Raw genomic sequence first — 68974 nt, 5'->3', positions numbered from 1 at the left:
ACCTAGAGTCCTAGACTACTCACTGCCGTACCAGTTGCTTACTATTGAGGTATTCATGTGTTCAATTCAAGTTTTTCTTTGTTAAAGTTAATCTATTGGCCTATTATACTATTCACTTAGGACAAGTTGTTAAAGTCAATCTATTGTTAAAGTTTTTCTTTGTTAATTATATTATTTTTTTTATTGATTGTTGTGTTGGTATACTGCACTTGGAACTTTCTACGTTAGATATTTAAGTTAGATATATATATATATATATATTTATGTTAGATATTATTTACGTTAGATTGTTATGTTAGATATTTAAGTTAGATATATATATATATATATATATATATTTTATGTTAGATATTATTTACGTTAGATTGTTAGAAGCTATAGGTTGTGATCAATTTCCATCTTCAAGGAATTTGTTATTTTATTATTTATATATTCTATGGCAAGTGGCAACGAAGTGAGAACCTAAGCTATACGTTCTAATCAATTTCTAATGTAACTTTTTTTTTATTTCCTCATGACCTTTCAAATCTTCCAACTTGCAAGCTTGATCTGCACAGCTCTATTTCATCTTAGTTGGCTATGTTCTTCAAGAATAATTCTACTGCACTAGCATGTTCAGAAAAACCACTTCTTATTTATCCTCTCCAGTAATCAATGAACATGATGTCATTGGATTGAAACAATTCCGATAATCTGCAACTTAATTCATGAATATTCCATCTTATGACAATAAAAAATTTTGTTTCGTAAAGTAACAAATATCATATGTGTCCCTGCTATATATATATATATATATATATTTTGCCTTGACCTCCTGCAAAACTCCTTTTCTAACCTATATATATATATGTGTGTGTGTGTGTGTGTGTGTGTGTGTGTGTGTTTGTTTTTTCAATGGCCCTAGATGGATGCTCCCTCAAATCCAAATCCACCGGCACCAAATGGCCCTAATGACCCTTTGATTGTGGATGATGAACCCCTACCGAAAAAAACTAGAGTTAATGAGAATTGGTCCACTAGAGAGCCATCTGATGTTTGGGAGCATTTTGTTAAGTTACAAAATCGTGAAAAGTCAGAATGCAAATATTGTAAGAAGCAATACAATGCTAGAAGGAGGAATGGGACCTCATCCATGCGGGCTCATATACTAAAATGTAAGAAGATTTCGGGTGTCATTGACGTGAGCCAAACCACTTTGAGTTTCCAAGCGAAAAAAAAAAAAAAACTAGTGGTGTTGAGGGAGAGTTTAGTAATGAGCTTGTTGTTGCTAAATTTTCTATTGAGAGAATTCGGATGGCACTTGCGAGGATGATTATAGTGGATGAGCTACCTTTTAGATTTGTTGAGCATGATGGTTTTATATACTTTATGGGGGGTGGTTGAGCTTAGGTTTCGTGTGCCTTCTCGCCTCACGGTGGCAAGGGATTGTATTAAACTTTGGTTGGGGGAAAGGGAGAAGTTGATAAGTTATTTGAAATTGGGCCAAAGGGTGTCTTTGACTACTGACACATGGACTTCCATTCAAAACCTCAACTACATGTGTCTCATTTGCCACTATATTGATGGTGATTGGACCTATCAAAAAGGATTTTGAATTTTTGTATAGTTCCAAATCATAAAGGGGAGACAATTGGGAAAACTATTGAAAGTGTTTGAATGATTGGGGTATCAAAATGGTGATAACTGTCACAGTTGATAATGCTAAACCTAATGATGTGGCTCTTGATTATTTGAAGACAAAGTTGGAGATGAAGGATGGTTGTATGTTGGGAGGCCGGTTCTTGCACATGAGATGTGTTGCTCATATATTGAATCTCATTGTACAAGAGGGATTGAAAGGCATTCATAACTCAATTGTTAAGGTGAGGAATGCAGTGCGGTATGTTAAATTATCTCCAAAAAGGATGGATAGGTTCAAGGAAACTGTAGAGGATGAAAAAAAATCCAATCTAAGAGTTTATTATCTCTTGATGTCCCTACTAGATGGAATTCCACATATCTTATGTTAGAGGCAGCCAAGAAGTTTGAAACAGCCTTTGATAGGATGCATGAAGAGGATGTGGAATTTATTTCTTACTTTATGGAGGTAGATGGAAATGGGAATCAGAAGCACATAGGTCCTCTCAAAGGTGAGGATTGGGTGAATGTCAGAATGTTTTGTAATTTTCTCCGGCTTTTTTATAAGGTAACTCTACATTTTTCTGGTTCTTTATTTGTCACTTCAAATACTTATTTTTGTGAGCTAGTGGGTATTCAAAATGAATTGCATAGATTGTGTGGCATTGATGGTGACCCTCTCTTAAAAGAAATGGAACAATCTATGAAGGAAAAGTATTGGGGAGACATTAAAAATATGAATTTGATAATGTTTATTGCCGTGGTTCTTGACCCAAGATATAAGATGTGTAAGGTTGAATTTAATCAACCATGTGTTGGCTTTATTCCATGACAAATTTGCTTGTAATATAGCACTTAGAAACCTTGTATTTAGGTGGGAATCATGTAAGGGTAGTGTGTGAGAGAGTGTGAAGAAATGCTCAAGACAGTGCAGTGAAGCAGAGACTCGCGGCTAGGACTCGCGAGTGGCTCGCGGCTTGCAAGCCGCCAAAAGTTGCTCACGTGCAGAGCATGCAGGGGAGCTGAACAGTCACGCCACCTGGAGCACTACACGACAAAAATCCAGACTGGCCATTAAGTTAGCTCGCGACTTGAACTCGCGACTCAGTCAAGTCGCGAGGTCAAGTCGCCAGCCAGCCCTGTTTTTGGAAAAACTGACTCTTCGTATTCCATTCTCACACCAGTATAAATACCCCTCATTCCCACAAGATATGCGTGGCTATTCAGAAAGAAAAACCCTAAGAGAGGTTTCTTCAAAACACCCACCCAATTAGAGAGAGCTACTCATTCTTAGAGAGAAATCTTTGTAGTCTCTTCTCATTCCCTCTCTCATTGTCATACCTATTGAGAGGAGATTTCTATCCAAACACTACCCACACCCATTTAGAGCGTTGAGTGTTTTTGGAGTTTTGGGAAGCATTGGAAGATGCCAAGGATGGCGGATGCTATGGTCTAGTAGCGGAATCCGGTAAGCTAGAAAAGAAAAAGATTCGGCGCAACCTCGTTGGAGCAAGAAGCTTGGAGGGCTTAGGTACATCGGGTAGATTAGGCTTGGAGGGTCTATTGCTGTTCATGTATCCCAACTACATTTTCTAGTGGATTATTGACCGCTTGGAGGGCGGCGGAGAGGTTTTACGCCGAGGGCTTCGGTTTCCTCTTCGATAACACATCGTGTGTTGTCCTTGTGTTTGCATCTCTCTTCCCTTTATCTTTGCCTTTTATTTTCTGCTATGGATGTGATTTATAATTGGCTTAGATTGATTTCCAATTCTGTTTATAGCTTATGTTAAGTTTCCGCACACTAGTTGTTTGACATAAAGCTTGAATTGGTTAAGTTGTAATTTGGGGGTCTAAACGTTCAAAGGTGTTTATACACGTTTTTGAACTTTCAAGATGAAATATTTGCAATATTGGTTTAATAAGTGGTATTCAAAAGAAAAGGCAGAGTTTGCTTTTAAATTGGTAAGGGATGCTTTAGATGACTTGTATGCCCACACTACAAAGGGTACTGAATTATCAAGTGCTAGTGGCAATGGGCAGGCCACTAATGTTGGTTCTTCAATAGAATCAAGTGCTAGTTTTCCATATGATCCATGGAAGATTGCTTCATATGAGTTTGATGAACACATAGCTAAAGAAGATGATAATGAATGCATTACTGATGTGGACAAATATCTTAATGAGGCTAGTTAAAAAAATAGGGAGGGTTTTGATATTTTGGCGTGGTGGAAGGTGAATTCTACTAAATATGTAATCCTTTCTGAGGTAGCACGAGATGTCATGGCTATTCCTGTGTCTACTGTTGCTTTTGAGTTAGCCTTTTGCACGGGGGGTCGTGTTTTGGATCCTTTTAGGAGTTCATTAGCTCCTAAAACTGTGGAGGCCCTTATCTATGCTCAAAATTGGTTAAAAAAACCCATCTAAACCAATCAATCTTCGGGAAGCAATGAATGAAGTGGAAAGTCTTGAGCAAGATGTTGAAGCAGGTAATTTTCTAAAACTATATATTTAAATTGTATATTAGTTTATTGTTCTTTGTTTATTAGTTTACTAACATTTTCTGTATTTATTTTCATAGAATTGATGAAATTGGCAACAGAGAAAGAAGATTAAGTGAAGACTTGGAGTGTGAGCTACAAAATAGAAGTGGGAAGGGGGGAACTAGAGAAGTATGGACAGACCTATTTTTATTTTATTTTATTTTTGTTGTGTTCATGTTCATTTAAACAATTTCTTGTTGGGTTTACAATTAATACTTTTTTTGGATTTGTAATTCATTTCAGGCTTTTCTTTAGACTTGTTTTACATTATGGTTTTGATAATTGAAACTTGAAATTAGTAGGAATGACTAGAATTGCTTTGAGTATGGGTAAATCCTTTTTGCTTTGTACCTGATGTTTCACATAAACTCTTTACTTCATATTCTTGATCTAAAGTGAGGACTAAAGAGCATTAGATTTTGATAGTTAAAACATTTAAGTTGCTTTCCACTCTACCTTATTCAAAGTACTTGACTTCATTACATGTTTGATGTATACTTGAGAATTTGATATAGTGATATTATTGATACATTTTGAATTGTACGGTGATATATATGTTGAATTTTCATATAGCAGGTGAATTTTTATACACCACACCGCACCGCACTGCACATGTGACCGCAAAAATGAGGTGCGGTGTGGTTATGGTTTTGGCTAAACTATACACCGCACCGCACCATACATGTGACCACAAAAATGAGGTGCGGTGTAGTTATGATTTTGGCTAAACCGCACCGCAAAGTGCAGTGCTAAAAATAACCTAAAACCGCACCGCACTGCACTGCGAACACCCCTAATGACAATCATGGCAATGTATTGTGTTTTGAGCTCAAAGACCTATAACCTTTTCTTTCTCATTGTTTCCTTTTGATTATGGAAAAGTTCATCAGGACAAATTCAACCTTAAGAATTTGTGAATGTCTTTGTGGTAAGAATAATTGAGTGGTTTATTCTGAATGTGATATAAATTTTAGTTTGTGTTTGTGGGAATTCACATCTAACTTGACAACTTTTTAAAAAAAAAAAAAATTTCTATCCAATATTCTTCTTAAGACATTTTTTTTTTTCTAACCTAAAACATTCATGTCAATCCCACCAAGGAGATATTTAGCATGCACAATTCATTTTGATGTGATTAGTCACCTATTTCCAGTTGATCTAGTATTCAAACCTACTTCAAATGGAAGTTAGAATCACCAAGCCTATGCTAGAGTAAATTTGGTTTCGAACAAAAATAAAAATAAAATTAGTCATGAATTGGGATGGTGTTTCACACCTCACGTCAAGTGATCGATGATCACCTCATTAGGACTATTTCTCCTAAATTTTATTCCACAGCTGTAAAGTTGTGATTTACAACTATGTTTTATGTTGGCTTTATTCCACGACAAAAATTGTTGTAATTGTTTTAATTTTGTTCCTTGTATTTTGTGAAATTTTATTGTATTGAGTTTAGTATTAAGTTGGTGAAGAATTAAGTATGAAATGAAGAATTAGTGCAATTTTGTGACTAACTTGCGAGAAGAGTATCTCGCGAAAATGGCATGTGAAAAGCACATGTTGAAAGCCGAAGAGTCATGCCAAGCTGTCGATTTCGCGAGTGTGTTGCGGGTAAGGCCTTCCCACGAAATACTCGCGAAACATTTTGCCTAGAGGATTTTAAGTGTGACTTTCTTACCCTTCACCCATACTATATATACTCTCATTACCCACAAAAGTATGAGAGGCCATTCAGAGAGAAAAACCCTAGATAGGTTTTCTACAATACACACACACCCATCTTTTAGAGAGAAAGAGAGAGCTACTCATCCTTAATGAGAAATCATTGTAGCCTCTTCTCCTTCCTTCTCCCATTGTCATACCTTGAGAGGAGATTTGTACCTAAACACAACCCACACATTTTCAGAGTGTAGAGGGTATTTTGGAGCTTGGAAAACTTTGGAGATTTGCCAAAAGAAGCCGGTGAGGCTTGGCGGATGCAATCAAGCGTATTGCGGGATCTGGAAAGTTAGAGAAGACATGATTTCGAGAAGTCTGTTGGTAGCAAGAGCTTGGAGGGCTCAATTACATTGGGTAGACTAGGCTTGGAAAGTCTTTTGTTATTCGTGTACTCCAACTTTATTCTCTAGTGGATCGATTTCAACTTGGAGGGTCACGAAGAGGTTTTTCATCGAGTTCTTCGGTTTCCTCTTCGATAACATGTCTTGGTGTTATCTTATGTTTACATCTCTCTTACGTTACTCTTGTGTTTTACTTTTATTGTTTGTTGTTCATGTTTATGCATTAGAGTTGTATTGGTTCATTGCACACATTTACTCTTATTCTGCACTTTGATTAAGTAAGAGTAAAAGCAATCTAGTTGTAATTTTTAATTGGGGGTCTGAGCAAACTTTTGTGTTTTAGCACAAATTCAAGCTTTCAGTTGGTATCAGAGCGAGTATACTTGTTTTGGTTTCATTACCTAAGTGTGATCCTTGACCCCTTGTGTGTTTTGTCATGGATAGTATTTTGTATGCTTTTATGGATGTTTTGGATTTTGTTGAGTGTAATATGCCATGTGTTTATGAAGATGCCTCTATGAGTGTTAATCCTCATAATTGTGATGATATGTTACATGAATCTATGGGTGTTGTTGATATTCCATTTGTGAAAAGGATGATTTGATTGCTAAGCTTAATGAATCCAATAAATTGGTTGAAAAGTATAAGAAACTTGCTGAACATTCTCTTGAAAAACCAAAAGAATTTGAATGTTTGAATATGGACTTGGATGCTAAACTTGTTTTGTCTAACAAACTTATTGATGATCTTAAATGTGAAAATGAATCTCTTAAGATGCATGCCAAGTGTTTGATTGTTGAACCCATTGCTAAAAACGAAGAAAATCTTTGTTGCAATCATGCTGTGTTGCTCGATTTTGTGCTTATTATGAGTTCTACCTCTAAAGGCAAATCAGTGTACATTCCTCCACACAAAAGAAACCAAAAAGTGGAGAGAAATGCTCTTAAGCCTAAGCCTTTGTTTAGGTCTCATCCTAGGGATTTGAATGGATCTAAGTTTGTTCCCACTTGCTACCATTGTGGTGTGATCGGTCACATAAGACTTCAATGTTCTTTGTTGAAGAGAGAACAAAACCATGTTGCTAGATCCCTCCCTAAAAAGCTTAGTGGACCTAAACACATTGTTTGTCACCATTGTGGTGCCTTTGGTCATTTAAGACCTCATTGCTCTAAGTTTCAAACTTTTAAAGGAATCAAAAGAACAGAGAAACTTGAGCTTATTGAAAGTTGTGCTTTGCAAGCTAAACCAGATTTGATTGAAAGTGGTTAGTTGTTGAAGTATGTGGTTAATGATCTTACCTCCTTGTTTATGTGCATCTCCGATTCTCATTCTTCCAACCCTTGTTTCACTTCTCATGAGACACTCATTTCCAACTATCGTTTCGTTTGAATGAGGAAAGGTTCATTTGGTTGAGCTTTTACTCTTTTGGTCCTTAATCTAATTCTTTTGATCTTTGTAGGACCCTTTATGCATTAAATGCTTCATTGTCATGCATTTGTACATCATGCATCTCTTTATATGCATTGTTTTTGTTGTTTTTATTGATCTTACTTTACTTGTTCTGTTTTTGAGTGTGTTGAAAAATTCAAAAATCCATAAAAAGTGAAAAATCTCAAAAAGTTTGATCGCTTATATTGTGTATATCATATGTGAGTTTGGCCTAGTACCCCTGTACTAATGGCGTAGTGCATTTTCAAGCTTAGCTTGTGATGTATGCACATTTTCTAGGTGTGAGCGACATCTAGAAATCTATATTTGATTGTTGTAAATAGATCTTCGAGCTTGTCATGAATGATTGGTCAATAGTCTTACTTGATCTTGATACATGAGTAGACTTGTACCTATATATCTCCTCACACTTTTTTTTTTTTTTCAAAAGAGCTCTTCAAATGTCTATCTCCAAAAGAAGAAAGAGCTAAAAAAGCCTAACTTCGAAAACTAGTTTTACTAGGAAAATGTGGAACAAAAATGTATTAAAATATATGGTGCCAAAGCCAAAGGCCTATTTGTCAAAAATAAATCAAACGTCTATGGCATCGCTTCTAAAAAATTTGAGTTGTATTTGATCAAAAGTATGAAAAATGGAAGCCAAATGAAAAGTTTTCAATCAAATGTAATCACATTGGTGAGGGGTCATATATGTTCATTTTTACAAGTGAGATAAGTCACTTAACTTCATACTAGTTGTGTATGACTTGGTTGAATTGACCATTGAAGCTTTATACTAAACTATGGACTAGTTCATACTTGATTCACACACACAATACATAAGTCTAATGTTCAATGAATGCCTATTTCATTTGTGTGTTTGTACATATTCAAATGTGATGTGTGTGTGCTCAACCATATGTGGATCAAATAAAAAATAATAAAAAATTTGTTCTTTTTATTTGCTTTTGGAAGTGATTTGTATCACCATGTTTTTCAAAGTTTTTCAAATTGTTTTTGTGTGAAAAAAATGTTTTTTGGGTGTTTTCATGACTTATTTCATGAGTAAGCTCAGTCGCGAGTTTAAGGGGGTGTTTGGTTCATTAATTTCCATAACTCATAACTCTGTTTCCATAACTTATAACTCAAAAATGGTGGGACCTATAGCAAAAAGGTTGTTTTAGAAGTCCATAACTCTGTTTCCATCACTCAATTATCTGATTTTTGAGTTATGGAAACTGAAAACACATTTCGGTTGTTTTCAGTTTCCATAACTCATAACTCAATGGCAATATTGTAATTAAACACATATAGAGGACCCACAAACAGTACTTAGCCGCACCTTTTGACCATCTTTTGACTTTTTTTTTTCCTTTCTTCTCCTGGGTTGGCTGTTCGATTCTTTTTTTTTCTTCTTCTTCTTTCACTGGTTCGGTTTTTATTTTTTATTTTTTATTTTACTGGTTCGGTCTATTATGGGTTTCTTTTTTTCTTTTTCTTTGTTTCTTCTTTCACTGGTACGGTCTTCATGTTCTGGGTTTTTTTTTTTTTTTTTTTTAATTTGGTTCGGTGAATTTCTGCACTAGGTGACAGATTTCAGGCACCAGTACGGTGCAAAACTGACTACCTTGGTTGTGATATCAATCAAGCACTTTCATTCACTATTATATCATCAGTTAGCATATTTTTGGAAATAAAATTGGTAATAGCACTTGATGTAACATAGGCTAAGCTTACAAAATCAAATCAACCACGTTAGTTACTAACTAACCAACAACAAAAGTATGAACAATAATTAAAAGCAAAAGGATATATTACTAAAAACCTATATATGATTAATAGGTAATAGCACTTGATGTAACATAGGCTAAGCTTACAAAATCAAGTCAACCACGTTAGTTACTAACTAACCAACAACAAAAGTATGAACAATAATTAAAAACAAAAGGGTATATTACTAATAACCTATATATGATTATAGATTGGATGGGTTTGATTTTGACTCAGTCAGATATCAGTTATATCAATAACCCTGCCCTGATTTTTGAACGATAATAAGTGAAGGTAAATAAAGAAATCATTATTGAAAAGTATAATTCGATTTTTCCGTGTGTGTGGGGGGCGCTAAAAGAGTTTTTCATTTTATGCTTTTTGAGTAGTGTATTTTGAATTTTTATTACACCATTTCTTTTTTTTTTTCTTTTTTTTTTTTTGAGAATCATTATTACACAATTTCTTGTAAAGTTGTAATTTACAACTATGAGGGCGTTTGGATAGCAATTAATCCGGCGTCTGCGTTTTCAAAGCGCGTTTTCTCCCTTTTTATTTTTTATTTTTTTTGCCCGCATTTGTTGACTTTGGGAGACAACATTTACTGTTATGAACAGTGTATGCACTGTTCACGCACTGTGCATACACTGTTCACGTATTAAAAAAGATTAAAAATGGGTCCCACAACACTATTTACACATTTAAAAATTATTTTGCTATAGTGTTTTCAGTTTCAGCAACAATAAGTTCAATCCAAACGGACCCTATGTTTTGTGTCAGCTTTATTCCATAATAAAAAGTGTTGTAATTGCTTTAATTTTGTTCCTTGTATTTTGTGGGCTTTTATTGTATTGGGTTTAGTATTAAGTTGATGAAGAATCAAGTTTCGTGACTAACTTGCAAGAAGAGTATCCCGCGAAAAGGGCACGTGAGAAGCACATGCTGGAAGTTGAAGAGTCATGCCAGGCTGTCAACTTTGTGAGTGTCTCGTGAGTAAGGCCTTCTCGCGAAATGTTTTGTCTGGAGGATTTTAAGTATGACTTTTTTACCCTTCACCCATACTATATATACCCTCATTACCCACAAAAGTATGAGAGACCATTTTAGAGTGAAAACCCCTAGATAGGTTTTCTATAACACAACATACCCATCTTTTAGAGAGCGAGCTACTCATCCTCAGTGAGAAATCATTGTAGCCTCTTCTCCTTCCCTCTCCCATTGCCATACTTTGAGAGGAGATTTGTACCCAAACACAACCCACACCTATTGAGAAGATTTAGGGATTTGCCAAAAGAAGCCGGTGAGACTTGGTGGATGCAATCGGGCATATTGCGGGATCCGGAAAGCTAGAGAAGACATGACTCCAAGAAGTCCGTTGGTAGTAGGAGCTTAGAGGGCTCAAGTACATTGAGTAGACTAAGCTTGGAGGGTCATTTGTTATTTGTGTACTTCAACTTTATTCTCTAGTAGATCAATTTCGACTTAGAGGGTCGCAGAGAGTTTTTTCGCTGAGTTCTTCAGTTTCCACTTCGATAACACATCTTGGTGTTATCTTGTGTTTATATCTCTCTTCCCTTACTCTTGTGCTTTACTTTTATTGTTTGTTGTTCATGTTTATGCACTAGAGTATTATCAGTTCATTGCGCACATTTACTTTTGTTTCGCACTTCAATTAAGTAAGAGTTACTCTTGTTCCGCACTTCGATTAAGTAAGAGTAAAAGCAATCTAGCCGTAATTTTTAATTGGGGGTCTAAACAAGCTCTTGTGTTTTAACACAAATTCGAGCTTTCACATGAAATAATTGAAAATAAGTAGTTTCATTGTGCACAGAGTTTAAAAGCAAAAGGTTGGTATAATACATGGAAGAATTTGTAATTTACTCTATTATCTAGTGATACAACATCATGCAAGCCTTGCTTCTAAACATGGAAGGAAGAACTTTTCATTTTTTTATCCAGTGTATTTAAATTTCTATACAAACATAAATAGCCCTTAGGGAAGAGAGAAAAAAAAGGTTACACAATGGTAAGAGAATTCACTACTGGATTTTATATCCTTGTCATTTGAACTACAAAATTCGCTGCTTCACTTAAGCATTTCTAGATGGCAATGGGACCCGCTTGTGGTATTCTGCAAGAGCCCACAATGGATATATATTTCTGTATGCTGCATAGTGTAACATGCAATTCTTCATGAACACTCCAGTGATTTCCTGCCATAAAATTGAGATAAATTGTTATAAACACTAGCACTATTCAAGCATATATGCTTCCATATTGTTTTGTTACTTTGTCTTTCTCTTCCAACCTCTTTGAGACAAAATTATTGTTTCAATTACCTAGCACCCATTTAGATTATTTTTCGGGGCTAAATCTGTTAATAGTGTAACATGTCAATCTCCTTTCTTCTTCTTTTTTATTATGATTAATTATTATCTTTTTCATTGTTTGATTGTTTGGAGCTATATATGTAAATTAAAGATATGTACCTGTTGAGGAAAATCACCATCTTCCATTTGAGAATTTATTATCAACTTTGCGGCACGGTGAAGAGGTGTTGGGTCTCTTTCAGCCTATCACGAATAAGGTTTTAATATCAGAGTTATGAAATAAAAGAATATGAAAAGATAGTATGAGAGGTATAATGCTACATTTTCAGACTACTAACTGACCTGTCCAGAATGAATAAGACCCATCATTGCCCACGCAGTATGCACCAAATTTGATCGGTTGCCTTCTAGAGGTACATATTCCTATATAATAAAGGACAGAGAACTTTTTATCAAAATTATCTAGTGTCTACAAATTCTCATCAGTACAAAACAACAACACATTTCTTTAACTTCTTGATCCACAATAACTTAGCTGACCAAAATTTTACCCTTCATAACAATTTGGGAAACAATGTGGTGTGTCTTGTTAAATATGGTTCAACTTTTAAAAACAGTGATGGAATTAAAGATGCTATGAAAATTTATCAAGAAGCACATTCCATGTCGAAGCATTTACCTTTTTTGGGCAAGAAAGATAACTTTCTCCCCAACCACCATTATCTCTTTGTGCTCTAAGTAGGAAGTCAACACCTTTGCGCATAGCTGGACAATTGTTGTAACTCTTGCCAGCAGCAGCCAGACCTCCAAGTGCAAACCATGAACCATAAGTGAAGCAAACTCCCCAATTTCCATACCTGTCAAAATGCTTTATCATGTAGGTGACCTTCTGTAATACTTCTTTTTTATAAACACCAATCATTTCAAACATATCTAATAAACCAGTGGAGGAACAAACCATGAACCATCTGGCATTTGTATGTCTTCAAGGAAGCATGCCGCAATTTTAATGAAGTTTTCAATCTCTTTTCTCCTATGCCTGGGGTATAATTTTTTAAACAAAACTAAAGCTTGGATTGCTGATGCAGTGCATTCAACATACTCATGCTCAATAACAATATCCGCGAAGAATTCAGTTGGATTAAGCAGCTGAGGGGGGGAAAGAAAAATAATATACCATTAATATATGTCAATGAGTGAATTTAACGGCAATTAGATAGTTTCAAAGTATTTCCAAAAATAATATTTCAAGGTCAATTCAATTTGCTGAGTTAATTACGTACTTCCAACCAATCTGATGCTCCTGCTGGCTCCCATGCGGCTAAACCACCATTTTTACTCTACATTAAGCCATAGAATAAAGCTTATTGATCTGAACAAAGTGAAATACTTAAGAAATAAACAATGTACTAGAGGGAAATAAAGCTTCCACGGTTTGTGCAAAGTGAGTTTCAAAAGCCTTCAGAATTTTATCATATTGTTCAAATGTAATGGTAGCTTTAGAAAACAAAACCTATTGCATTTGGAAAAATAATTTTCTTGTAGTTGAACAATTTTAGTTCCGTAGTAAAACCAAGGGCTATCTGGATTTCCTATTCTTGCTCACAAGTGCACAATAAATATTCTTGAAGATACAACATTAGCTAAGTTAATCCTTACCTGTAGAGAAAGTAGGACATTGACAGAATCATAGAACCGCTCAGGTTCCATTTGCTCACCAACAATCTCTGGTGGCATCATTGAGAAAAGCAAGCAACACTGTGAAATAGATTATATTTGGTGAGGAATACAATGATTATGGATGAGGTGAAATACTTGACTTTATTGAATCATGTAAACAAAGTAAATTACCTTCAAACCTTCTGCAGTGCAATCAGAAACTTGCCATCCATGATCTTGATCAGAGAAGGTCCACGATCCTTTGGAAATGTGACGGTACATGCTTTTGAAGTCCCCAGAAGGATTGTCTTTGACCTTTTTAATTTTTCATGGAAATTGCAATAATTAGATTGAGTGAATACAGGATATATACATATATTTTTTAAAAAAAATAAAAGAAAAAAGGTCAAAAGGTACGCATGATTATTAAGGTTAAGAGATGGTAAAAGAATTGAAAAGCAAGCCTGAGATTTCTTTATGAAGTCATGTCCTCTTGCGAGTGTAGGTCCAATTTCATCAACAAGATTACTAGCAAGTAATGCTTGAATGGCAAAACCAGTATCCCATTCTTGACTACCAAAACTCTGCATACAAAATATCAAAATTAGCAAGCACTTATTTTCTTGCGAGGTACCTCAGCACTATAAACTTAAAACCTGAAAACCATAGGTTACGCTCATGCTAAAGTTTAAATGTATATATTGGTGTACATAGCCAACCCTAAAATAGAACAATTTAGGGAATGTCTTCTTACACAGTTCAATATAAAGTGAAATGTAAATCTTAAACAGAGGGAACAAAAATCTACAATTGTTTTGCTAAATATAACTACTAACCTGCATCTTTATTCCATCTTCAGCAACCCATATGTAATCTGGGATCCTAGCAAGATGCTTCTTGAAATAATCTCCATTTGGATCTTCAGCCCAACAAGCAAGCATACATAGAACCTGTTCAAAGCATATGACATTAGGAAAACTGTTTCATAGCCTAAATAGATGCTCACCATTGCTTTTCTTGATTGTAAAGTTACATTACCTTTTCCACACATCCAATAGTAATGTATCGACTATTCTCATCTTCATAATGAATGTGCTTCATTGTTACTTGAAGAGCCTTCTCTCTGACCAACTTGTTAAATGGCCAACGAGTGAGAAGAGGCTCAGTGAATATGTATAGACTATCCCAAAGCAAATCTTGTATCAAAGGGTGGGGATAGTAGATATCCTCCTGTAATAATAGTTTTACATAATCAATGCATTGGAAGAAATATTTAAAAACATATCTACCAAAAAACAAAAAAGTATCAACCACGAGGAGAAAATTAAGGTAAACTCACCTGCGCGCAAAGATGACGCACACTCTTCCAGTTAATTTCATTATAAGGTTCATTGTAGAGTTCCTCCCTCAATTGAAGAATGAGAGGTGTGATTGGGCCAACAAACCTTTTCCCATAAAGGTATGACATGGGCATGTACACCATCCGACAGTAGCACCACATTTTGGCTACATTTTAGGGGCAAAGCAATTGGTAAGCTATAAGTAAAATAAGCATTTTGAATGTTGCAAGTTTTATTATGAAATTTCAAAAAACAAAAACCAGTAAAACTTTGTAGTAGCAACTTTAAGTAGAGATGACTAATTCAAATAGAAGCAGTAAGAGATATTGTACAAACCTGGATGCATGGGAAGGAATGAAGGAAGGATCCAAAATTCTGGGGGCATTGGATTGCTTCCAGTCCATTCAAACAGACCAAGTATCTAGAAAAAAGGAACATTGCATGGTTGAGTTATTTAACATATATGGTTATCATCCAGAGTTATTTAACCTATTCATTTCCAAATTGGTAATACGAGTATGATTAGATTTTAGTTTACAGTACAAATTATTTTTAGTATGTAAGTCTATTGAGATGTGAATTTTACTGAACATGGTCATACCGAAAGCCATGTCTTTCCCCAAGAAGGTATGTGTGTTACTCCATGATGATCAAGGATCCATTTTCTTGCTCTTGCACAAGCATTATCCTTGCCTCCCTCAGGTCCTTCCCCAAGCATACGCATACAAATGTAACTAAGAGTTGTGCAAAACATCGTGCTGTGGCCCTCTATGTGGAATCCCCAACCACCATCTTCATTCTAATAATTAACAAAATTTACAACATAGTTGTTATATAAAGGAAAGTTTGAACAACAAGAAAAAAGGGAAGTAACAAATCTAGCAGAAACTTTGATTCTATCTTTACTATTAACTTTTAAAACTTCCAAGAATATGTACCTGATGGCAATACAGGTATCGAAGGATTTCTTTTTGATGCTCAGCAGGAAATACAGTATTAAGATGTCCTGTAATGTACATACAAAATACCTGCATTTTTTTGGATTAGATGCAAGACAATTAGCAATTGAATCAATCTGAAAACTATAATAAGTCACAAGCATGCATCTTAGAATCTAATTGCAGTTTATTGGAAACAATATATAATTCATTGTCGAATCAATCTAAGATGCTCTAGGAGTATACATTGCATGAACTAGAAGATATTGTATCAATAAGTATGATTTGCTATTATTTGTTTATTTTTCAATGATTTAGTTCGGTTTAAAAAAAAAAAAAAAAAGTTTCTATTGATGTATTTTTTTGTAAACAAGTAAGCCAAAATGTGTTTTTCACAATGATAGTAATAGATGATAATGATAAAACTAACCAAGGGAGGAAGGAAAAACAATGGGCCAGCATTTTCAGCAGGCCAATGGCCATCACTAGCCTGCAAGGCTGAATAGAAATGGACAGCTCTCCTCAATGTAGCTGTCGCTTTGTCATATGTGATTTCCTCTCCGTCCTCAATCTTTACTGGGGGAATTGTTTGTTTAAAGTTTTTCTCTCTCAAAAACTGCAATAATTTTAACAAAGAAAGATGACCTTAGTGTCAACAAATTTATTAAGCATTATAATAAAATATCATCAAATTTTGAAACTTAATAGATTATCATGTATCCACAAGTAGAATTTCATTTCCTATAACAAACAGCAAAAATAGCTTCATCGCACTAATAATTTAATTTAGTAGACAAAAATCTCACCTACTATATTTCACCATTAAATTTGATCCAGCATACACATAATAACTAAGGCATTTGGAAATGATGTGTGTTTGTTCCAACATCAAATTGACCAAAGAGAAAGGAGTATGCTTCTTGAATGCTAGAATTTAGGTCCCCCAATTTGACTACTTTACAAGAGCACTAAAATTTACTGAGGCCATACTATTTTTTTTTTCCAAGGAAACTAAAGCAGAAGAATAACAAGTACTATTGTCCACCGGTTAAAAGAGTAAGCAATGACATCTTTTTGACCAATTCACATGAGCACTAAAAACAAAATTGAGACCATACTTGTTTTTAAAGGAAATGAAGTCAAAAGAATAAGTACTTTTTTAAAAATAATGAAATAAAATACAAAGTCCAATTGACTAGTCAGAGACTTTATCAATTGAGCTAACTGAAATCCATAAAGAGAAGAATGCTTGTTTGATCCAAAGACTTTCAATATTATTATGGTCCTTGATAATAAGTATTTTAAAGATAGACAATAAAAATTAATAAACATTTAATTTTATGATAGAATGCATATTTTTCAATAAAGAAAATAATTAAATACAATTTTTAATAATTTATTAACTTATACGTATAAATTTATTGTGATTATGTATGCTTTTTTTAGATATATTAGCTTTATGTTTTACAAAATGTATAAAAATATAATTTAATAAAGGATTTAATGTACCTTAAATACTTCCTTGATTAGAACATTCATTAACAAAAGCCTATTATTATTATTATTATTATTATTATTATTATTATTATTATTATTATTATTATTATAAAAAAAAAAAGACTTTGTTAATAAATGCTAAAAAAATCATTTTTTTTTCTTTCGAAATTTTAGTATGCAGTAATCAGCCAAACATTTTGAATTCCTTCTCTTTTTTTTTCTTTTTCTTTTTTTTGTTATTGTATTTCTATTATTTAAGGTTTTTTATTTAAAAAATTGATCTCTTAAAAGTAACTCCATATACATATAATATATCATACCAAACTATAGTACCTTCAAACCACCATTAATAAATAGTCTAATCTCTAATTTGGCTCCAAGTCTAAGAAGCCTGCTTCAGGGTTTTTAGTACAATCAACGCATGATTGATAAGGAAACTTTGAAGTATTTGGTTCGTTTAACTTTTAGGTGCCAATTTATCAAAAATTAATGAGAAATCAAACGTTGACTAATCATAAAGTAAGGTCATGCTATGTGTGTATTGTAATCTATAAAGTTAAGTGAAACTTGTGTCCAATGCCTTTTTGGCACTGGACATTAATCATTCCGACACATATCTAATTTTGGATATGTGTTCACATCATAGCATACTCCATGCAAAAAGGCACTGAACACAAGTCATATTCTAAGGCTAATACATGTAACTCAATAGCACAGATATCAAAACTTGTAGGGCTTCCAAATCTTCCACCCCATGATAAGTTAACCCAAAAACTACTTTGATTATTTGATGAAATAGTAAGAAATATTTTTGGAACTGATAGGATGGGTAGAGAGAGATGTAGATGTATGGACCTGCATTCGCCAAAGTACATCTCCACTGGGTTTGACTTGGTAGCGATTCCTGTAGAAATTTTGACGAGCCTCTTCAATCTCAGCTCTCTCTTCTGGAGTACCAGCTTCAGGATCAAACTCCCATATCTGCCTTCCAACAAAGTCATTGGTGCTGTAGATGTAAGGGTCATTGCCACCCTCTGCTACCTTGAGCTTCCACATTCTTTCTAATAGCTTCTTTCAATCAAGATTTGATGAAATTGATACCACTTAGATCTCTCCTCTTCTCTGTTGCATGCAACTATTGTAGTAAAGTACTAATAAATAACTATTTAATTTACATGACTTGTAAACTTTTATCAAAAAAAAGAAAAATGAAACATGTGTTTGTTTTGTCTCCCCACAGGATACATGCTATAAAATGTGAGAGTTAGAGATCTTGAATGTTTTCTTAAATGGAAAAAGAAAAAATTGATGTCAAAAGTTAGATTTATTTTTCTAAATTAATATTTAAATATAACAAAAGACCTTACCTAAAGTTGTCCACTTAGGCTCCTCAATCCTTTGATACGAGGCTAACTATGAGATTTTGTGGTCATGCACTTCTTATTGATGAAATCGAAGAACCCTTGGTGACATATATGTAGCACTCAAAACAGGTGTTCTGTGTCTAGCTAGAACTTCAGGACAATGTAGAACTGGCCTGTGTAGTATTGTGGTCTTGGACATGTTGAAACTCCTCCTTATATAGAAAAGAGGTTGCACCGGGTTCTCTCTCTCTCCCTCTCTTTCACTCTCTGAGCAAGTAACATTAAAATATTAATTCGGTAGTGTGAACCAAAGAGTCCGAAATCTGGATTTGTATTTAATGCAAAGACAAATGTTTGAAAATATAAATTTATAGCCTATTGGACTTTGATAAATAATAGAACTTCACTAAACAACTCTTAGCTTTGTTACAGCCAGTAGATAGTGAGCTGAGAAAAGGGATAATCGAATCCTCACCGTCTAAGTCTAAGTCTTACTTTTTTTTATACTTTCACGTTTCGTATGAACTACTTTTTTTCATACTTTCAGGTTTCGTATGAACTATTGAATTATAGACATGAGTGTGAGTCCATTATTGTGCAATTGTGGTTGGGTATGGCTTTGAAATTGTCAAAGTCATGATGTATTAGACAATACTCAATCCTATTAAATCAAATGTAATTCTTAGGTACTCTTCGTGTTCATAGAAAAAAGGTTGCACCGGGTTGTCTCTCTCTCTCTCTCTTTCACTCTCTGAACAAGTAAAATTAAAATATTAATTAGGTAGTGTGAACCAAAGAGTCCGGATTTGTATTTAAAGTGTTGGGTTCTAAGACTTTAGCTTTAAATGTATTAGAACTTCAGTTTGTAATATTGGCAAACCATGATCAAAACGTTTTAGTCCTGATTAGACTTGCTCCAAGTATTTGCTTTTTATGTAAAGTTGGAATCGAGTTATTGCAGAATTTATTGTGCAATTCTATCTGGCTCGATCGATTGAAAGTCGTGCAGATTATTTTTCTACAAAAATTTCCAACTCAGCCCAAGCCCGTTTGACGTGTAGGGTTTTATGTTTTTTCTTAAATATGAAAGTGAAAACCCTAGCCACGTTTTGGAGATGCTCCTTATGCTGTATGTGTGAATCTTTTGTGAGATCAAGAGGTATTTGCCTTCACACATGCTTAGGGTTTCCAAGATTCTAGATTATGTCAAGAACTTGGTGATCGATTCAATTGTTGCATTAAGAGCTTAAAGATACACAAGCGGGGGTGCTTGTACTTGTTGGGAATCCAAGAAAGAAGTAGTCTGTGGACTCGGAGTTGTCACGTGGTCGTGGTATTAAGTTTTCTACTCAAGGTAGAAATAGGATGTTAGTGGTCTAAGTCGCTATTATGTAAACTTTAATTCTTTCATAGTGAATTTAGTTTTACCTTAAGGATAGTTAGGTTAAATTCTCCCCAGGTTTTTACTGGTTTGGTTTCCTGGGTTATCATATTGTTGTGTTTTTTATTTTCCGCACTTTACAATGATATGATATATTTGAGTTAACCTAGATCTGATTAATTTGACTAAATAATCACTTGGCTAATTAACTAGGTTAATCTGATTATGTTTTAAGGGGTCTAAAAACGTACATAAAGCAAAGTCAAATGTGTGAAAATATAAATTTATAGCCTATTGGACTTTGATAAATAATAGAACTTCACTAAACAACTCTTAGCTTTGTTACAGCCAGTAGATAGTGAGCTGAGAAAAGAGTTAATCAAATCCTCACCGTCTAAGTCTAAGTCTTACTTTTTAAAAAACTTTCAAGTTTTGTATGAACTACTTTTTTTCTTACTTTCAGGTTTCATATAAACTCTTGAATTATAGATGATGAGTCAGAAATTTACGATCGTCATTAAGACAATACTGTCATTAACCAAGAGACTATGTCAGGTGTAAAGTTGTGATTTACTACTATTTTGTGTTGGCTTTAATTCCGTGCCAAATTTGATTGTAATTCTGTTCAATCTTATGTACCCTACACTATATGAGAAAAGAGTTAATCAAATCCTCACCATCTAAGTCTAAGTCTTACTTTTTTAAAAACTTTCAAGTTTTGTATGAACTATTTTTTTTCTTACTTTCAGGTTTCGTATAAACTCTTGAATTATAGATGATGAGTTAGAAATTTACGATCGTCATTAAGACAATACTGTCATTAACCAAGAGACTATGTCAGGTGTAAAGTTGTGATTTACTACTATTTTGTGTTGGCTTTAATTCCGTGCCAAATTTGATTGTAATTTTGTTCAATCTTATGTACCCTACACTATATGTGGGATTTCTTTGTATGGGTTGTGTGTGAGAGAGAATGTGAAGACTCAAGACAAATTGAAGACTAAAGGAGTTTTCATGGGTAGCTCGCGAGAAGACTTCCCGCAAAGTGAAGCCATGTGCTTAGCACATGATTGGAATGCGAAAAGTCATGACAGATGGTGACAGCTAATTTTCGTGAGTATTTCGCGGGTAAGGCCTTCCCGCAAGATACCCACGAAACATTTTGTTTTGCCATTTTGTCATATCTGATACACTAAGTCTCTACCCGCACTATATATACCCACATTACCTATATATTGAGCGAAGTGCTTTTCAGAGAGAAAACCCTAGCCATTACCCTTGAGAGTGAGAGATTGTCATATCCACAATCCTCTACACAATCCATTGTGGTTTTCCCCAACTCCTACCTCTCCATATCCAAATCCTTGAGAGATTGATAGCCCAAACACTTGCCACACCTATCTTGAGTGTAAAGTGAGATTTTGGTGCTACTAGGAAGTATTGGAAAAGTCATTTGTTTGGTAGATGCAATCAAGCTAAACTGCGTGATCAGGAGAGCTAGAGAAAACAAGGTTTCGTCAAGTCAGTTGGTAGCAGGAGCTTGGAGGGCTCAAGTACATGGGGTAGACTAGGCTTGGAGGGTCTTTTGTTATTTATGTACTCCAACTCATTCTCTAGTGGATCGATTTACCGCTTGGAGGGCAGCGGAGAGGTTTTTCACCGAGTTTTTTGATTTCCTCTTCAATAACTCATCAGCGTGTTATCTTGTGTTTACATTCTTCTTTCCTACTCTTTTAGCTTTCATTTTACTACTATGATTTGATGGATATGGTTTAAAGTAGTTATATTGTTTGTTCACTCGCATTTACTATATTCTGCACTTAGTTTAAGTTAGAGTAAAATCAACCGAGTGGTAATTTTAATTTGGAGGTCTAAACAGCTCTTGTATTTTCACACAAATTCAAGCTTTCAATTGGTATTAGAGCAGAATCGATCTAAGTGTGATCCTAGACCCTTTTTGAGATGGATCGATCTCAATCGCTTAATGCTCCTCCATACTTTGATGGGAGCAATTATGCTTTTTGGAAAGTCCATATAAGGGCATTTCTATGTTCTATTGATTATAGTGTTTGGGATGCTGTTGAGATAGGATGGACTAGGCTAGAGGCTGCCAAATCCACATGGGATAAGGCAGCTCTTGCGGTAGCGAATGCTAATAGCAAGGCTTTAAATGCTATTTTCTATGGTGTTTCTCCTGACGAATTTCACAGGATCTCTCATGTTACAATTGCTAAGGAGGTGTGGCTAATCTTGGAGATGACCTATGATGGCACCAAAAAGGTGAAGGACACCAAGTTGCAAATGCTTACCACACGTTTCAAGGAACTGAAGATGAGTGAAGATGAGTCATTCGACTCATTTTATGTGAAGCTAAATGAAGTGGTGATTGGGAAATTCAACTTGGGAGAAAAGACAAAGGACTCCAAGATTGTGAGGAAGATTCTACAATCATTGCCGGAGAGTTTCCGTGCAAAGGTCACTACCATCGAAGAGAGCAAAGACCTTGATGATATTAAAATTCAAGAACTCATCAGTTCACTTCAAACCTATAAGCTATCTCTACCACCTCAAAGGAAGAGCAAATCTCTTGCTCTCAAGATAGTCAATGAGAGATTGGAAGCTCAAGACTCCTCAGATGAGGATGAGGTTGAAAAGGATGTGGTGTACCTTGCTAAGAACTTCCGTAACTTCCTAAAGTTCAAAAGAAATGGAAAGTCCTTTGAGAAGGGAAAATTCTCAAATTTCATGAAGGACAAGAAAGACTTCAAGAAGAAAGATTCAAGAGATTCCTCACCATCCCAAATGGTCACATGATTTGAGTGCAAAGGACATGGGCATGTGAAGAAAGAATGCCCCACGTATTTGAAAGCAAAGGGTAAAGTTGTGATTTATAACTATTTTGTGTTGGCTTTAATTCCGTGCCAAATTTGATTGTAATTCTGTTCAATCTTATGTACCCTGTATTATATGTGGGATTTCTTTATATGGGTAGTGTGTGAGAGAAAGTATGAAGACTCAAGACAAATTAAAGATCAAAGGAGTTTTCTCAAGTAGCTTGCGAGAAGACTTCTCGCAAAGTGAAGCCATGTGCTTAGTACATGACTGGAATGTGAAGAGTCATGACAGATGGTGACAGTTGGTTTTCTCGAGTATTTCACAGGTAAGGCCTTTCCGCAAGATACCCGCGAAACATTCTGTTTTACCATTTTGTCATATCTGATACACCAGGTCTCTACCCACACTATATATACCCATATTACCCACATATTGAGGGGAGTGTTTTTCAGAGAGAAAACCCTAGCCATTACTCTTAAGAGTGAGAGATTGTCATACCTACAACCCTCTACACAATCCATTGTGGTTTTCCTCAACTCCCACCTCTCCATATCCAAATCCTTGAGAGGTTGATAGCCCAAACACTTGCCACACCCATCCTGAGTATAAAGTGAGGTTTTGGTGCTGCTGGAATGCATTGGAAGAAACCATTTGTTTGGTGGATGCAATCGAGCTGAATTACATGATTTGGAGAGCTGGAGAAGACAAGGCTTCATCAAGTCAGTTGGTAGTAGGAGCTTGAAAGGCTCAAGTATATGGGGTAGACTAAGCTTGGAGGGTCTTTTGTTATTCATGTACTCCACCTCATTCTCTAGTGGATTTATTGCTTGGAGGGCGACAGAGAGGTTTTTTGACGAGTTCTTTGGTTTCCTCTTTGATAACACATTGGCATGTTATCTTGTGTTTGTATTCTTCTTCCCTACTTTTTTAGCTTTCATTTTATTGCTATGATTTGATGGATATGGCTTAGAGTGGTTATATTGTTTATACGCTTGCATTTACTCTATTTCGCAGTTAGTTTAAGTTAGAGTAAAATCAACCGAGTGGTAATTTTAATTTAGGGTTCAAAACAGCTCTTGTGTTTTCACACAAATTCGAGCTTTCATCAGACATTTATTACGCTCATTGATGACAACACGTAACGGACCGAGCAACGGTCACAGAATGAGCTATGAACTTCAAACAAAGATTTTGTAACGCACTAGCCGTTGAACATAAATACAGCAACTCATTGCCCATTAATTAGGCACTCAACTATAAAAGAGAAAGCACCAGAAACTCAAGGTACGACCAATTACACTCAAATACTCTACGAAAGCACTCTCTACTCTTTTTCTCTCAAGAATCTTTCTCCTTTACTAACTTAAGCATCGGATGCGGTTTGGCTGATGCCACATCGACGTGTTACTCTTCCACCGAGTTCATTTTGCAGGTTTTCCACCTACAGAGATGATAGCATTCACAGTATCATCCATCCGCTACAATGAGGAGCTCAACTGTTGATTTTTTGCATCATCAATTTGGCTTCGTCTGTGGGAACGCTAATCATTCAAGCTATCTTTCCCAGTGACAAAAGAGTTCCTCGAAGTACGAGATGGAAGTAGAAACCGCACAACAGCAAGAAGCTATGCAACAACAACAAATCCAAGCCCTCTTAGCTAATGTTGAAGAGCCACTACAACAAAATGTATTTTCAGTGACGAAAATATTCGTCACTAAAAGTCCAGTTTTTCGTCGCAAAAGACCTTTAACAATGAAATCTAGTAATTAGCGACGAAACTCATTTCGTCGCTGAAACCCTATCACTAAAACTCCTGGCAATGAAAATTTTCATCACTAAAAGTCCAATTTGTTTAAAAAGAAAAGAAAAACTTTTAGCGACGAAAACGTTTCATCGCTAAATGTTTTCCTCACTAAAAACACTATTCAACGACGAAAATATTTTGTCGCCAAAAACACTTTAGTTTATTACATATAGTTTATTACTAGTTTCCCTTGGAAGGGTATTTGAAAAGTTAAGATTCCCAAAAGGGTGGCTTTCTTCATGTGGACAACAGCCCATGGTCGGATACTTACCTTGGATACTTTGATGCTCCGAGGTCTCCCTTTGGCAAATTGGTGCTATATGTGCTGCTGTAATGAGGAATCTGTGGATCGTCTTCTTCTACAATGTCCTATAGCTCACTCTTTGTGGGTGCAAATTTTACAAGTTTTCAAGATCCAATAGGGTCATGCTAGGTTTTATGGAGAGTTTGGTGTTTTGTTGGAGTAATTGGCTAGAGAAATTTTTTTCGGACATATGGAATATGGTTTCTGGCTGTTTGATGTAAATTGTTTGGATGGAAAGAAATCTGCACTCTTTTGAGGCTAAAGAGAAATCGCTTGTTCAATTACAAGCTCTATGTCAGAGTACTCTTTATGATTGGTCTACATGCTAGGGTTCTTCAAATTGTTCTTCTATTTTGGAGTTTCTTACTTCCCTTAGAATTGTCCCTTAAGTTGTTTTTTATATCTTTGTTATTTTTTTGTTACTGTTTCTTGTGTTCATCTTCATAAACACTTTTTATTTACTGTATTCACATTTTCTTCATGATTAATACGATCCTTATTACTTATATAAAAAAGTACACTTTTACTTCAAGATTTTGAGGCATTAAAAAATTGTTTATAAACAAATAAGTTAAAATTTTTAAAAAAAAATAGAAAAAGCAAATCGAAACCCACACTTAAATATATAGAGCTTTAATAATAAAATATCACATATCATGTGAAGAAAAAATATATATAATACACTTACTATAATATCACATATGATGCTGAAAATATTTATATTTGTGAATTGCACATTAAGTTGATGGGTGATGTTATCAATATTTTCCTTTACAATATAGAAAATTTAATAATAACTTTAGTATACACACATAGATTGAAAATAAATCAATAAAAAATATAAGCTTTAAATTTATAATAACACTTGATTAATAGGCCAATAGGTTTGTCTTGATCAAAATTGGGTACTGATCAGATTAACCACATTATTCTTCTCATTGTCCCTTTTTTCGCACAAGTTCGGTCAAATAGGTAAAGGTAAATTAAGTAAAGCGGTGTTTGTTACACACATCCTCACACACACAAGAAATAAAAACTGAAATTATAACTTCAAGTCACGATTTTCAACTTGAAAATCATAGAAGAAAATATTTCAATTATTTTTTTGCTTATGTGTAAAGTTGTGTAACAGTTTTTTTCAATAAAGAAATTGTTATTGACAAGTATAATAAATTTTTTTCTTGATTGTGTGTGAGGGGTTAAAATAGTCTTTTCATTTTATGTTTTCCATATCGTGTATTTTGAAGTTTTTTTATTACACCAATTTGGATACTATAATCCTATAAAAGTTCAAGTGTTAAACTATTGGATTCTATTCTATATATCAAAAAAAAAAAAAAAAAAAAAAAGAATCCTTGAAAAGTAGAGTCAACTGCCAAAACCAAAAAAAGATTAAAGGTTAGGTAAAACTTTCTCCAATTGTTTTGGGGTTAATCTTGTTGCATAGAAACTATTTTACATAGTTTTACATACACATCCAAAAGTAACTAAAATCATGATTCAATACTTTAGTTTAAATTTTTCTAAAAAACTGAAAATTAGGATACGCAACCAATTTCACAATTTTTAAAAATTGTTGAGATGACAGGTGTTGTGGGCGTTTTTGTTCGTTGCCCACATGATGTTAGGGGGGTCAAAACTGAGACTCGACTTTAGGCTTGAAACATGGCCCAAAGGCTATTGGTGAAGTGTGAAAGGCCCATTTTGCTCAAAGTCTAGGTTGCATCAACAAAAATTATAATAAGGCCCCAAAACAGCTCCTGCAAAGATAAGCTAGCACAAAGGATGGCCCAGCACAACAAGTGCTTAAATAATAGTCTAGCGGTAAGCAAGAGAAACATCCAACTGTAGATGTTTAGGAAATCAATAAATGTATTTGCATAGTAAAAATTATGTATTTCCCCCTTAGTTGGTTAATATAAAACTGGGCTCATTATAACAAGCACACAAGAGGAAAAATGGTCCAACAATGAATATGATAGACCTCCAACTATAGTTGTCTAACAAGTTAATAAGTGTGTTTACAAGGTAAAAATCATATGTTTTCCTTATTATTATTAATTCAACATAAGGGAAAACTTCCATAGTATCCAAAACATTATGGCTTTCATCATAATAATAATAAACAAAAATTAAAGGCTTCATAATTACAAGTAAAAGAGGAAAAAATAGGATTGAATGAATGGAAAGAGAGATTCCAGCTTAGAGCAACAATGTTAAACTAAGATTCTTGGGGAATATATATGTGTGGTATGAATAGGGTAGTATAGACTGTTCTGAGTGAGTGGGTATGTAAGCTTGTGATGGTATGATAGAGTTAATGCTAAAACTAAGTCTTTAATGGGTAAAGGGTTGTTTATGACTAATTAGGAAGCATTTATGGGCTGTGAATATGCAGGAAAAGAAAGGAAATGTTTGAGGCTAAGTGAGTGTGGGCTAAGGGGAATGAATTGTGAGTTTAGGGAGAGTTAAACCACAAGCAAAATGGCAAGCAAATCAGAAATTTCAGAGGGGGTTGGTGTCTTGTGGGCTGGTATGCTTAGGCTTTTATAGGGGAGTTTAAGGGAGCATTAATTAGCAAAAGCCCAAAATGTAACACTGATTCGGGGGTAGAATAGCTGATATAATTATCCTAGGATTTGGCCTAAAATGAGAGATTTGCTTTCGGGGCTGTTTTGCTTCTTTGGGCAATGTCACACATGGGTAAAAATCAGCATAATCTTGCATTAAATGCAAAGAATTCTGAGATTGTGTTCAGTCAATGGGATTATGGTAGGTGTTAATTAGGAGGAATCTTAGTGCTACAACTGAGATTTGGACCTTAGGAAGTAGGATTCAACACCCCAAGTCAGGTGTCAAAGTTTAAGTCCACTTCAGAGGGTTTCACTGGAGATCCCTTTATGCCCTCCAAACCACATGTTCCCAAATTTTCCCCTTTAGGATTCATGGGCTTGGTTCATGAACCAATTACATACATTTTTAGTAATAAAATAAACTATTTGGTTGAGAATTTCATGAGCTTGGAGGTCTTGATTATGGCTTCCTTGAGTTGTAACCAAAACGTGGGGAAGAAGGGTATTTATTACCCATTAGCCTTAGGTGTCAACCTCTGGTATTGTTCACATCAGAGTTAGCAGTGGGATAGGTGGCCAGCACCTAATTTGGTTTGGGAGCTTGGTTGCTTCTTGAGGTGACCTCCAGCATAAGGCAAAACTGATTGGAGTTCTCCAGTGGGGTCAGTTTGCACACATGGGCTGTTTTGGCTAAGATTTCATGTTGGGCTTGGCCATGAGGGCTGAGTATTTTGGTGGGCCTCTGACTTGGTGGTTCTCTCCACTTGGGCCTATCATTTTGCTTTCTCATTGTGAGCCTTACAAAATGGACAAAGCTACCATATATTGCCATGGATTTTTATTCCACATGGGCTTTAGTTGTTAGTAGAAATAAAATGAATCCATGAGCTTTAATAAATATTTATGATAGGTTTTGGGTATTAATTTCTTTGGGCTTTAAATAACAACTTGTTTAGTTTCTCATAATTTTTGTTATGGATTACTTTGTAAATGAAATTTTCTTTGGGTCTTTCTAAATAATGACCTCCAATATTTTCTTGAGAATAATATTTACCATGGGTTTTAAATAGAGGCAATATCCATGGGTTTTAAAAAAAAAAATGGTAACAACCACTATAATGGAATAATGTGATATTCTTATGAGTTTTTCTATAGATAATCATAATGGGCATGTAGGATGAATAATTACCATGAGTTTTGGAAATAAATATTATGAATGTTGTGATGTAAGATAGATAGTGAACATGAGTTTATAATATGATATGAAATAAATAAATGTCATGGGTTTAAGATAAATAATCCGGACTTTCCTTGGGCTTTTATAAGATGATCGCCATGGGTTTTGAGAATAAATAATTCATAAGTTTCATGAGCTTGTAATATTATAGTAATAGATTTAAGAATCTAAAGTATTGTTCATTATTGGACTTTTACGTGAAATAATTATGATATAGTTGTCGGACTGTGTGCCTTACCAATCCATCCAACGATCAATTGGTGAAGGATGAGAGGGCACATGTCACGACCCAAATCCATGGAACATGAATTTAGATGCATGACCAAACTACTAAACTTATAACTCCATAAACGTAATTAATCCAAAATAAATTAAAAACTCCAAAGAAACAATACTCTTAAATAAAACCTCTTACAAAATCCAAACTCCACAAATTTAGAATAATCTCCAAAATACAGTGAAATCTAAAGCGGAAAAAAAAAATATAACTAATAATCTTTTAAGACTTCCAGTATTATTGACTTCGCCTAAAACTCCCACGCTCTACCTTGCACCTTACGAAGCAATCCAAAGGTTCTGTTACCCAACTAAACTTTAATCTGAAAAAAATTGTAATTGATGGGGTGAGCCACACATCCAGTAAGTAATTATACACAATATACAACAGAATAGAGTCAAGCAAAGCACGAGTTTGATTTCACAATTTCACTTAAAATATTCGATATAGTTTTCCAAACATATAAAGAACCACTAAACACATATATATAATCAAATCTTAAAGTTATTCGAAAACACATACAGATAATTGATCAGAGCACAGTATCACATATACACATCACATATTCTCACATACAATCCTGTGAGCGGATACCAACATCTAACCCCTGTTGGTGAGGGATCAACACATATTCTCACATACAATCCTGTGAGCGGATTTACACACATATCTGATATATCTGATCAATTCTAAAAACACTTATTTTTGAGTCACATATCACAAAAGTAAAGTTTATACAAAATATACTAATTTACTTGATAATAACAATTATTCCAAATGCAGAGGCATATCAAAGGTCACAATATCTAATTGAACATAAATCAAAGGATGCTTGACTCTCTTAGGAAAGGAATAAGAACTGAAGAATTATATAAATATTTTTACAATTCTTGAGTAAGTATGAATATTAAATTTGCTAAAAGAAACATTTTAAATACCATTTGAGAATAGGAATATGACTAAAATCACTTGGTTTTAACAAATTTAAAGAACAAGAACCTTTTTAATAACTTACTTTGAAACTCAATTATTTTCGGAAAATAGTTTAGTTTAGAAATCATATTTTAAATGAGATTTGGAAATTCAAAACATTATTTCAAATTCGAAGTCTCTCTTTAAAACATTGTCTAAAAGTCGAAGTTTCTCTTTCAATAATGTAAAAATAATGCTTTCAATAAACTTTAGAAAACGTAAGCTTTAAAAACATAACTTTTGAAAACTTGACTTCTAAGAACCTAAAAAATAAAACTTGTGCATATTATGCATAATTACTTACAGCACTTGAATCCCTCTGAAAGTCCAGCCGAAATAACCTCCAAAGGCCTCAAAACCCTCTTAAATAAGACCTATATTCAATCATAGAAATTACTTACTATCCTCCACAAAATATAAAACTTATTGAATTATACAAACTGACTCACTAGGAAAAAAAAATACTGTGCTGAACTGATAACACCTTAACACTAAATTAAAGTTTCTCTAACTAATAATATTCCCTTGCATTAATCGAAACTCATATCGCCATGAGGAAAGCAGTAGCCAAAATATCACTGACCTAAGATTTAATATAAAACCCCAATGAAAAATTGTAAGAGCCACATACCTAAATAGATATTTGTAATCCATGGCTTATTCTAGAGACACACAGTGGCCAACTTAGGATTTAATTATATGACTCCGATGAAAAACGTGAAGGCCATGATTATTACTAATATTTTGATCCATGTCTATTTTTCATGGGTACACACGGTGGCAAGATCATTGACTTCAAATATATTATAAATTTACATGTCCGTACGAAGACATATGCCATAACCATAGATCCTTGAAATTCAGTGGCTCAACTTTTGGATTATATATATATTTATATCCCAACGAAACCATCTTAAAGTCATCCTAACGTAAGCCATCCTTTAATATATATATATATATATATATATATATGACTCAAGAAACACGATAAAGCTACCTAATATACAACATCTTTCTGCCAAAACCATAAATATATCTCAAGGTTTATAACAGTATAATAGTATTAAGATGGAGTTCTCACCTTGATTTCGTAGCCCAAATCTTATGCCCCTAAACAATTTTGCCTCTTCAATCGTATGTGCTCTAAACTCCAAGAAAAGAAACACCTCTTAGCCTCCTTAGTGATGAAACCCTAATTTACCTTTTCCTCCACTTTATATTTTAATCTGATGTGGACTTGGTGGAATAATGGGCTGGACTTTAAAATCCTCTTAAGCTTATCTCTTTAGCCTCCAAGAAGCCCATAAAACATCTTCATCCTTTTTATTTATTATTTTAATTGCCGCACCAAATTGTATGCACTAAAATTTTAATTTCTCACCTATTTGTAGCACCACAAAAATTGTCTACTCCCATCTTACTGTGCACACACATATACTACCTCAACTCTATAATAAGATTGACAAGGTACAGTGATAATCATAAAAAAACAAAAATTGGGGTATTACAGCACAAATCTTTTATAGCATTCAATCGTAGACCAAGCTCATTGGTATTGAAGCAAATTGTGAAATCCCTCACAATAGTATTTTTCTAGATATTAATAACCTTAGACTTTTTGTAAAGTTGTGATTTACAAATATGTATTCTGTTGGCTTTTATTTCGTGCCAAATTGGATTGTAATTTTATTCAATTTTTTGTACCCTGTATTTATTGTGGGATTTGATTGTAAGGGTTGTGTGATAGAGAGAGAGTGTGTGAAGACTCAAGCAATTGAAGCCAAAAGATTTCTCGTGAGTAGCTCGTGACTAAGCATCTCGCGAAGTGAAGCATGTGCCTTGCACATGACTGGAATGCAAAGCGTCAATACAGATGGAGACAGCTGTGTTTCGCGAGTATCTCGCGGGTAAGGCCTTCCCGTGAGACACTCGCGAAACATTCTGTTCTGCCAGACTGTACTATTGGATACATACTTTCTGTACCCACACTATATATACCCACATTACCCATAAATGTTAAGGAGTGCTTCTGAGAGAAAACCCTAGCCAAACACCTTGAGAGTTAGAGATTGTTATCCTACAATCCTCTACACAATTGCTTGTGGATTTTCCTCAACTCCTACTTCTCCATTTCCATACCATTGAGAGGTAGATAGCCCAAACACTTACCACACCCTTTCAGAGTGTCAAGTGAGGTTTTGGTGCAGCTAAGAAGCATTGGAAGAAGCCAAGAATGGCAGATGCAACATGGAGCTTGTTGCGTGATCCGAATAGCTAGACAAGACACGGTTCCGAGAAGCCTTATTGGAGTAGGAGCTTGGAGGGCTTAGGTACAGTGGGTAGATTAGGCTTGGAGGGTCTCTTGCTAACCCATGTATCCCAACTGATTGTCTAGTGGATTGATTACTGCTTGGAGGGCGGTAGAGAGGTTTTTCGCCGAGTTCTTTGGTTTCCTTTTTGATAACACATCAGCGTGTTATCTGTGTTTGCATTCTTCTTCCTTACTCTTTTACATTTCATTTTACTGCTATGTTTATATGAATATGTGTTAGAGTAGCTTTTTTGTTTATCCACTCACATTTACACTATTTCGCACTTAGAATTAAGTTAGTGTAAAATCTATCGAGCCGTAACTTTGATTTGGGGGTCTAAACAGCTCTTGTATTTTTAACACATTTTCGAGCTTTCAATTTTTATATCTTTGTTGTTTTTTGTTGTTGTTTCTTGTGTTCATCATCATGAACACTTTGTATTTGCTGAATTCACATTTTCTTCATGATTAATATGATTCTTATTACTTATAAATAAAAAAATAAATAAAAAGTACACTTTTACTTCAAGATTTTAAGGCATTAAAAAATTGTTTATAAACAAATAAGTTTAAAAAAAAATTAAAAATAGAAAAAGGAAAAAACAAATCGAAACCCACACTTAAATATATAGAGCTTTAATAATAAAATATCAAATATCATGTGAAGAAAAAATATATATAATACACTTACTATAATATCACATATGATGCTGAATATATTTATATTTGTGAATTGCACCTTAAGTTGATGAGTGATGTTATCAATATTTTCCTTTACGATATAGAAAATTTAATAATAACTTTAGTATACACACATAGATTGAAAATAAATCAATAAAAAAGATATGTTTTAAATTTATAATAAGACTTGATTAACAGGCCAATAGGTTTGTCTTGATCAAAATTGGGTACAGATAAGATTAACCACATTATTCTTCTCATTGTCCCTTTTTGGCACAAGTTCCGTCAAATAAGTAAAGGTAAATTAAGTAAAGCGGTGTTTATTACACACATTTCCACACACAAGAAATAAATACTGAAATTATAACTTTAAGTCACAATTTTCAACTTCAAAATCATAGAAGTAAATATTTCAATTATTTTTTTGCTTGTGTAAAGGTGTAACAGTTTTTTTCAATAAAGAAATTGTTATTGAAAAGTATAATAAATTTTTTTTTTCTTAATTGTGTGTGAGGGGTTAAAACAGTCTTTTCATTTTATGTTTTCCATATAGTGTATTTTGAAGTTTTTTTATTACACCAATTTGGATACTATAATCCTATAAAAGTTCAAGCGTTAAACTAGTGGATTCTATTCTATATATATATATATATATAGATATATAAAATAAATAAATAAAAGGAATCCTAGAAAAGTAGAGTCAACTGTCAAAACCAAAAAAAGATTAAAGGATAGGTAAGACTTTCTCCAATTGTTTTGGGGTTAATCTTGTTGCACCGAAACTATTTTACACAATTTTACATACACATCCAAAAGTAACTAAAATCATGATTCAATACTTCAATTTAAATTTTTCTAAAAAAATGAAAATTAGGATACACAACTGATACAATGCTGATATGTGGGGGGCACGTGAGATGCACTGGTAGTGTGGGAGTTGCTGCAGAGGGGTGCGTGATTTGCTGAGGCAGGGTGCGTGGGTTACTACTGAGAGGGGCAAGTCAAGGCTACTGATGTGGGACCTCAAGAGGCAGTTATTTAGTTAGGTGGTTACAAGGAAGCCGTTGTGCGTGGTTAGTAGTTAGTTATGCCATTTACTAATTAATCAATGATTAGTACGTTGTAATGATAGATTAGGGAATTAGTTAGTTACATGAAAGAGAGTATAAAACAGAGATTGAATTGTACTGTGAGGACTATGAATGAATTAGCTGAGTCCATTGTTTCTTTGAGTACCTGTTCTTCTATTCCTTTCTAAAACTCCCTCTCTCTCTATTGTTCTTGGAGGTTAACTGTCCTCGAATTCAGTTAGATCATCTCGGGTTCTTATCAATTGGTATCAGAGCAGGCTTGTCCTGTGATTACAAGTTCCACCATGGCGGAAACTCGATCAACCGCAATTCTAAATGAAACCATAGCTTCACTAAAATCCACCACCGATCACCACAACAAAGATATCTAAGAAATTCATAAAATCACCAGCATCCATACTCGCACCTTGAATGAGATGAGTCAACAATTGGCCACCATTTTACAGAAGTTGAATGCAACTGAGATTGCTTATTACAATCCTGAGAATCCACACAGGTCAGAGGATCGTAACTGCCACCAATCTGTCTCAGGATTTTCCAGGCCAGCGAGATTGGATTTTCCCAGATTCAGTGGTGAGGAACCAACCTCTTGGATCTACAAAGCAAACCAGTATTTCAAATACTACAAGATTCTAGAATCAGAGAAGTTGATGATGGCTTCTTTTCATATGGAAGGTGAAGCACTGGTTTGGTTTCAAGAAGGAGAAGAAGCTGGGGTGTTTGGCAATTGGGAGGCCTTGATTCAAGCAATGTTGATCAGATTTGGATCTACGGCCTATGATGATCCAATGGAAGCTCTAACTAGATTGAGGCAAACTTCCACTGTGGCTTTATACAAAGGTAATTCGAAGGGTTGGCTAATCGGATTAGAGGCTTATCTCCTCAGCATAAGCTGAGCTGCTTCTTGAGTGGCTTGAAGGATGAAGTGAGGTTGCTTGTAAGAATGTTGAATCCTCCTACTCTCATCGCAGCATTTGGATTGGCCAAAATCCAAGAAGAGTACTTATTGAGTTGTAGGAGGAGTTATAAGGGGACACATGAGCAAACTAGATCTCCATTGCTTGGTGTACCTAAACCTTCATTGTTGGGGGCTGCTCCAATGGAAAATAGGTCCACCAGGATTCCTGTTAAGAAGATCAGTGCTGCTCAAATGGAGGAAAGGAAAAAGAAAGGACTTTGCTATAATTGTGATGATAAGTGGGCACCTAGGCATAAGTGCAAACAAGCCACTTTGTTCTTGATAGAAGGAGTGGAAGTAACCTTAGATTCTAGTTGCAATGATCAGTATGTTGAGATTGACAATGGAGTTTGCATGGGAAGAAGACAAGATGAAGAGGCAGAACCAGAGATTATCTTGTATGCCTTGATGGGCAGCCCTACTCCAGGGACAATGAGGGTTAAGGGTAAGGTTAATTCTGTCTCATTGGTTATCTTGGTAGATTCTAGAAGTACACATAACTTCATTGATGCAGCTGTAGTTTCAGTTCTCCATGTGCCTGTGGATGAATCACAAATTCTTGAGGTTAAGGTTGCTAATGGTGATATCATCAAGACTCAAGGCTTGTGCAAAGATATTCATCTATGTTTACAAGGGCATATTTTTCTGGTTCAGTTACACATGCTGCCTTTGGGGGGTTGTGATATGGTTTTCGGCACACAGTGGCTTAGCACTTTAGGAGTTATCAATTGGGATTTCATGAAATTGTCAATGGGGTTTAAATATGGAGGTCAACAGGTGATGTTACAAGGTCTTAACACCCCAAAGGGTTTTGAAGTGCAAGATGAGGTTCAATTTTTCAAAGAACCTACAAGAAAGGGGCTGATCCTACAGATTACAGCTGAGAGCACAACTGAGAAGCAGTCTGCCCTGCCACCTGAGATCACATCCTTGTTACAAGAATTTCATGGTGTATTCTCTACCCCAGGGGATCTGCCACCAGTGAGGGGTCATGAACACCAAATCAACCTTAAGGAGGGCACGCAACCCATTTTTCAAAGGCCATACAGGTATCCTTATTACCAGAAAAATGAAATTGAAAAAATTGTGACGGATTTATTAGAAGTAGGCTTTATTCAAAACAGTCAAAGTCCCTTTGCCTCACCTGTTCTTTTGGTTAGAAAATCTGATGGTTCTTAGCGTATGTGTATAGATTATAGAGCATTAAACCAAGCCACTATTAAAGATAAGTACCCTATCCCTATTATTGATGAATTATTGGATGAATTACATGGAGCTTGCATTTTTTCTAAGCTTGATTTTAGGTCGGGCTACCACCAAATTAGGATGAGGAAGGAGGATATTCCAAAAACAGCCTTTAGGACACATGAAGGACACTATATATTCCTTGTCATGCCCTTTGGGTTGACAAATGCCCCCTCTACCTTCCAATCCTTAATGAATCAAGTCTTTAAGCCATTCCTTCGGAGGTTTATTCTTGTTTTCTTTGATGATATTCTGGTTTATAGTAAGAACATGCCTGACCATATTGAGCATCTAAGAATTGTTTTGGGAGTGTTGGCTAAGAACCAATTGTATGCTAAGATGTCTAAATGCATGTTTGCTTGCTTGGAAGTAGAATACTTAGGCCATATCATATCCGGAGTTGGTGTTAAGATTGACCCAAAGAAGATTTTGGCTATGAGTGGCCTGTGCCTAAGGATGTCAAGTCCTTGAGAGGGTTTTTAGGCCTTACCGGTTACTACAGGAAATTTGTAAGGGGTTATGGTCACATTGCAGCCCCATTAACTGCACTTTTGAGGAAAAATTCCTTTTCTTGGAGTGTTGAAGCTGAAGCAGCCTTCCATCAATTGAAGTTAGCCATATCCAGTCCACCTGTTTTGGCATTACCTGATTTCACTAAGACCTTTACTATGGAATGTGATGCTTCTGGTAGTGGCATTGGGGCTGTTTTGATGCAGGAGCATCAGCCTATTACATTTCACAGTCAAGTTCTGAAGGGTACTGCTTTGGCACTTTCAACTTATGAAAACGAATTTCTGGCCTTAATCTCTGCAGTGAAGAAATGGAGACCCTATTTGGTGGGGAGACCTTTTGTCATCAAAACCGATCAGCAAAGTCTCAAGTATTTGCTGTATCAGAGGATTGGTACCCCACTTCAATAGAAATGGTTGTCTAAGTTGCTGGGATATGCATTTGTGGTGGAGTATAAGAAGGGTTCTGAGAATGTAGTGGCGAATGCCTTGTCTAGGAGAGGTGAGGTAACTGTTACTGAAGTTCATAGTGGCCAGGAGGAGCTTGAAGGTACTGCTGCTTTGAATATGTTGAGGGCTGATCAAAATGATGAGGAAGGGGATTGGGAAATGGCTGCATTAGCTCCTGCATCAGGTGCTTTGTATATCATCTCATTTCCTACTCCAACTTGGGTAGCGGAGCTCAAAGCTAGTTATGAAACAGATTCTGCCATTCAAACTATTTTATCTGCATTTCGGAAGGATGGCAACCCACCAAAAGGCTTCTCTTTAGTGGATGGCCTGCTGTTTTTCAAGGGCAGAATCTATTTGGGGGCTAATAGTTCTCTTAAGTCTTCTATTTTGCACCATGTTCACAATGGACCTTTGGGTGGACACTCAGGCTATGTGAAGACCTTACACAGGGTTAAACAAGATTTCTTTTGGCCGAGTATGAAGAAGGACTTGATGCAATACATCAAAGAGTGTGATGTGTGTCAACGGGTGAAGCATGAGAATTGTAGGTCAGCTGGTTTACTCCAACCCTTACCCATCCCTTCCAAGCCATGGTTAGCTATGAGTATGGATTTCATTGAAGGACTGCCTAAAGCTCAATTAAAGTCTGTCATATTGGTGGTTGTGGATAGGTTGACTAAGTATGTTCACTTCATGGCAAGCACAGCCTTACAATGCATCCAAAGTTGCTTCTGTTTATATATAGTTTGTGTTCAAACTTCATGGAATGCCTGCTTCTGTGGTGAGTGACAGAGATCCAATCTTTACTTCTCGTTTTTGGAAGGAGTTAATGAAGCTTCAAGGAGTAGATTTAGCCATGTCATCAGCTTATCATCCCCAAACAGATGGGCAAACAGAGGTGGTCAACAGAAGTTTAGAGCAATACTTAAGGGCTTTTGCAGCAGCTAAACCCACTGCCTGGGTGGATTGGTTACCTTTGGCAGAGTTTTGGTTTAATACCAATTTTCATTCCTCAACCAAGGTAACTCCCTTTGAAGCATTGTATGGCTATCCCCCTCCTAGGCTGTTGGATTACATTCCTAGCACTACTTTAGTAGAAGCTGTTGATGATCATTTGCAAAAAAAGGTAGCAGGTTATGTCCTTACTTAAACAAAATTTGTTGTTGGCTCAAGAGAGAATGAAAGTTCAAGCAGATAAGCATAGGGTAGAGAGGAGTTTTGCAAATGGTGAGTGGGTGTATGTGAAGTTACAACCTTATAGGTAGCGGTCCTTAAAGCCTAATGCTCTTGGTAAGCTCTCTCCAAAATTTTATGGACCCTTCCAGGTGCTGCATAAGGTTGGGGAAGTAGCCTACAAATTGGCTTTACCAGTTGACTCCAAAATCCATCCTGTTTTTCATGTCTCATGTCTTAAAGCCAAGTTAGGACAGCAGGTCACTCCTATTTCTCAATTGCCATCTGTCTCACCTGAAGGCATTCTTACGCTTGAACCTAAGGCCATTTTGAAGAGCAGGTCAATCAGGCTGCGAAGCAGGACCATCACTCAGGTCTTGATCCAATGGCAAGGCTGTACCAATGATGATGCTAGTTGGGAAGACTTATATCAGCTTCAACTGAAATTCCCTCACCTTGTGGGCAAGGTGCTTTGAGGGGGAAAGTATTGATACAATGCTGATATGTGGGGGGCACGTGAGATGCACTGGTAGTGTGGGAGTTGCTGCAGAGGGGTGCGTGATTTGCTAAGGCAGGGTGCATGGGTTACTACTGAGAAGGGCAAGTCAAGGCTGCTGATGTGGGACCTCAAGAGGCAGTTATTTAGTTAGGTGGTTACAAGGAAGCCGTTGTGCGTGGTTAGTAGTTAGTTATGCCATTTACTGATTAATCAATGATTAGTACGTTGTAATGATAGATTAGGGAATTAGTTAGTTACATGAAAGAGAGTATAAAACAGAGATTGAATTGTACTGTGAGGACTATGAATGAATTAGTTGAGTCCATTGTTTCTTTGAGTACCTGTTCTTCTATTCCTTTCTAACACACTCTCTCTCTCTCTATTGTTCTTGGAGGTTAACTGTCCTCGAATTCAGTTAGATCATCTCGGGTTCTTATCACAAATTTTAAAAATTGTTGAGATAATAGGTTGTGACGGGTGTATAATATAAGTGATATCAACAATATTTTTATATGAAAATGATGTTGCATTAATCACAATTTATCACAATAGATATTGTGAAATAAGAAAAATATTTGGTTTCAAACATGTTTGAAGTTATATTTTCTAACTCATTATGTGACAATTTATAAGACTATATATATATATTATTTAAATAAGTCACATAACTCAATAAAAAAAACTTATGTGGTGAAAACTATTCACGAATGACTTTTTAATCGCCATATAATCATTTAGAGCAAAATGCTTTAAACATATTTGGAGCCAAATTTGTTTGAGACATGGGCAGCATTACATGCATCTTAGGGGGTTCAAATGAACCCCTTGAATTGGACTAAAAAAAGTTATATATAAAATTTTTAATTCATTTTTTTTTTTTTACAACTCAAAATAAAATTTGGAACACCCTAACCCTATTAAATTTTTAAACTCGACTAAAATAAATTTTAATATGATCATTTTAGTGTTACTTTCACAATATTTTCATAGTAAAAGTTAAATGGTAATTAGTAACTAGTTTTTATCTGAACTCACAACTAACATCATTTTTCTACCTACCTTTAACAACTTGCCACCTAGATTTTGTTGTGAAACTTTTGTGAAAGTCTTGTGTCCATAACACCACTCTTAAAATATTTAATTTTATAAGAAAGAAAAAAATATTTCAAACTTTTTCTCTTAAGACTGGCGTAGGCGATACTTTATCTTCTTTGTGACTTTGGGTTATTTTGGTGTTGACAACAAAATGAAATTTTTTTTCACTGCACTTTTTTTCTTTATCAAAAAAAAATTACACCATCAATACAAACAACAGATTTGTATCTATATCTGTGATTTTTTTTTCTCTTTCTCTCTTTCTCCCTTCTATATATTTTCTTAGTTTTTCTCTATGTTAGATAAAGTAATTTAATAAGTGCTCTACAAATTTTCAAGTCCAAGAAATGTTTTAGTGTCTTTTTTTTTAATTCCAAGAGAGTGACCACCTATAAGGTTAAAAAGTCATACACTTCAAAAGTAAAATCCTATATCAGTTACTATTTTCTTTTCTTACTCTCATGTTTACTCCTAGTATTACTCCTAGGTGTTTTAGTATTCTTTTTTATCATATATTTTTATTTAGTTGATATTACACTTAAATATAATAAGTTATTATTAATTTGACAAAAATGTATAATCGGTTATTTAATTCTATTTGTTTATGCATAGTCAAATGTAAGAAAAAAATAAATAAATACTGCTTATGGGATTTTGATATATAATAAAACTTCACTAAATTGTACTTTTAACCCATTGTTTTGTAACTCTTAGCTTGTTACAGCCATGAGAACTGGGTAGTTTTGTGGTCTAGAAAAAGCTGCACCTCTCTCTCTCTCTCTCTCTCTCTGAGTAGAATTAAAACATTAATTAAAATGTTAGTGCACCACTTCCTGCTCATTTTAAATTGTCCTTACCGTTGTCTCTAACACCTTTTTAAGACATCCCTTATGCGATAACCATAATTTACCTTGTAAATTTCTATCCCAAGGATCTTCTTGGAAGCTCGAAGACCTTCATGTAAAATTCACTACTTCAACTTTACAATTTTTTGCTTACTCTTTGCAACTACTAACATACCATCAACAGAGAAAGAGAAAGAAATATATAGGAACCATCAAAAAATCTCCAATAGATTAGACAAACCCAAAATCCTCTCCATTCCCTATAGTTAACCCCAAAAATCAAGCTATTTTTATATATAAAAAACAAACTATTTTTGCTTATCAGTTTCTTTATATAAAGTAACAAAAAAGAATTTTAACAAAACATGCCACCTATGTTTTATTCATATCAACTTCTCCATTTTTTATTACAACTTTTTTTTTTCTTTTTTAACTTTCCAATATATGTTGACAACTTCGAAATGTTGGTCCCTGAATCCTTACTGTCTAAAACTTGATCAGGATTGTTTAATGGTTGCCATCTGGATATATAATGGAAAATCAACAACTCAAGATCCGATTCAGTGTCTTCAAATTTTATAAGAAAATAGGGTCTGATCTTAGGATATACAGTGGAAAATCAATAAAGCAAAACCGATTAAAAAAAATACCTCTATATTGACTTCTTCCTCCTTAATTTCCTCATATGATAAAATATAATTATTAAAGGAGTCAGGATCCTTGCTTCACGCTAATTAAAGTCAATGGCTTATGCAGCAGCACGTGATAGTTCACACCTATTATGATATTTTGGATAAACAATCAATGGCTTATGCAGCAGCACATGATATATAGTTCACACCTACTATGGTATTTTGGATAAAAAATTGGATTATAGATTCACTCAATCGAAAAAATTATTTCATATGCGATTCAAGAATTAGATTAATATAAACCTAGTTGGAAAAGCACATGAAAAAGCACGTACCAGGTACCTGGTTGGTGGATTATTCATATGGGATTTGAAGCAAACCCGGAGATCTTAGATTTAATCCTCTAAATTCTCCGTCCACGAAATTTTTAGAAAATCAAATGGAAATTGAGTGAAATAATCTGGTCAAAAAATGGGACACAGCCACCAGCAGAGCTAGGGGGCCGCTTGACTTTTCAAAATTAATCACAAATATTTTGTAATAGACAGTGAAATATACTTCCGGGACCCCTGAGATTTTGAGAGTAAAATATACAACTAATATAAAAAATTCTCTCTAAAAATTCATTTAGGCCTCAAATTTTACAGAAACCCAAAAAAAATAAAAATAAAAATAAAAATTGATACAAATTAGAACTAAGAAAAGCATCTGGCTCATCCCTTGGTCCACAGCCCTTCCATAAGGTCAAATACATTGTAAGTCAACTATGGTACTAGCAGGACTCCTCTTCCACGTAATACTCCAACTAATATTAAAAAAAAAAAATCAACTTTCATATATATATATATATATATATATATATATCTTCCTTAAAAAAATAATAAATAAATAACCTTAACCTGACAAGAAAAAGAAAAAGAAAAATCTCTTAGGCGGTAGTTGCCACCCAAACCGGACTCAACTCAATGCTTCCAGCTACAGGTTCCGTCCAATTCAATCAATTCATCAGTGCAGAGCAGTGGTAATCTCCCTCTCTAACTCTGGTTCTCTCTCACTCTATGTCTATGTTTTAGTAAATTATGAGTACCTGTGCCCACGGGAACAATAACAAATAATGCTGATAACTGTGCATTTGCCCTGAAGGATAACTATGACTATCTACTTGAGTCGTGCTTTACAGGTTGCACTTTAATTTTTAATGATATCAAATTTCTATATGGTCAGGTTAATGGGTACCCTTCGGGTACACATTAATCATGGACAAAATGGGCTTCTGCCTTTTTGGGGCAAATTAATTAGTTTTTTACCCTTCTTTCCAAACTAAATAGGAATATGCTCCTCTTTTGAAAATCGAGTTTTTCAAAATCGATTTAAGCCCTATAGTGACGTTTTCAAGGGTCTATAGTGACATTTATAAAAACCTATAGTGGCGTTTTGTAACTTGATATCCATGAAATCGAGTTATAGGCAATTTTATTGCCTATAACTCGATTTTATGGATATCAAGTTATAAAACATCACTAAAATTGCCTATAACTCGATTTCATGGATATTAAGTTATAAAACATCACTATAGGTTCTTAAAATGTCATTATAAATCCTTAAAAACGTCACTATAGGGCTCCAGAAATTTTTTTTTTTTTTAACTCGATTTTGAGAAACTCGATTTTCAAAAGAGGCACTACAAAAAAACAGGGCTATCCCAGCGTTTTCAAAACCGCTGGGATAGCCCCAGAAAGCGCTGGGATAGGGTCAAAATTCCTATCCCGGCGTTTTTTTTTCCCAGCGCTTCAAACCGCCGCGCAGTGAATGTGGGTATAGGGTCGACGGACCTGTCCCGGCGCTTTTCAAAAGCGCTGGGAAAGGCATATGCCCTATACCAGCGCTTTTGAAGCGCTGGTATAGGCCTTTTAAATCATATTGATTCAAGACCTATACCAACGCTTTTGAAAGCGCTGGAATAGGTACTACCTATGCCAGCGCTTTCAAAAGCGCTGGTATAGGTCTTAAATCAATATAATTTAAAAGGCCTATACCAGCGCTTTTGAAAGCGCTGGCATAGACTATACGTATTCCAGCGCTCACAAAAGCGCTGGTATAGGTCGTGAATCAGTATAATTTGAAAGGACCTATGCCAGCGCTTTCAAAAGCGCTGGTATAGGTCCTTTTTTAAAAAAAAAATTTTTAGCACCTGTAATGTACCTAAAATACATATTTTTCAATACTTATTTTATAACACCTGTAATGAATCATAATTCATATTTTCCAATAGCAAATACAATACCACATTAAACCAACAAATTAAATATATCTACTTATAATTATTTACAATAGCAAATGCAATACTTATTAATGATGAAAAATCTTCAAATGTTGAAAAATCTGAACTTAATCATGGGTAATAATCAAGAATATCTTCAAATGTTGGCTATAATGAAGAGCCATAATTTTGTTCAAACTCAGACCACATATCCTTGGATTTCATTTTTTGGAGCAAATATATATCCATGTCCTCACTTTCTAACTCACCCAACTCAATCTTCCCCTCATCAAACCCACCTCTAGCCCTCAATCTCTCATCAAGGGCATTAAGTAATTGTCCTTGTACCATAAATTGCCATGCCCATTCTTCCAAAGGAGCCATACATATACTTATCGATGATGAAAAATCTGAACTTAATCATGGGTAATAATCAAGAATGCCTTGAATTTGACTCCATAGCTTATGTTGAAAAAGCTTTAAGATGCTAGACCACTCCAATCACCTAGGAACCTAGTGTTCACGAAACTAAAAAATATAAGTCTAAGTCAAGTTAGATCCATACTTGGTTTGCCTAGGGCTAATCACTGAACACACCAATGCATAAGTATTACTCAAGTAGCAATAGATAAAAAGTAAACTTAGATGATCACATAAAAGGTAGAATTATTAAGGAAATTCCAGCAAGAATGACTAAGTTCATTATCAATAATTATTGCACAATAGGAACAACACAATCAACACTCCCAAAATAAAATACACTATCTTATATCTTCGTGCAAACAACCCGCTTGCTCCAAATCAACAACCTACCACAGTAGAATATTTGAATTTACTAAGAGGAGATAAAATAAATTCACACATAGTTGAACAATAATATCACAATATTCACAAGACAATCAACACTCCCAATAATGAAAAGTAAACCACCTTATATCACCGTGCAAGCCACCCACTTGCTCCAAATCAACAACTCACCACAACAAAAAATTTGACATATAATTATATACTAATAGGGTATTTTGAAGTAGATTTTACTCTCCCTTGAGCAATTCATTGGTTTGCTCCCAGAAAGAGGAACTCAAACTTACAATGAGCTGCTAATCTTACAAAATCTAAGTCTAAATTATAGACTACTAAGATCACTTAAAAGACGTAAATTAGGTGACTTCACGTCCAAAATCATGTAAAAAGAGAAGAAACTACTAAACTAAGTACATTGAGAGAACAAACTATAAACTAAAATAGGGAGAGGTGTACAAAGATATACAAACCAGAAGATAAGCTCCAATATTTTGCTAGTTTGCATTTGTTCCACAGTAAACATGAGCTATTTAATAATTTAATCATACGTAGTCAGAGAATGAGAGGTTAACTTACTAGTTGCTACCTTGCTTTGCTCCATAGGGGATGCTAAAGATATTGCAGTAGCCACCAAATGTTTAATCTAGCAATTTAACAAATCCAACAGTCAGAATTGAGTTGTTTTTTATTTTAATAAAAAATACAATGACAAAGTAAAATAAAATTATCAACTAAATTGAGTGGAAAGATTAATACATAGAAGCATTGTTAAAGGCACTTGCTTGATTCATGTTTGAAATATTGATAAATTAGACGTGCCATAACAGACTTGTAGTTCTAGTTGTAGTTGTAGCTCTCTCTCTCTTTCTCTCTTGGGATATATATTGATAGATGATGTATCTAAAATCTTGCACTCTCTTACACTATGCAAGTATTTTTAGTATAAAAAAAAATTAAAAAAAAAAAAAAAAAAAAGATTGCAAGAAGTCAAGAGCAAAACTCACTCATCAATTCAAAAGGAATAAAAATGGTAGAAATTATTTAATTGTCAAATTGCAAAGGCATGTTACATATTAAATAATAGTATTTATACATTATTGTCATTCAGGTCAATTTAGATTGTTATTTGGAACTAGCTGTTTGTAAATGTTAGCTATATTTTTAGTACTAGTATACTTGGTCAATGCTACATTAAGCACTCAAAAAATAAAATTCAAGGAGTTGGGTCCACTTCAGACGAAATGGTTGGCTAAGAAACCAGACATGAATTGACATAGATGAATGAAAGCCTTCAGTTTGACAAAAATGCCCTGCAAAGTACCATGTTGGCAAAAAAGAGGGGGGGGGGGAATATATACATATATATATATATATATATATATAACGTAGCCAAGTCTAGATACTCAATAAGGATGGTGAGACAAGGACATTTGACCCATAACCTAAAAATCTACTAATAAAAGAAACGGCCACATTTTAGGCCATGAAATGAAAGGACCAAAATCAGAAAACCGTTCAGTTATTAGTACTGAATGCATTAGCCTTTTCACATCTCAATTACATCAAGATGTAACTAAAAATCATTGAAAGAACTCTTATAAGAAGACCATACCATAATCGAATGCAATAACAGGCTTCAATTTTACCTCTTCTTCTTGAAAAACAATCAACAAATAAAAACTAAATAATTGGTAAAATTAAATGACTAAAACAAGATTGTAGTGAAGGGTTAAAAAAAACTTCACACTAAACTTGCAAAAGAAATACAACAATAGCAATAATACAAATGAACTTAGTAATATCATAAATAAGGGTGAAAAGTACCAACTCATCACTCATACCTTCACCCTCAGTTTCTTGGCTAGCTTAGATACATGACATTGAGAAAGCTCCCTACTTTGTTGATCCTAAACACAAGTAAAACTATAGAGGTAAAGAAACAAAATTTGTAGGCATAACTAAAGTGGACATCACTTAGAAATTTTTCATGTGATTAAGAAATTCTCACAATTAAATCAAGGTATAAAAGTGTCAAAGACCGCTGCATGAATAGACAAGCTCTTAAAGCAAGCACTAAAAAAAAAAATAGTTTGTTTCTCAAATGTGTTTAATGTAAGACCCAATGAAGACATCCCTCATATTTAGCATTGCAAAAAAAAAAAAATTAAACTTGTATATGATAATTAAAAAAAATTAATAAAGCATATATATATACACACAAACCTAGTAAATTTCGATCCCCTACCAGCAGTTTTCCCATAATGAAAATAGTATGAACCGGCAGCCCTAGTCCAAACTCAGCTTCCTCCACATACTTCCAAAACTTCCATTCTCCACCATCAATTACCTCAAACCCCACTTGTTCCAATACCTATAAATATCCCAAAATTCACTACTATAAAATTCAAAGTAACTCACATTTTCTCTGCATTGTTAAAAAATCAAATACAACTAAATTTTACACACTTAAGGTTTAACTTCTCACTAAATACTAACCCAAATTCATTATTAGGAAAAAAAAAATACAAATGCCTTTAAATGGCTTTATTAGAATCGTAAACTCAAAATAAAAAAATTACATGGTTACAATCTGATTCGCATATGGTGAAAATATAACATTTCGAACATAGTTTCCAAATAAAATTTAAAAAAAAAAAAAAATAGAAAAGGAAAAAGGGTATACCTTTGTGAGAGCAGAATGGAGATCGAAGTTGGTCAAATTGATTCCATTTCTATTAAAAATCAAAATTCCTTCTCACTTAATAAGATTGTCAAGCTCTTCTTAAGCATCAAGCTAATAGCCTTAAGTGACAAGCATCTATAGCTAAGCCAAACATATGATTATAGTCAAACCCAAAAAGACAATTCAATTTTCATTCCCAAGAAATTTGAAAGCAAGCACCAGAAGGTTTGTTGCACCATAACTTATACCCATTCTTTTGCAGTTTTAAGAAAAATTCCATTGGAAGTGTTATAATTCTATGAAGATAAAAAAGGGAGCAGGAGCTAGGATGCAAGAGAGAAGAAGAAAGCTCTAGTTAATAATTCTATGTACACCCTTGCTAAATCTTGTGTCCAAAGTTCTAGTTACTTAAATTTTAAGATTTTAAAATATATCAATTTTGACGAAATTATTGCTCAAAAGTCTTGCCTCCATGTAACAGACCAAAAAGATTTGCAAGCAGTTCCCACTCCATAGATACAACTAACTCAACTATCTAACTATATATTTAGGAAATAAGAAAGTTTTGCAAGCCGTCCCCACTCTTTTTATTGCTTTGATTAATGAAATCAATAGTAAATAGCCCGGTAACATTAATATGATTGTTGATCTTGGTAATATATAATCAATACAAATATCAATTCCCATATTAACGATTTAAAAATGTGCTTTGACTAATCAAATCAACAAGAAATGGCCTAGTAAAGTTAGTAAGATTTGTTAATCTTGGCAATATATAATCAATACAAATATCAATTCCTATTAATGATTTAAAAACATTTAACAATGAATCGTTTAATAAGGAAATATATACAAGCAATTGATAGTTTTAGAATCTCACTAACATTTGAAAAAGTTTTCTAATTACTAAAAAACCAGAAATTTAACATCAAATATATATACAAATATTGCTACAAAATAGAAATGAGAGCTAGAGAGACTTACCTTGCTTTGGGTAAACTTTAATCAAAACCAAATCCAAAACTGAAACCCACACAATCAACCAATAGTTACACAAAAATATACACATAACCCAAACCAAACTTCAACCAAAATCAAAACCCACACAATCAACCAATAGTTACCCAAAAAAATACACATAACCCAAACCAAACTTCAACCAAAATCAAAACTAAAAAACCAGAAATTTAACAACAAATATATATACAAATATTGCTACAAAATAGAAATGAGAGCTAGAGAGACTTACCTTGCTTTGGGTAAACTTTAACCAAAACCAAATCCAAAACTAAAACCCACACAATCAACCAATAGTTACACAAAAATATACACATAACCCAAACCAAACTTCAACCAAAATCAAAACTAAAAAACTAGAAATTTAACAACAAATATATATACAAATATTGCTACGAAATATAAATGAGAGCTAGAGAGACTTACCTTGCTTTGGATAGGGTCTGTGGTTTTGGGTAGTATTTTTGTGCTTAAAATTTTGGAAAAGAAATGGTGGGTTTTGAGTAAAGAAGAAGAGAGGAGGAGGGGAAGTGGGTTAAGGAAGAGGGAGAGGGAGAAAAAATGTGGGTGAGAGGAAAACAGCTGAACTAAAGAAGTGGGAGACCAAAAATGAGAGACCAAAGTGGTGGGAAGGTGAAAAAAATAAGTGGGAAGTCTGAAAATTTTTAAGTGGTACGAGGGACCTATCCCAGCGTTTTCGGAGACCTATCCCAGCACTTTTGGAAGCGCTGGAATAGGGTCCACCTATTCCAGCGCTTTCGAAAGCGCTGGGACAGGTCTATCCCCATAAAGGAATAAGTGATCCTGTCCCGGCGCTTTTGAAAGCGCTGGAATAAGGTCCACCTATTCCAGCGCTTCCAAAAGCGCTGGGACAGGTCCCTCCATTCCCACATGGAGAGAGGCCTATCCCAGCGCTTTTTGAAGCGCTGGAATAAGGTCCACCTATTCCAGCGCTTTCAAAAGCGCTGGGACAGGTCTCTCCATTCCCTTATGGAGAGAGGCCTATCCCAGCACTTTTTAAAGCGCTGGAATAGGTTGATCCTATTCCAGCGCTTTTAAAAGCGCTGGGATAGGTCTTTCCATTAGCATTTTCTTGATTAATAAAAATTATATTAATTAATAAAAATATTTTTTAATAAATTAATAAAATAAATTATATTAATCAATAAAAATATTTTTTAATAATTCAATTTAACAAAATTGAATTTAATAATTCAAACTAATTTAATATATTTTAATTTAATACTTCAAATTAATAAAATATAATTCCTCACTAAAAATTACTAAAATATAATGTGATAGCTAAAAAAAATTTGTAAGATGTGACTCGAGGACCAACAATATTAAAATATAACCATGAAACCTACTAAATAACCAAAATACCCCAAAAACCAAAAAAAATTACCAAAATATCCCCAAAATAAAAAAATGACCAAAATATCCCAAAAACCCAAAAAAAGACCAAAATACCTCCCAAAAACCAAAATTTGACAAAAATACCCCCCAAAACCTTAAAATGACCAAAATACCCGCTAAAAACCAAAAAAAGACCAAAAATACCCTTAAAACCTTTAAAATGACTAAAATACCCCCGAAACCAAAAAATACCCAAAATAATCATGAAACCTACAAAATGACAAAAATACCCCTAAAACCTAAAAATGACCAAAATATCCCCGAAACCCAAAAAACGACCAGGGGTATTTTGGTCATTTTATGGACTTCAGGGGTATTTCGATCATTTTTTAGGTTTTGGGGGTATTCTGGTAATTTTTAGGTTTTGAGGGTATTTTGGTCATTTTTTGGACTTTAGAGATATTTTGGTCATTTTTTGGACTTTGGGGGTATTTTGGTCATTTTTTGGGTTTTGGAAGTATTTTGTTCGTTTTTTTGGTTTCAGGGAGTATTTTAGTCATTTTTTTTATGTTTCGGGGGTATTTTATTTTTAGGTTTTGGAGGTATTTTGGTAATTTTTTGGGTTTCGGGGTTATTTTGTTATTTTTTTTTTTAGGGTATCTTGGTCATTTTTTATGTTTAAGGGGTATTTTGTTCATTTTAGTGGTTTTGGGGTATTTTAAAGTTGGTTGATTTGTAGAAATGATACTTGGATCATAATTAGGTACCCATTTAAAACGCAATAAACATTAATATTAATTGGGTTTAATTGGGTTAATACTCATTTCACCCAATTAATAATTGAGTGGGTTTGAGTCTCATTTAAGTAGGCGGGTTTGGGTGGGCAAATGGATTTAGGTTGATTTTGCCACCCCTAGTGTTATTCAAATAATCAAGGGGGTTTTCCACCTTTTATATGCATGGGGGGTGCTTTTGTCATTTTCTAGTTTTTAGGATTCATTTCAATGTTTTGGGGATATTTCGGTCATTTTTTATGTTTCGGGGGGTGTATCAATCCTTTTCTGGGTGTCAGGCGTGTTTTGGACATTTTTTGTCTTTCTAGGGGCATTTTGGTCATTTATTTGACTTATAGGGGTATTTTGTTCTTATTTAAGTAATCGAGGGTATTTTGGCTAGTTTTAGACACAAGGGGTACTCTAGTCATTTTCAATGCCTTAGGGGGTGCTTAGGTCATTTTTGATGTTTTGGGGTTATTTTAGTCATTTATTAGGTTTCGGGGGTATATCATTCTTTTTCTAGGTATCGGGGTGTTTTTGCTCTTTTTCAATGTTTTGGGGGGTACTTTGGTCCTTTTTTAGGTTTAGGAGAGTATTGGTCATTTGATAATAAACAAATCCCTCCACAAGTATAAGTGTTTGTGGGATGTGAGGGGCAAGTGTCGGGGTTCAAGTCTCTAGGAGGAAATTCCATACACATATACACTTAAATTAGGCTATAGTAGAAATTCTATCTTGTGTTAAAAAAAAAAATTTTAAAAAAAACCTATAGGTGACCTATTCCAGCGCTTTCAAAAGCGCTGGGACAGGTCCTTCCATTCCTTTAGGGAGAAAGACCTATCCCAGCGCTTTTTGAAGCACTGGAATAGGCCTCTCTTCATAAGGGAATGGAAGGACCTGTCCCAACGCTTTTTGAAGCGCTGGAATAGGGTCAACCTATTCCAACGCTTCCAAAAGCGCTGGTATAGGTCTTTCTCCATAAGGGAATGAAGGACCTGTTCCTGCGCTTTTGAAAGCGCTGGGATAGGTGACCCTATTCCAGCGCTTTCAAAAGCGCAGGGACAGGTCCCTCATTCCCTTATGGGGAAAGACCTATCCCAGCGCTTTTTGAAGCGCTGGAATAGGGTCAACCTTATTCCAGCGCTTTTAGAAGCGCTGGGATAGGTCTTTCTCCATAAGGGAACGTAGGGACTTGTCCCAGCGCTTTTGAAAGCGCTGGAATAGGGTCCACCTATCCCAGCGCTTTCAAAAGCGCAGGGACAGGTCCCTCATTCCCTTATGGGGAAAGACCTATCCCAGCGCTTTTTGAAGCGCTGGAATAGGGTCGACCTTATTCCAGCGCTTTTAGAAGCGCTGGGATAGGTCTTTCCCCCTAAGGGAAATCAGTAACCTTATCCCAGCGTTTTTGGGCTTCCTATAACAGCGTTTTTGAAAAATGCCGCTATAGGCCTCCTATTGCAGCGCTTTATAAAGCGCTGGTTTTGAGCCGCCGTAATAGGATTTCCTATACCAGCGTTTTCAAAAAGCGCTGGTACAGACTTATCTATTACGGCGGTTTGTAAAAACGCTGGGAAAAAAACGCTGGGACAGAACGATTTTTTTGTAGTGAGGGGCATTTCCCTATTTAGTTTGGGAAGAAGGGCAAAAGGCTAATTAATTTTCCCAAAAAGGGTAGAAGCCCATTTTGTCCCATTAATCATCCATTTTTAAAAACATTTTATAATAAATTAAAAAATTAGCAAAAAAGTTGGTAATTTTTTTTTTCATAAAAAAATTCTTAAAATAGTTAACTATTGTATATCCTAAAGTCACACATTATTAAAATCCTTTATAATATATGTGTACAGTATTTTCAATTATATTTGTCAACTAAATTTTAGTATTCTATTATTCTATTTCATATTTTGTTTTGATGTTTTGTTTATCTGAAATTTATATTTGAAAATAGTGATTTGATTAATTAAATTAAATTATTGCTAAATGCTTGTTTATTAGAATTTTGTTTTTATTAAATCATATTTTAAGTTTAAAAAGTGTTCAAGAATTAAAGGTGTACAATCCTCCATCCCAGATCGTGAAACTTTAGATATTGAACCATTTAAAAAGTTCAAAGTGAACTAAAAAAATTGAATATTTTTTCCTTAGAATGTGATCATAGATTTCAACAACTAATATGAGAATATCTTAATAATCAAGAATTATGTCATGAAAGTTTGTTCTTTTTAATTTTATTCGGCCCCCTAAGCAAAATTCCTAGCTCCACCACTGGACAGCTTTCATGTATTACTCTTTTCTTCTCCAATCTAATTAAGAATTTTTTTTCCTAACATAAAACATTCGTGCCAATCCCACCAAGGAGATATTTAGTATGCACAATTCGTTTTGATGTGATTCATCAACTATTTCTAATCAATCATATATTCAAACCTAGTTATATTCAAACCTAGTTCAAATCGAAGTTAGCATTGCCTAGCCTAGGCTAGAGTAAATTTGGTCTCAAAAAAGAAAAAGAAAAATAATTTAAGGGTTTGGTTATGCATTAGGATGGTGTTTGGCACGTCACGTCAAATGATTGATGCTCACCTCATTTTGCTTGTTTCTCATAAATTTTTGTTAGGTTCAATAGTGTTGGGAAATTTAGACCCCGGTTGATAGAATTAACAAGTTTTAAATCCAGGTTGTTAATTAGATTTATTATCAATAAAACTTGTTATAACAAACAAACATCAATATCAAGTCAAAATCATGCAGCGGAAAAATAAATACGACAAGATATGATGACCTAGGAAAACCAATGAAACAAACTAGTTTCACAGTAAAAAACCTAGGGGGAAACCTTCTCGAAAAGCAATCTACTATAGTAAAGAGAAGTTTCAGATTTAGTACAAAACATTTGTCCCTAAACTCTATAATCCCCGTAAATGAATTCACAGCAGAAACCTTCTACCGCTTCAGAAGCTTTGAACTCTTCAACATATGAACGCCACCCTTTTGATACACGAATCCTAGTACATGACTAACTCCTTTGCACGAATTCCAGTACGTGACTCACTCACTAACTTGAAGAAGAAGAATGTTGGCTGCAAAATTCTTCACTTCATCAACAATGAAGATCGAGAAGCACTTAGTTACAAAACCCTAAGGCGCAAAAGACGCAGTAGCTTCTTTCAAAGAAAATAAGGCATCGGTCACCTTTTTCATATGTTCTCCTTGTATTCTCTTATGTGGCAACCTTTAAAATAAGCCTTATATAGGTCTAGGGTTGTGAGAAAAGAAACCCTACATATACATGTTAGCATGGGCTAAAAATCAGATCTGAAAATATGAAATTCGTAAAGCTCGACAAATAAGCTGTCGAGCCAGGTGTCGAGGATTAAAACATTAGGCACAAGAGATGAGGCTCGATCGATCCACTAAGTGTCGAGAAGCTATCGAGGAGACAGAAGATTTCTCGATCAATCGACCAACTATCGAGAAGGTGTCGAAATTGCGATAAGAAAAATCTTAAGAGGCTCGATAGATAGCCTAGCTGTCGAGAGGTGTCGAGCAGCTATTGAGCTTTAAAAACTCAGCACTTCTTCACTTGTTTCTTGGACAGACTTGATGACTTCAACACTAGATCTTGAAACCTTATTTCTTAAAGTATTTGAACACATCCTAGATCTACCCAATTACAAGTAAAGTGTGTTTTGTCAAAGGATTAGCCAATTACACAAAATATGTCCTTAACAATCTCCCCCTTTGACAATCCGTGACAAAACCACAACAAACAAATGAACATATGAGAGAAATCATAAATCACTCAACTCATATTCACTTGTTGAATACAATAAAATCTATCCTGACATAAACTCTTGAAAAACTTTGCAAGATGAGAGTTTATGGCAAGTAGACTTTGACAACCTATATTTCTGAAACACTTTAAACAAAACTCATCAAGGCATCTTTGTGTGAAACAGAAATAATAGATTGCATACAAGTAATAAGAAACATGTGTATAAAGAGAGAAAAGAAACAACACATGTAGAGGTAAGTGAAGAAGACATATATCAGCATATATATATATATATATCAATGATAAGCACAATGTATGTAAACATGGTCACAAGACCAGTGTACAAGAAGAAGGAAGTAATCACTCCCCCTAACAAGATGAAACACATTTCCCCCTTACAAAGGAATGTATTTCTCCCCCTAACATGTAAAATCTTAAAAAGAAACCACATTCTCCACAAGTTCTCCCCATTTTTGTCATGATTGACAAAGGGTACAAGAAGCTAGAAAGCTTCATCCAAGAGACAGAAAGATAATCAAAGATGATCAAGGGGGCAAAAGAAATCCATAAAAATGCATGAATGTAATAAAACAAGATGCTATGGATTGACAAGATAATAGAAAGATGCAAAACATGTGAAAAATAAATCTTTCAACTAGAAAAATGTTATGCACATAGATCCCAAAACACACACACACACACTAAACAAGTCTAACCAATTTTATATTTAAAAAACAAGTTAAGACAGTTTAGTAAGCATACATAAACACATGTAAAACCTTGTGATAGCCAAATCACATTGTACCTACCCATGTATCAAGAGTAGCAAAGAATATTGCGTGTTGTGTGTGAAAAACATCGCAAGATTGCATAAGTATATACATGTTATGATGATTTGAGATATGAGAAAATCACTTTAACTCACACATAATCATAATTGTTTGATGGGGACTATCACCTTCAAGGTACATCCTATAACTCCCACATCTTCTAGAATACACGCTTGCAATCATTTTTAAAGCATTTTTGATCTTTTTGCTTTTGATTTTTCTTTGCATATTTTTCTTTTAAGCATATCATGAATGGGTGTATAAGAGAGAGAAAAGAAAGAAATACCCAATGATATTTGACATTCCAATTTTACTATGCCAAGGCACACAAATGTCATTGACACTGCACTTTTGTTATGTTGAAGCATACAGGTGTCATATTATGATTGGCGGGCAACAGTGGTGAGATGGTTATTTATGCCTTTCTCTTAGGATTTTCTAGTCCTTCCCGTCAAAAAGAGTGATATGAGTGTTAAGTACAAGAGAAATCTTAACCTTACTCACCACAAACAAGAGTCACAAAGCTCACTTGCTTAGTTATGCATAGAGTTGCTCATCTAAGCTACAAGAGATACAAAGTTTAGAAAACTTTGTTTCAATGGCCATCCAAGGTACACAAGTACCAATGTACACAAACACACACTATTTTTGTATTTTTCTGATATTTCTCTTTTATTTTTATTTTGAAAAAAAAAAACAAAATAAAAACTAAACAACCAAACAAAAATAGACAAACAACATGAAAGCAAAAAGAAATATGCATATGCATGAAGGCATGATAGAAAGGTGCAGATGCATGAAAACATGATTCCAAAAGAGATAAGAAATCAAGCAAAGAGAGTTCTACTTTAGATCGAAAGAATAAAAGCAGAGGACAAATAGAAAAGACAATCAAGTCTTAGGCTCATTTCTCACCCACACAACACGAGTCTTTGGCTGTGAAGATGAAAAGGCATGTGTCCTAGTATGTCTACTAAAGGACATAGAAGAATTAAAATTCTCCTAAAATTGAGTTAAAAAGCTCAAGACTTTTAATAACTCTCCAAACAAAGGTATAGGTCCTTGAGAGGAAACTTGTGACCATTTGGACAATTGCTTATAAGGATACAACTTAAAGCAATTAGGACGAATGTGTCCAAAAACACCACAATAGTGACAAGCATAAGGTCTAACAAAGGATTTAGAATTAGCCAGATCAGTTTTGGATTTCATACCTTTATTACCTTTCTCAGATTGGGGCACAAAGACAGTCCTTAATCCAGAAGCCGTGGAAGAGGAGGGGCCAGAGGAAATAGTATATCCTAAGCCAGTCTTGTCAGAACTAGGCTTTTGAGCACTCAATACCTCATCAAGCTTTGCACTAGACATCCTCTCTATTTGAGTTCTAGCTTAACTAAGCTCAACTTCAAGATTCTTGACCTTCTCTTCTAATGAGGTGTTCTCCACAACAAGAGTCTCAATTAACCTTGTAGTTTCATCTAGTTTGACTAACAAATCAGCTTTTTCAGTCTTTACCTCATTAAGCTCTTTTCTACAAAGATGAGAAGTCTTTTCAGATTTTATGAATTTAGTGCATAGCTTATCATAGGCTTCCTGAAGGGTCATCTTCTTAGATACTTCATTATCAGAAGAATCCTCACTATCACTAGCACTCTCCACAATCACCTTATCGGTTAAGGCAACAAAGGCCATAACATGATGACATTCATCCACGTACTCATCAGAAGAGTCATTCTCAGAGTAACTCCAGGTAGCAGCCAACCCTTGTACTCATCAGAAGTGTCATTCTCAGTGTCACTCCAATCTTCTAACTTCTTGGTCTTTTCCTTCATAAGGTAGTTTGGGCACTCTATCCTCGTATTACCAAAACCTTTGCACTCGTGGCACTGGATGAGGGGATTCTCATTCTTGCTCTTCCTTGAGGATTTAGGTTTCCTAGGAGGTTTGCCTTTATCCTTTTTCCTAAACTGAAGAAGCTTAATAATCTCATCAGTTATGAAGGTTAGATCCTCATCCTCATCATCATCTTCATCTTCATCTTTAGAGTCCTCAATCTCTTCCTCTATACCCTTAAGAGCCAAGTTTTTACTCTTTCCACCTTTTCTGATTGAGCCTAATCCCATCTCATAGGTTTCAAGGTTCCCTACAAGCTCAGTCAAAGGAATTCGATCAATATCCTTCACTTCTTCAATGGCAGTGATCTTGGCATGGAATCTTTCAGGTAAGGACCTAAGGATTTTCCTAACAATTTTGGATTTTGCAATACATTCTCCAAGATTGAAAGCACAATTCACAATATCCTTGAGTTTAGCATAGAACTCATCAAAGGTCTCATCCTCCTCCATCCTTATTTCTTTAAAACTACTAGTGAGTCTTTGAAGCTTCACAGTCTTTACTGCCTGGGTACCTTCATAGGTGGTCTCAAGAATGGTCCATGCTTCCTTTGCAACTTCCGTAGATGAAATTTTCTTGAATTCCTCATTAGTCACCCCACAAAACAAAGCATTCAGGGCCCTATTATTGAAATTTTCCGCTATGATTGTTGCATCATCCCAATCCACCGGTGCTTCCTTTGGCTTAATCTAGCCAACTTCAACAGCTTGCTATACCTGTTCACCTAGAGCCTGCAAAAAAACTTTCATACAAACTTTCCAATACGCATAATTAGTTCCATCAAATAAAGGAGGAATCAAAACAGACTGTCCATGATCCATGACAACAGGGGTCAAGGATCACACTCAGGAAATTAATCCAATCAGAGTGTACCCGCTTTGATACCACTTGTTGGGAAATTTAGATCCCGGTTGATAGAATTAACAAGTTTTAAATCCAAGTTGTTAATTAGATTTATTATCAATAAAACTTGTTAAAACAAACAAACATCAATATCAAGTCAAAATCATGCAGCGGAAAAATAAATAAGACAAGATATGATTACCCAAGAAAACCAATGAAATAAACTAGTTTCATAGTAAAAAAACCTATGGGAAACCTTCCCGGAAAGCAATCCACTATAGTAAAGAGAAGTTTTAGATCTAGTACAAAACTTTTGTCCCTAGACTTTACAATCCCCGTAGATGAACTCACAGCAGAAACCTTTTACCGCTTCAAAACCTCTGAACTCTTCAATATATGAACGCCACCCTTTTGATGCACGAATCCTAGTACGTGACTAACTCCTTTGCACGAATCCCAATACGTGACTCACTCACTAACTTGAGGAAGAAGAATGTTGGCTGCAAAGTTCTTCACTTCATCAACAATGAAGATTAAGAAGCACTTGGTTACAAAACCCTAAGGCGCAAAAGACGCAGTAGCTTCTTTCAAAGAAAATAAGACATCGGTCACCTTTTTCATATGTTCTCCTTGTATTCTCTTATGTGGCAACCTTTAAAATAAGCCTTATATAGGTCTGGGGTTGTGAGAAAAGAAACCCTACATATACATGTCAGCATGGGCTAAAAATCAGATCTAAAAATATGAAATTCGTAAAGCTCGACAGATAAGCTGTCGAGCAAGTGTCAAGCCAGGTGTCGAGGATTAAAACATCAGACACAAGAGATGAGGCTCGATTGATCCACCAAGTGTCGAGAAGCTATCGAGGAGGCAGAAGATTTCTCGATCGATCGACCAACTATCGAGAAGGTGTCGAAATTGCGATAAGAAAAATCTTAAGAGGCTAGATAGATAGCCTAACTGTCGAGAGGTGTCGAGCAGCTATTGAGCTTTAAAAACTCAACACTTCTTCACTTGTTTCTTGGACAGACTTGATGAATTCAACACTAGATCTTGAAACCTTGTTTCTTGAAGTATTTGAACACATCCTAGATCTACCTAATTACAAGTAAAGTGCATTTTGTCAAAGGATTAGCTAATTACACAAAATATGTCCATAACAAATAGGTTTAGTATTGGTAAACCATGAAAAATTGTAAGTTTTGTTGAGTAATAAGGTGTATTATTGAGTCCAAAAGGAAGATTCTAGATAAGCTTGAGAAAAGTACAGTTTTTATATTTTTCGATCAAGGGGAGAAGGAGGCAGAGTGGAGAGAAGTATAGTAAAATTGATTGAAAATAGGCTATTTTGGGCCAAATCTACTATACTATACTTTACTCCCTCTTAATTCAAACAGACCATAAATTGTTTGCTGTAACAAAATGGCTAATGCTCCAGTTATGTCTTATATGTCTTTTGTTTATTCTCTGACCCACATTCATTTTAGTAAAAAACGTGATCATATATATATATATATATATATATAATCACCTGGTGTAAGTTACATCTAGTGTACATCTAAGTAATGTTATACCACTCAATAACTTGTTGTAGAATTCATATTTTGAAAATCTCACCACTGAATTACATTTTCTATATGTATTTAAAATGCATGCCAATTTTCATCTCAATTGGATGTTATTTACCTTTTGATTCATAAACTCATATTTTATGCATTATTTTAAAGTACAATAGCTTGAATTTAAAAAATTAGTTGATGACATGACTATTAATATTTGATCGCCTTGAAATTTTGAAAGCATGGAGAATATACGAAGATAATATAATCTAAGGGTGAATTTGTCAAAATTTGCATCCAATTAAAAATTATTGACTGGTGTAATATTGCTTAAAGTAGCATCTAATGTTACATCACTCAATATTTTTTAATTGGATGCGAATTTTGACAAATTTATCGTTAGATTACATTATCATCATATATTATCCATGCTTGCAAAATTTAAAGGTGATCAAAGATTAATAGTCACGTTATCAATCAATTGTTTAAATTCAAGTTTTTGTAGTTTAAAATAATGCATAAAAGATGAGTTTATGGATTAAATGGTAAATAAAATCCAATTTACATGAAAACTGATAAGAATGTTAAGAACATATAGAACATGTAATTCAACGGTGGGATTTTTAGAATATGACTTTTATAACAAGTTATTGAGTGGTTTAACATTACTTAAAGTTACACCAGGTGTAACTTGAACCCAACTCATATATATATATATAGGGAAAATTACTACTTACCCACCTATGATTTGATTGAAATTTAAGTTGCTTACCTATAGTTAGAAATTTGACATTTTACCCACCCAAAGTTAGCTTAGTTAGAATTCTGTAACCCACACATGTTAAAAACATGGCTAAATATGTAATTTTACTCTACTTTTATGTCTCTCTCCTCCAAAAACATAAAAATACAAGATTAAATAAGATCAAAAAGAATCCAATGGAACATTTGCATCATAGGATTTCAAACCACAGGTAAGCAAATTATATTTCAGTCAAATCATAGGTGGGAAAGTTGTAATTTACCATGTGTGTGTGTGTGTGTGTGTGTGTATTATGGGTTAGGTCATGTGGTGTAACTCTAATTTAAAAATTAGAGTTATAGAATTCATATTTTAAAATTTCCACCACTGGATTATATGTTCTATATGCTTTTAACATGCATACTAATATTTATGTCAATTATTTATTATTTATCATTCAATCCATAAACTCATCTTTTATGCATTATTTTAAAATACAAAAAAAAAAATTAAATTAAATAGTTGATTGATGACATGATTATTGATATTTAATCATCTTGAAATTTTGTAAGCATAGAGAATGCACGAATATAATATAATCTAATCGTTGATTAGTTTAAATTTACATTCAATTAAAAAAATATATTGAATGGTGTAATATTGCTTAAATTTACACCAGGTGTAACTTGAAAAACTATATAACAGCTATATATTTTGGAAAACTAACCATTAGATTGAATTTTTTTGTGTTCTACTTAACAAATATGTCAAATTTTGTGTCAATTGGATGTTATTTAATGTCGTATCTATAAACTTATTTTTTATGCATAATTTTAGACAACAAAAATTTGAAATTTAAATATCTGATTGATGACATCGATATTCTTTGATCTTGTTAGGACATATGTGATTCACTTGTTAGGAACATATGTCACTATTTTATGTAATTGGCTAATCCTTTGACAAAACGCATTTTACTTGTAATTGGGAAGATCTAGGTGTTTTTAATACTTCAAGAAACAAGGTTTCAAGATTAAGTGTTAAAGTCATTCAAGTCTGTCCAAGAAACAAGATGAATAGTGCAAATTCATTAAAACTCGACAACTGCATCTATCGAGCTTAAGAAAGCTGTTTCAGCCCGTGTGCTCGACACCTCCTATCTGTCAAGGTTTAAGAAAAACAGAAATTCTATTTTGTTTTGTTGGAATCCGTGAATGTGTCTTTGGGCCTTCTTTTCTCCTAACCCTAGACATATAAAATGATTATTATAAGGGCCGTCAAAGAGTTCACAAGTTGCACAAGTGTTGAGCAAAGTTTGTTCAAGCAAATTGTGACCAGAGACAAAGTTTTGCTCTAGTTCATCTCTTCTGAAGAAGTTGCTGTGTTTGTGCACCATAGGGTTTTGTGACCAAACATCTTCTTGATCTTCATCGTGTGGATGAACTGAAGAACTTTGCAGCCAACAACCTTCTCAAGTTGGTGATTGAAGTCGCGTATTAGGATTCGCACATTGGTTAGTCACGTACTTGGGAGCCGTGCATCGAAAGGAGAAATTGTCACTACAAAACAAGTCTAATTAGGTATTAGGGTAAAGGTTCAACTATAGGTTAGTATAAGGTACTGGGATTCCTTTATTTGTAACCGCTTGTTGTGATAATAGTGAAATTTCGAGAGTAGTGACCTGAAAATCACCCGGTAGGGTTTTTGTCGTTAGGTTTTCCCTACTTACAAACAAATCACCGTGTCAAATTTATTTTCCGCTGCATATTTAGTTTATTAGTGATTTGTTTGTGCTACCACGCGTTTGCATGTTAATTAACTTAATTAATTCACTTGGCTAAATTAATTGGTTAATTTATCACAAGGGGTCAATTTGTTTTTGGCCTATCAGATCTTCTGAAAATTTCATAAATATAGAGGATATAAGAAGAAAATGTGACCAAATGATGGATCTTTCAAACTTTATATGCAATGAAAGTTATTGAGTGGCGTTGTAGTCATTGGCTATAATCAAGTTTGTAACTAAACTTTGTCTCAAAACAAAATGGTGTATGCATTGAAGAGTATTTGGACTTTCAAGCAATTGTCAATGACCTCTTCTTCTTTTTTTTTTCTTTTTTTTTTTTTTAAATCTTCTTATCTTCTATTCAAACCTAGTTCAAATGGAAGTTATCATTTCCTAGCCAAAGCTTGAGTAAATATGGCCTCAAACAAGAAAAATAAAATTACTTTGAGGGTTTGGTTATGCATTGGTATGGTGTTTGACAACTCACGTCAAATGATCGATGGTCACCTCATTTTGATTGCTTCTCATAAATTTTTGTTAGGTTCGATAGGTTTAGTGTTGGCAAACCATAACAAGTAAGTTTTTTTTCGATTAATAAGGTGTATTGTTGAATCCCATATGGAGACTTGAGATAAGCTTGAGGAAAATGAAATTTCTGTGATTTTGACACCTTTTCGACACCTTCTTGACACCTCTTTTAATTAAACTACTTGCAAATCTACGCAATGCGTGAGAATAAATAATTTTGTAATTGTAATATAATATATAATTTGTTCTCTAAAATTTGATGAAAATAATTTTTTTCTAAAAAATTAAACACCAATTAGGTCTTAAATTGATTCTTTTTGTAGGTTTCCTAATCAAGTTTAGATAAAAATTTTACTTTTTTCCTTTATTTTTATTTTTTTTTGGTTGAAAAGTGTGAAATTTTATTATATTTGTGTTAAATCTTTAGTTTTGAGTTAAAAATACAAAGAAAATAGACAATAGAAACTAAAAATTAGAAATATAAACTCTAAAATGCAATAAAAATGATAATGATTTGAAAGTCCTATTCTATCCACTTCAGTCATATTCAATCCATTTTGTCCACTTTGGTCCACTTTAGTCCTATTCAATCCATTTGGCTCACTTTGGTCCAATTCAGCCCATTTTGTCCACTTTGTTTCTATTCAATCCACAATGGTCCTATTCGGTCCATTCTATTCACTCTGGTCCTATTTGTTCCTATTCGATCCATTACATTCACTTTGGTTCTAATCTATCTATTCATTCTTATTCGGTCCACTTTAGTCCTATTCGGCCCACTTTGGTCCTATTCGGTCCAGTTACATCCACCTTGTTCCCATTCGGTCCACTTCTTTCCATTTGTGTCCACTTCAGTCCAATTTGGTCCATTTTTGTCTATTTTTATGCACTTACATATAGGGAAAAGATATGTTTAAGTTGAGAGCACCTATTCTAAATCTAAATTCATTTACATATATATATATATATATATATATTAAACTTGTAATATCTTAAACCTTAAGCAAAACATTTATTGTTATTACACTTTTGTTAAGCCACATTAACGTAGCATATCAGACCACATCGGTCCGGTTAAATTTAAGTGAAAGTTTTTCTAAACATGAAAACTATGAATAAACAAAACTAATTTTTAGAGTAATTACTCATTTGTTTTAAAGTCATTACTTTTAAATGGATTGCATGAGGTTGATTATACCTTCAAGTAAAATACATAAATAAATAATATATATATATATATATGTATATATATTTGTGTGTGTGTAGTTTTTATTTAAATAAATTATTCAAATCCTCCATTCTCTTAAAAGAGATTAATATGATAATCAAAACTCATAACAAACTTTGTTCTCCCTAAAATTTAAACAATTTAAAAAAGTAACTTTCATTGATATTATTCTTTTTTGAAAAAATTTTTGTTCTTCTAAATATTGTTGTTATGCATTATATTTTCCTAGTTTCTTTTGGTACAATTAAAAATTTTGAGTTTCAAAGTTATTATTCAAATTTTCATTCCCTAAAGGAGATTATTATGATACCAAAAACTTATCCTATAATTAAAATTGATATTACTCAAATAATTGATCGTACTGTTCACTTAAACTTTTATTTTCCCCTTCTTAAGTAGGTACATTAAATTGGACCGAATTGATCTCAAATGGACCAAATAGATCAAATTGGACTGAATAGACCTAAGTGGACAGAATGGACCAAATTGGAAGGAATGGACCAAAGTAAATTGAAGTTAACCAAATAAAGGGAATTGGACTAAAGTAAACCGATTTGGACTGAATAGATGAAGTGGACCGCATCGATTTGTTATTTGCATAGCCAAGATTGTGTTTTGATATAAACGCAAATTCTTACTTCCAAAATAATCAAGTATTAACTCAAATAAAAATCAAACTGAAAGTAGAGTTGCAAGAAAGAATAAAATTGAGAGAGAGAGAGAGAGAGAGAGAGGGAGATTCTAATGATGCTGTTAGGATTTCATTAGGCGTTCCAAGCCAATGTAAGGCAATGCCAATGAAAGAGCAATGCTAACAAGCACAAATTATTTCAACATTTTTACAAATTGTTAATGTGGTAAAGTTTTATTGGTTTACTCCATGCCAACTACTAACATCACATTTTTACTTACTAATAACCATTCATCACATCAACAATTTATAAAATTCCTATTGAAAACATCAAGAAATGTTAGTGAACGCTCTTAGCCTTTATATTTTACATGGCGTGTTAATACAATAATTAAAGAAACATAAAGTTAAGTACTCAAGTTCAACAATGCTTAATCATTATATATATATATATATATATATATATTGTGGCGACCCAAACCTACAAACGTTACTGTGTAAGACAGTGGATTTGGTTCCCAATTTATTTGTTGGTGGGTTTCCTCACAATCCTACAAATTGTGCTTCAAACATAGCCTTGACAACCCAACAATCAAGTGTCCCTATGGTTTTAAGCCTAATACCCTATTCCACCTGCTTCTTGCTTTCTCTACTCTCCTTTTTCTCTCATCCCCTCATCTTTACTCCCTCTCCTATTTCTCTCTCTCTCTCTCTCTCTCTCTCTCTCTCTCTCTCTCTCTCTCTCTCTCTCTCTCTCTCTCTCTCTCTCTCTCTCTCTCTCTCTCTCTCTCTCTCTCTCTGCCCTTACTTTCTTTTATAACCCCCCTTTAGTGGGGTTCAAATCATTACTTTTCATTGGTCCCCATGCAATCCCACTTTCACCCATAAGCCCTAGAAAAATCATGTCTTCTGAAGATTCTTTTGAAACTTGTTCCAAACGCTGAATTGTGCTCGGCAGCAAGTTTCCCAAAGGCACTAACTGTGCTCATTTACCGACCTAAACTTGTCCACTTCCTTATCATACCCCCTCGGCTTATTAGTCAGTATTAGGCCTAACCGGCCCCGAGCACAATAAGTTTCCCCTGAATGCTAGTTGTTGGTCCTTCACGCATTCATCCATGGACTGGTCCTAACCCTACAATGTTGGGCCTTGGTCACATGGGCCGTTCTGGGTTACTCAGGGCCGAGCCCCTACATATATATATATGTATGTATGTATGTATGTATGTAAAGAATTTATGATTTTCTATTGGAGTATGTGGTCTCAATAGAATTCTATTCTTCATTAATGAAGTTTACATGAGTCATTGGTGCTTCTGAAATCAACTATTCAACATTGTTTAGTTTTTAATTTTTTTTTTTAAATTTTGGTATATTATATTTATTTCTCATGTTGTCCCTTTTAACCTATGAATTTGTTTCGTCAGGTATATAGTAAATTCAAGAACACCATAAAGGTTAGTCCTCTCTCTTTTCTTTGTCATATATATATATATATATTGGTTCTTTTGATGGGTTTTGTAACTTTCTTTGAATATTAATGTTTATGTATGAAAATTTTGAGAATGTTGTCCAAGTTAATCCTATCCCTTTTTTCCATTTTGTATTCTTAATCTCTACACTGTTAATCACCTTTTGCAATGTTATTAAGGAATATGTTGCTTCTATCCTTCTTTGGGTTAAAACCTTCAACTCCATTGCTTTAGTCAATTAACTTGATAATACCTTCAACTCCTCATGAAAGTTTTATGAATATTCTTTACTTAGATTTTATAGAGGCCCATTTGTTAGGTTCTAAAGATTTAGGATTAAATGTTTAGAGTCCTAATTTGTTTATGTTGGCAAACCGAGAACAAAAACATGTCTAGAATAGGTGTTAGACATTGCTCAAAGTGTTTCAAGTCAAGTCTCAAGAATATTCAAGCCGTAGGAAAAAGAATTAAATTTCAGTGAAGCTTGATCGATCGAAGGATAGGCTTGACCAATCAAAAATTGCAGATAAACAAATTCTGCAAAATTTAATTTAGGCCTAAGCCAGCGAAAACGTTTAGGATTTCAGTCCAACACTCCTAAGTATAAAAGGAAAACTCTAACTACGTTTTGAAGAGTCTTGGAAGACTTGTGAGTTACTCATGTGAGATTTAAGAGGTTCTCTACCTTCTAGCTCTACAAGTATCTACTGGAACAAGATCTACAATTAAGTGTTGGTGGAATCTAGTTGCTTGAAGATCAACAAGTGGTAATCTAAAATTTTTGAGTGGGATCTCAAAGTCATAAGCGTGGGAGCTTGTGTGCTGCAAATCCAAGAGAAAAGAGTCTATGGATTTGGAGCTTGCATGTGGTCGTGTCAGTAAGTTACTACTTGAGGTAGCAATAGATTTAGGGTTAAATCTTTTGTAAAAACATCACTTCTCTATTAGTGGTTTTGTTTGTCTTGAGGATAGTTAGGTTAAATCCTCTCTAGGTTTTTACCTTGAAACGGTTCATTTCATTGGTTTTCCTTGGTGATCATATCTGTGTGTTATTTACTTTTCTGATGTATGCATGATATGATCTTTCACCGTTTAACTTGGATCTCATAATTAACCTAAGTAATCACTTGGTTAATATATTAGGTTAAACAATTTGCTTTAAGGGGTCTAAACAAAGAAACACCATTGACTTCATAAATCATATATTCAAGGTGTCAATTGTGGTACATATTTATTCACTCCTATTTTCCCTCTTCTTTCGAGTATCTAAGTTTTTTTTTTTTTTTTTGGTTATTTTTAATTTTAACATATTATCATTTTGTATGCCTTTTCAATTGGTTGTGTTGATGTGGTGCTTATGATGAGCAAGAGGTAAAAACAAACAACAATTCAAGCCACAAATAAATCTTATGGGTAAGTTTTACAGCTACTACTGCATTTGGCAGCAAATAGTGTATTCTCTAAAATGTAGCTTACAGTAATTGTTAGGTCCTAATATTTTAGAACAATTAGTAAACCATGAGCACAAACTTGTCTAGATATAGATTCCTATGTCTATAGGTATGATTAGACAATGCTCAAGGTGCTACAAGTTAGAATACAAAAAAAGGAAGTTGCAGATTCCAGAATTCGAAACATGCCAGGTTCGACCGATCGAGAAGAAGGCTCGACCGATTGAGACACAGATTTGTAGAATTTAATTAAAGCCCATCAGCTCATTAAGTGATTAAAGTTTCAGATCAAATTCTCCTAGTATTTAAAGGAAATCCTAAGGCATGTTTTACGAAGTTTTAGAGAGATAAGAGTGTTTCTTGTACCTCCTATTTAGGGGTGTGCAGCCAACCCACCAAACTGCCAAAACCAACTCGACTCAACCCAACCCGCTGAGTTGGGTTGGTTTTTAGGGCTTGGTGTGTTAGGTTGGGTTACAAAAAATTTTTTGATAGCAAGTCGGGTTGGGTTGGAGTCATAAAATTCCAAACCCAACCCGACCCACCTATATATTTAAAATATATTATATAATTAGTAAAAATTTTAAAATAACCAACTCTTCCTATCTTATATAAAAACCAATTGGTTTACACAAACCCTAGTAAATTATTATTTTTGTTTAGTCATTAGTGTTGTTTGCCTTTAAAGAGTTACATTGATAATAATCTTTAGGTTTTTTTTTAATATATTTATATTTATATTTTTTTCTAATCAATTTAATAATAATAAATAAATAAAATTTTGTCCAACCCACGGGTTCAACCCCACCCATGTGGGTTAACTCGTGGGTTGGGTTGGATTTATGTGATGGGTTGGGTTGGGTTGAATTTTTTTTGACCCACCATAGTGGGTTGGGTTAAAAAATCTCATTAACCTGATCCAACCTAACCCATGCACACCCCTACTCCTATTGTAGATCTAGGGTTTCTGTGCCCAAATCTCTCAAAATCTTCTACTGGCAATATTCCTTGAAAAAACCCAAGATTCAATGTTGGAGTTAAGTTGTTGCATAAAAGATCAATAACTGTTGATAATCTAAAGCTTTGAGTGGGATCTCAGTCTCAGAGTCACAAACAAGAGTATTTGTGTTCAATAAATTCAAATAAAAGAGTCCGTGTTTTCGAAGTTGCGTATAATCATGTGAGTAAGTACTACCAGAGGTAGTTTTAGATTTAGGGAAAAATCTATTATAAAACTTCCATTCTATATAGTGAATTTGTTGCCTTAGGATAGTTTAGATTAAATTCTCACAGGTTTTTTTTACCTTGAAGTTGGAAAGTTTCATTGATTTTCCGGGGTCATCATATTGCTTGTCTTCTTTATTTTTTCGCATTAAGTGATATGATTGTTTGTGTTTAACCTAATTTTGAAAAATAAACCTAAATATCAATTTTGTTAATTATTTAGGTTAAACAATTTGTGTGTATAGGAGTCTAAATTTACAAATAGTAACATCTCAAATTACAACTTACCGATAAAAATTCAAATCAAATGAAAATTAATTCCTAATTGTAGTCTAATTTTGGGATGTGTCCAATTAATTTTTTTTAAAATTTTATTTTGATGCCAAGTGACCTCTATCCATAATGCTCGGTGTAAAAACCAAGAGGAATATCTTATCTTCACAATTGTTGAATGTTTCTTTGGTTATGCATGGGACAGATGCTAGCTAGTAGTAGTACAATAAAATATTGTAAGTCTAACTCCCATTTTATTTAAGTGGCCACTATAAAGTTCTGTGTAGACATTATTAGTTATAGAAGAAATATAATGTAGTGGTGGGTAAGACAGAAAACTAAATGGTACATAATCGTAAAAGAATTTAAAACTCGCTATGCCACTCTGAGTTACATAGTTTTGGATGGCAATGGAACATGCTTG

At 34.3% G+C, this 68974-nt stretch overlaps 2 protein-coding genes across 3 annotated transcripts in view; both read right to left on the bottom strand.

The window, feature by feature from the left end:
* Positions 1-11248: 11248 nt before the first annotated feature.
* Positions 11249-18712, bottom strand: LOC126727597 (beta-amyrin synthase-like). Of its 2 annotated transcripts, none has more exons than XM_050433403.1 (18): positions 18547-18712; positions 18035-18301; positions 16113-16298; positions 15683-15772; positions 15346-15543; positions 15081-15165; positions 14744-14910; positions 14443-14634; positions 14241-14354; positions 13869-13988; positions 13597-13719; positions 13405-13503; positions 13029-13085; positions 12704-12894; positions 12425-12602; positions 12088-12168; positions 11905-11988; positions 11249-11628 (listed from the first exon to the last, which is right to left on the bottom strand). In XM_050433403.1, the coding sequence occupies exons 2-18, from the start codon at positions 18233-18235 to the stop codon at positions 11506-11508; spliced, it is 2289 nt and encodes a 762-aa protein (XP_050289360.1). In that variant the 5' UTR covers positions 18236-18301; positions 18547-18712; the 3' UTR covers positions 11249-11505. The 2 variants fall into 2 exon arrangements, with proteins under 2 accessions (XP_050289360.1, XP_050289361.1); XM_050433404.1 differs by having other exon boundaries at positions 18035-18314; positions 18547-18711.
* A 50070-nt stretch (positions 18713-68782) lies between these two features.
* Positions 68783-68974, bottom strand: part of LOC126727595 (beta-amyrin synthase-like) — a 10599-nt gene continuing 10407 nt past the window's right edge. Inside the window, exon 18 of the mRNA XM_050433402.1 lies at positions 68783-68974. This exon is cut by the window's right edge and continues 89 nt beyond it. Coding sequence (XP_050289359.1) covers positions 68941-68974 — 34 coding nt within the window. The 3' untranslated portion in view covers positions 68783-68940.

Source organism: Quercus robur, chromosome 5, assembly GCF_932294415.1.
Source record: "Quercus robur chromosome 5, dhQueRobu3.1, whole genome shotgun sequence".
Taxonomy (NCBI): Eukaryota; Viridiplantae; Streptophyta; class Magnoliopsida; order Fagales; family Fagaceae; genus Quercus; species Quercus robur.
The sequence above is the reverse complement of the archived record's forward strand: the minus strand, read 5'-3'. Positions and strand labels throughout refer to the sequence as shown.

What these genes read in the sequence shown, in the direction of transcription:
- LOC126727597 (XM_050433403.1), bottom strand. Translation starts at nt 18,235, where the DNA reads ATGTGGAAGCTCAAGGTAGCAGAGGGTGGCAATGACCCTTACATCTAC. An exon ending in CTATTGGATGTGTGGAAAAG is followed by an intron (nt 14,355 to 14,442) that starts GTAATGTAACTT and finishes TGCTTTGAACAG; the next exon opens with GTTCTATGTATGCTTGCTTG. An exon ending in ATGTCCTACTTTCTCTACAG is followed by an intron (nt 13,086 to 13,404) that starts GTAAGGATTAAC and finishes GGCTTAATGTAG; the next exon opens with AGTAAAAATGGTGGTTTAGC.